The sequence below is a fragment of the Candoia aspera genome, chromosome 1 (assembly GCF_035149785.1).
Source record: "Candoia aspera isolate rCanAsp1 chromosome 1, rCanAsp1.hap2, whole genome shotgun sequence".
NCBI classification, from domain to species: Eukaryota; Metazoa; Chordata; class Lepidosauria; order Squamata; family Boidae; genus Candoia; species Candoia aspera.
The window spans coordinates 291,697,414-291,769,502 of NC_086153.1; the positions used below are offsets into that span (position 1 = coordinate 291,697,414).

Sequence of the window (72,089 nt, forward strand, 5' to 3'; positions counted from 1 at the left end):
CAAGTCTAGACTTGCCTAAAACCAGCATTAAATTCTGTTTGGATTGTGCAGCTCACAGACGTACATGACTGAATAATAGGGAGCAGGGAAGATTGAGTAGTCAGTCAAAATGTGCCACCTGGCAAGTTTGCTCATGATACCTTGTAATTACTGTAACAGTTGTTGATCCTCCTGGAAATACTAGATAGCTGTCTCCAACCTCATGCTCTTCAGATGTGTGCGGATTGCAAATCCAATGCCTCTGGATGGTACTAGGTGGGGTGGACATGCTGCACTAAGACAAATAATTAGGATATTAATATGGGAGACTCCATCAGGAAAACACCCTGTTCAGAATTGCTTATTACAACATGATCCTATTTGGTGAATCATCATCTTCATCATTTGATGAAGAAGGAGAACTGGGTGAAGATCTCTCTCTCTCTCTCTCTCTCTCTCTTTGCTTGCATCTGACTTTCAGACACTTTATCTTTCCATTCTTTCCAATGTTTTACAACTTCATTTAATGTTTCCAGGGTTAAACCAGTATCTGGCCTGATAGTATCAATTCAATGCATTCTTTGCCAGCCTCATTTACTAGTACCCCCAACCATTCCTAGCATAATTGATTTTTCTAAGGAATTTTATTGCATAATATGACCAAAATAAGACCATCTTATCTTGGTAATCTTAGGTTCCAGTGATATTTCTGGCTTGATGTTATCTAAAATCTCCTGTTTTTGCTGTACATGCAGTAGCTACCGCCAAACCCAAAATTTGAAGGAATCTAGTTTTCTTCTGATTTTTTTTATTGTCCAACTTTCACAGCTATGGGTGGTTACAGGAAAAACAATAGCATTTACTATTCTGCATTTGGTATTAAAGTGATGTCCTTGCTTTTCCAGATCTTCTCCATGCTAATCATTGCAATGTGCCCTAGTGATATTCTGCATTTAATTCAGGGGCACAATGTCTTCTGTTTGGTCAGTTTTGGAACCAAGGAAAATAAAGTCCTGGACTGATTCTTTTGTTGTTAATTTTTATCTTGATACTACTTCCAACTATTATCATTACTTCAATATTCTTGAGGTTTAGATGCAGTTCAGTTTCTTACTTTCTGACTTGACTTCTAGGATGACTTGTTTTATATCCTCTTCATTTTCTGCTAGTGACATGGCACTAATGCAGAATAGTAAATGCTATTGTTTTTCCTGTAACCACCCATAGCTGTGAAAGTTGGACAATAAAAAAAATCAGAAGAAAACTAGATTCCTTCAAATGTTGGGTTTGGTGGTAGCTACTGCATGTACAGCAAAAACAGGAGATTTTAGATAACATCAAGCCACTGCTTATCTTAGATTATTAATGTTTTTGCCACCAAGTTTTATTCCAATTTCCAGCATATCTAAGTTTCCTCAAAACTGTCTAGAATACAGCCCTGCCTCTTACCTGTTCCTATCTTTTTTATTTATGTTTATTGAGAATTTTACATAATGTAAAAGACAAGTCTAAACAAAAAGAAAAAGAAGAAAAAAAAGAAAAAGTACAAGAAAAGAAAAATAGAAAAGAAATTAAAGTTATGAAATATGATGACTTCTGACCTTCTCTTCAACAGAAAATTACAATCTCATAATCCCTCCTCCCTCTTAGATGTTATACTAATCCCGTCAGCCCCTCCCTTAATCCACATCTTTTTCAATCTTCAAACCCATAAATCATTATATCATTTTTTTTCTTCTTTCAGCAAAATGTCCATATAAGGCTACAAGTCTTTCAGAAAAGTTTTTGTTGTTTTTCCTCTGACTAAACAGGTCAGCTTTGCCATCTCAGCAAATTCTGACATTTTCACAATCCATTCCTCCACTGTGAGAATGTCATTGTCCTTCCATCGTTGAGCATACAATAATCTTGCTGCAGTTACCATATACAAAATCAGTCTGCCATGAGTCTTTCCTGATTCATTGTCCATAAGTCCCAAGAAAAAGAGTTCTGGTTTCTTACCTTTTCCTATCTTGACCTACTCTGTGTCTCCATAAGTTGTTCTGACAGTGGCTTCTTGATTATTGTACAATGATTGTATTAAATGAATCAAGAATTCTGGAATGCCCATTTCTTTCGGGTACTTCTATAATTTTTCATGTTCAGTGCAATCAAAAGAGCTTTGCTATAGTTGATGAAATATAAATATATATTCTTTTGAAATTCACATGCTTGTTCCATAATCCAACAAATATTAGCAATGCAGTTTTAAATGCCTCTTCCTGTTCTAAAGCCAGCCTATATCTTGGGTAGCACTCTTTTCATGATTGGGCCCAATCATCGTTGCATGATTTTTAACTAATTTGTTCTTCACATGTGATATCAGAATTAAAGTGCCATAATTGGAGTAGATGTGTGTGTCATCCTTCTTTGGGACTGAGATGAACACTGATCTTTGCCATTCTTTTGACCTTCCCTGGTGTTTCTTATTTTTGACATAGTTTTATAATTGCTGTTACTGATTTAAGCTGTTTGGATGGAATGCTATCAGTTCCAGGGACTTTTCTTTTGGACAGCTGTTTCAGTGCCCATGTGACCTCATCTTCCAATATATCTGGTTCTGCTTCAGCTTCCTGTTGGTTTCATAACTGAAGAATATTTCTAGTTGCATACAATTCCTCAATGTATTTCTTTCATCTATTTTTGATTTGCTTCTGATCATTAATTCTTCCCATGGTTTATGATTTACAGTATATGCTCCATATGCCAATCTTGTTAATTGTATTCCAGTGCAAATAGTTCCTTTTGCTATAGGCTTCATCAGTATTCCAGGTCCCCAAGGGGTTTCCTCCTTGTGCATCATAATTTCCTAGACTACTGATAGCATGTTGTTGTTCTTCCCCGTAGTGTGATTGCTCAGGCCTGGGGCTCCCACTTGTGGGTACAATCTTTGAACTTGATACTATGTGTATAAATGCCTTTGCCATGGCCATTAAAGTGCTGGAACTACAGCATGACTATGCCTAATAAACAATTAGACCCTTTCCCCCTTAATTTGTCTCTTGGTTTGTTATGGGCTATCTCTCCATCCCACTATGACCTTGATCTTTAAAATATTTGTATGCAGTCTACTCAGTTATCAGATAAAGAGAAGTCTAATTTATGTCCATTCTGACCACAACTGTCTTCCTAGGCCCATTGCTTGAGAGGTGCTCAAGTCCAATGTTTTGTTGCCCAGATAGATAAAAGGCAAAAGTAAACTGAGGAATAGTAGGGAAAGAACTAAAGAGTGTGGCAAGGAGCATCCTCACCAGTTTGCCTTCAGATAAAATGATGGTTGCCCCTGTTCCATTCATTCTGTGAATGGGCAAGATTTTCTCATAGCAGTCATTGTGAGAGTGCCTGTAGCATTACAAAATTCCAAAAGTGTGTCAGAAGCTCCCAAAGTTAGAAACATCTACTTAAGAATGCAGATCTACAAGGATGTCTGCTGTGAAACACTCCGGTGTACTTTTCCTAAGAACTGGAAGACAAGTTAGGGAATGCTTCAAAAGGTGAACATGCTTGCAAATTCATCCCAACGTCTACTCCTGAATTAGTCTTTTAAATTGTTACTTTGATTCATTATAATTAAATGGCGTCCTGGTTTGCTGCCTAGGTCAGCTGGAGTTTGTTTTCAACTATAATTAGATATTTGAAGTGGCCTTCAATTTTTGTGTGCTATTCTAGATACACAACTAGGAGACAAAAACATATCAGAAAAAAAATCACTGGAAGAATACTAGAAAAGGGAAGAAGCATGATATGCTGTTATATGATATCATATTTCTTTTGGAATGAAGACACTGCTAGAGGATACTTGACTTTCCATAAACTCCTACATTGACCATTGATGCAAATACTTGTAAATAGATCATGTTTATTCTGATCTCTCCTTCCTACTTTGCATTCCCTCTATCTTAAGATGCTGCCAATATGATGGGATATGGAATAGTAGAAAAAATGCTTTGTTTTGCATTCAGGAACAGCAAATCAATAAACTTAGTTGGATTACAGATATAACTTCAGTGCATTATATGATCTATTTTCAATGCATTGTATGTTAGATTTTCTCCAAAAACAGTGATTATATTACTTATGCCAACATTATTAAAACCACGGGGAATTTCCAGAGCTGAAGATATCAAGAATTGCACCAGAAGGAGCAATATAGCAGTGATCAGTGTACTGCTTCTTCAGCCTGAGCTAATCACCTCCATGGGTTGATGCTCCTCTTCCTTAATCACAATCTGCACATAAATTTCTCAGGATGCAACAGCTCCAAGATAAACTAGTCACTCTCTCATCTCTCATTTTCCTCCAGAGAAATCAGACTGTACTGTGTAAAAGCCCCTTGGCTAGGATCAAGGACCAAAGTCTCTCATCTCACAGCTGTATTGGGGAGGATTTACCTCTGTGGGAATCCAGCAGAGGAACCAAATAAGATGTTGGCATTAACTAGAGTTGTCAGCGTGAGAGAAACACTGTCCTGAGATCTTTTAGTTTAGTTGCTGTAATAGTTCTTACAGTCTGTAGCTTCTGTTCTGCTCTAGGAGAAGCATTATTCTGTCTTCTTTCAGAGTGTTTTTAACCATGAGAAATAGAAGACATTTTCCAGGAATGCACAACTCGTCAGTCAGGGGACACTATAACCACATCTATCAAAATGCTGTGTGTTTACATTTTTTTTACCTAGTCAAGCACTCTCCGGGTGGGTTGACAGCTCCCTATTTTGGGATTGGTAAACAATGAAAATATGGCATATAAATATTATAAATAAAATAAACTGCCAGAATCCCCATTAAGTGATCCCAATAAAGTAGCTAGTAAAATGGAAAAGTTGCTCTGTTCTTTCTCTGTTTTCTTTAACTCATTCAATGATTTTTTTTCCTTTGGGTGATTAGAATAATTATTTTTTTCCATCAGCAACTGCTTCCCTCTGATTTCCCTTCCCTGTAAACCTTTTCACTTTTTCTCAGTACTCCACAGCACTTTCTTTTCTCTTTGAACTCCACAGCACAGATTTTTCTACATTCTTATAATCCTCTCTTCCTCTAACCACCTCCCATCTTGTTTTCCTCTTCACCCCAAGTATCCTGCACCTCTGAAGTCCCATCTCTCTTCTCTTCTGCACCTCTCATTAAGTATTTCCTTCTCAGAGGCCTCCCTGTACATTTCAGGTTCTCCCCACTATTCAGATCTTTTGCATCCCTTGACTATTATCCTTTGCTTTCATAACTCATACCATACCTTTCTTCTTATAGCACCAGTACCACCAGATGCTCTGAACTACATCAGTTCTCCCCCTTCACTCTTCCTTAAATTTGCTTTTTTTCTCATTAATAATTGATTTAAAGTTCTTCTAAGGCTTAGGCTCAACTACTTACAGCACCATCTACCCCATACAGTCTATCCCACCTCTTCGATCATTAATGGAACACTTTTTACATGCCCTACCATGGATGTATTGGACATCAGCAAACAAATCGGTGGTACTATTTTTGCCACTGGAGTTGAAGCAAGCTCCTCTCTTTACTGCAGTTTAAGAGGGGTCTCAAAACACATTCATTTTCCCCAGGCCTTTTAACCCTACTTCTTTCAATTACATTTCTGTGAGTACTGGTAATCCTTATTCAGCGACCACAATTGGGACCGGCAACTCAGCCATTAAGTGAAGCGGTCACTAAGTGAGAAATCATGTGACTGAGACTGTGCTTATGATTTTACTTCAGCTTTCCTTTTCCCCCACTCCTCCGCCCTTTGGAATGCTCTCCCTGGTGCTGGATTAATTTAGCAAAAATTAATATTTAAATTTACATTCATTGTAGAGGAAGGGATTACAAGAGAGTAAGCATGCATGCAATGGGGAATACACATTGAAAGAAATGTGCCGATGCTGGCAGCCCTGAGTGTGCTTGGGGTAGTTTCCCCATTGTGCGCCTGCTTACTTTCTTGTAATCCCTTCTCCAATCTCTTCACTCTTTGGGGGGGAGGGGTCAGGAACAGGACATGTATTGACTGTAATGGCAATCACGTGACTGAAGGACGCTGTGAAGGTCATAATGTGCACCTTGGTTGCAAAGTTATTTTCAGCACCATCATAACTTTCAAACGGTCGCTGCACAAGGCATTCAGTAAGCGAAGGCCTACCTGCATGTTTACTGTCACTTGTAAGTTGCCTAGAGATGTTAAGGGAGTGGATGGCCTATATATTTAGAAAGAAATAATAAATTGCCTATCAATCCAATCACAATGGTTGAGGCCAGCTTTCCTCAAACTTTAGAAGTCTTGATACCATTAACTTCCCATATAGAAGAAAACTGGACTATAATAAAGTCCACAGCTTACTGTCTTACTCATGCGTATAGAGACACTACCAAAACAGAATTATTGAGGCAGTACAGAATATACAAACCAGTGTTTATTGATTCCTGCAAAATTTTATTTCATTCTACATTTTTTTTAAATAACACAAACACAAATGTGGATAGGATGGCAACATTCCACAGTATAGATCAGTATCCAGCCCACCTGCCAGCAACAATGACCAGCATGTAGCCTGGCAAAAGGTTTGCCCTCCTGAGAGACTGTTGGGGAGCCAGTCATAAAACAAGAAAAAAAATGGGCAGCAAATTAATGCACTTTCCAAAGCAAGCCGTAGTAGAAACAGTTACACAGAAAAGCAATCATGCAGGGATAGAACACTGTATTTTTTCAAAAATGGCATTCCTGAATTCTCTTTTTCCAGCAGTTCCAACCTTATGGAAACAAAGGAAACACAGAAGAGATAAAATATTTTTCATCATGTTGTCTCCAAAATGTGTATTAGGTTTAAAAATACAAATAGCCTCTTCATATTAATAGCTTTTAGAAGGCAGAATTGACCTTTTTTGCCCAACTTTTTTCTATAGTAAATATAGTTTATTTTAAATGACTTTGTACAGTACTCAGAGGGATCAGATCTGGTGTGATAATTATTGGATTGCATTTAAATTATTAGGCTAATCCTAGAAGGCTGTAATTCTGACAATTTAACAATGAATGCAACATGACAACTCTTTCTCGACCGAATTATCTTGCCACTCCATGAAATGTAGAATTCAGAGTTAGCCTTAGATGTGACTCTAAACTGTTTAAAAATCATGCTTTATTTATATTAAACGCAATGCAATCATTTCACTCTTCACTTTTGCTCCAGCACACTTTTCAAGTCCATCCTCCAAGAGGTGCCTGCAGTCATGACAAGAAAAATGGCAATGAAAAGTACCTTTGGCTCCTGGACTCTAAACAGCTAAATCAACATTTATGTTTTTTTCCTGTTGATCCAATAATTTCATTGGCACTCATTATGACAATGTCCTAACAGACTGCTTATTGAAACTGCACTCAGAACTATTAAAAAAAATACAATTTTTGTAATAATCTGGAAGTTAACCATTTTGCATAAATAAAACTCAATGAAACATTATAATAAAATATTCAAATAAAATTTCACTACCCCTATAATCACAGCCAATTGATGAACACACTAACTTTTCAAGTTCTAAATTGCTTAGGCAGTTGAAAGGGTTCAGCTATGATTGATAACAACAGTAGACTTTTTTCCCAACTATAAAGAGGCTGCATACTTTTTGCATAGGATATTACACAGAAATTGTTACCCAATTTTTTTGTCTTTCAAGACATAAAGAGTCACTATGAATGCATACCTTTCCCCCTACAATTTTTGTGTCTACAGTAAGTTGGGAAATTAAGAGCAATTTAAATAACAATTTTCTGTATATAGGTGTAGGAGAAAACAGGCCTGACTGCATAATCTTGTGGGAAATGATATATAGGTTTCTTTTGTCACATGCAAATAGGGTAAAAACCTGTTTCTTAAAGAGCCTCCCATTCACAGACTTTTTGTCCCCAGTAGACACATCAATGAACAGGAGGTTCTCCAAACATCTAGAGCAAGTTAGGCTAAAAAGGAATGTGGGGTGCGAATGTGCATTTTCTTTCCTTTAAAGAAGCTTCTGTGGTTCAAAGAGTTTTCTCTGAATGAAAGGAGACTGAAGGATACTGTGCAAGGTTTCCTGACCCATGCAAACAGATCTGTGTTTTTCAAATATACTAGTAATTCCTATTTATTTCAGTATCCCCCTTCAAGGATGTGCCGTGCGCAGACTTGAGATGACAATGGATTGCTTTTAGGTTAGGGTTAGAGAGACTTGTCAGCTGGTAAGGTAGACCTCACTGTTTCCTGATCTTCTGCAATTTGCTTGGACTGCCTTCCTCTTCATGATCCAACTGTTCCCTCTCAATAAGATGTACTGAGCAGCCTTTGAGCAGACATCTTTTTCTGTTCTTGCACCTGAGACGTGAAAATTCTGAGACAAGGAAATAGAAATAAGCATGCCTAGGCTGATGCCAATCTTCTCTTTCAAGTAATTTCTAGATGGGTGGCTATATTAGTCTGCTGCAGCCAAAAACAAACAAAAATCTAATGAAGTCTATGAAAGCTTAGGCTGTAAGTCATATCAGTCTTTAAGATGCTACTAGATGCCTTCCTTGTTTTTTTTAAATAAACACTATCTTCTTCTCTTGATTCATATAGTCTCACTTGGATGCCTATAAAATTCTCCTGATGATATATATAGCTACATTTTCTTTCCAGCGATGAGTGCTTTAAATGTTGCTTCCAAGAGAGAGGGGGAAAAATCATTCAAATGAAATCAATTAGTTTTTAAGTCAATTTTACGCAAGACAAATCTGAGCGGACCATTCTTTCCTGAAATAAACAATTTTATACAAGAAAAACACATCACAATGTCTCCATGTATAAAACTGTATGATCAAAGAGGAACATTCAAGGGAATATTTAAGAAGATAGGGAATCATCTGGGAGCATCTTAAAATTCAGACATCAAATGCAGGCAGTAGGAAAGCCCTGTTTCCTGAAATAAACAATTGCTACTTTGTTTGGAAATATATTGCTTTATATATACTATGTTGCTGAAAAACCTGAAATATTCTCAACTGGATTTTGGCTAAGCCTGCACAATTCTAAATATTAGCCTTGTTCTCTGGCTCAAGTTTTAGGGAAGTGACTTGCATGTCTCCAGAAATAACAAGGAGATACATCAGCCATCCTTTTTCAGCTGTATAAAGAGTAACAGCCAAAACTAAACTGAAAAGTTTAATTGGAATGAAAAAGAAGAATCAAAATGGAACCTGGAGGAAAGTATGGACACTTGGAAGAACAAACACAGCCTCCATCACAATATTCAAAATATTGCTAGAGGCCATAGTGAAATGAGCAACTCTCCTCAAAGGATTTTTACATTGCATATTTTGATGAAAACAATGTATTTTTTTGTCTAAGTGCTCAAAGTCCAGCATCTACCACCAAGAATTGAAAAGTTTATTGGTTTTTTTCTTTTAAAAAGTGAAATTAGAAAAAGAAAGTATGTGCTTCATAATCTGTCCCTGTACAACTTCAGTGCAGGAATGATATATTTACCTGTAGTAAAGTGACACCTGGGACCAAATTTTATATTTATAATCTCAATATGTCATGATAGCAACATCTATCCTGACATGGTGCTGACAACATTGATCTATGAATCTTCTTAAACATTTTCATAGTGCATCTGCCCCTCGAGGTTCATGCTATATGATATTGCATAGGTACAGCAACTGGCACATCCCACATAGCACATTATTTATTTATTTTGCTGGCATATCAAATCTTAAAACTGAGTTGTAAGTCTGCAGTTCAAAGCACACTTTCTTACGGGTTCCAAAACAACAGTGATTAGGTCTGAGATACAGTTGTACAATCCTAGCCCCATTTATAACAGATCCAAAATTTACACTACAACCTAATGCATGTATCCATGCCATTTTCAGTGGCCACTGCAAATGCTTCCAAAGTAGAACTGTACTATTTATAACAGATATGAGCCAGCTGAACATGGCTTTCCATGTCTCTTCATCGGCTAGTTATCCATCAAGCCAGTCTTAACAACAATATGCTCAATTGCTGGAGTTCAACTTTTGTCACATACGAAGTGTGACTAGTGGAAGATCAATTTAAAAAAATATTTAAATGAAAATCAAGTTTGATTAGATGATTTCTTGGCATACTTGCTCTTAGCCTGCCATCAATATTTCCCAAAAGTTTGCAATGGGCAGGAGCTGGTGAGGCTGGCTGGCTGTTTCACAAAATGAAGTATTGAAAGATGATGAAAATCATTCCCAGAGCTATCCCACAAAGGAAGTATTTTTAAAAAACATCATGGGTAGCTGCATAACTGCTACCACCTCTGTTTGGGGACTCTAAAAGGCAAAGTGATGGAACTGCTGTTGCTTGGCTTTAGCAATGTGGATAAAATCCAGGCAATTTTATGGCAAGTGGGAGGCTTCAATTCAGCAATTAAAGATACAGGCCAGTGAAGCCAACAGTCTGTAAGCAAAATGGTGAGGCACCCCAACAAAAGCTTTGCACTGACATGATGAATTTGGCTCCTGACAAACATGCAGTTCTGGTTTGCATCTCAGCTTGCTTGTGTTGCTCATCTGCAGTCTGCCATAGAGGATCCTTCGTAAAGTTCCTTCCCACTGAACCAGAAAATGTAACTAAAGTGCAAATAAGACTCAGGTTTCTCCAACTATTTCAAATGTTTAATATTTTTATTACTAGTATTGCCAACTTCATCTTGATATCATACGAGATTTGGTAATATTCTTCATTCTCGTGGTATTCTTCAATTAAAAGGCAAGAAGAACAGAGTGGTGCTTATGCCAAAGAGAAGAGATTGGAAGCCGCCATGAGTACCATCACTGTAATATGCAAATATTAGACAGTGCCAAAAATAGTGCATTGAAGAGTATCCAATAATCATCAGAAACAGGCCATGTAATCTTTGGATCTTATTGCTTGCAGATAGTCCAAAAATCATCACTACACAAAAATTGTATCCGGTCAATCGCTATTCAGTCTTCACTGAGAACGGCTTCTGTCTTTCCTGCATCTGCAATGAATAATTGAAAACATGGTTAAACAGTCAATCAATCAATCAATCCATACACAACCCCTACACAATGTTAATAAGGATGAACATTTCATATGCTCTTTGGTCATTTGTTCTATTTTTATTACATTCTATCTCAGAGTAATATACATAAAATGATAAAAACAATGTAATATAACCATCAAAATTAGCAGAAGGCATAAAACTATACCCCCCAAAAAAACCAATAAAGAAAAACAATCTAACTGTAAGTTAAACACAGACTGTACATTTAATTCCACTTCCAAATTCTCTTCAGAATGCCTGAGCAAACAGAATTTTAATTTAAGTTTGAAAAGAATATGGAGTCAATAGAAGATATGTAGCTCAGGGTTGAACTGTGGAGTCCTTGGTGCTCTCTGAGCTTGTTTGTTTGTTTGCAGACATTTCATTACCCAGTTGTAACATCGGTGCTAGTTAGTGTGGGTTTGCTCCCTGTTTATATACAGTAGCTTGCCCTGCCAGTGTTGGTGGGGGTGGGTGTTTCTTCTTGGTAGTTCCTTGATTAAGGTATTGTTTTCTGCTTGATTGTTTGCCTGGTGTCAATCCCTCCTTATCTGGGTGTTGGCTGCGGGAGAGGATGTGTTCTGGTCTTTTTGTTTCCTTCTTAGCTTTTATATTGGCTCTTTTGAATGGTGTGTAAATGTGGTTTATATTGAGTCAATCCAATCATCTTTGGGAAGATATTCCTAAATCAGCTGCTATCACAGAAAAGACCCATTTTTTGTACATGTGTAGTACTTCTCTGAAGAAAGATATAGAGAATTTCCCGTGAAGGTCTTGGTATAGGCAGGAAGGTATGAAACACATTATTTGACTTTTTGGTTCCCAGTCATTTAGGGATGAAATAGGCATAAACACGAACAGTCTGCAGAAACTTGTTTCAATGTATAGCTTGCATTTATGGATTGGGTACAGGTGTTCCCTATGTAATTAATTTTGCAATATCAGGACACAGTAGATAGTATACATCAGAGATAAAAAATTATCATACCAACTAAATTCCTGAATTTCTTTTTGGCTTCTGCTCTTTCTTCAGCATCGAAATACCACACAGTCATGGCATATCTGTGAAGGAAAAAAACCCATGATCCATTACATCGAGGCTGTACTGCATCTTTGGAAATGCACTGAGCATACAACTTAATATGTTGCTTGGTGACTTTACATGGCAATATTTTCAAATATGAAGACAGTCAGATGGTTAATAAACCACATTCTTCTGGCACCTTCAGTTGTGCTGAGACTGCAACTCCCATTATTCTCAGCCAATAATGCAAGCCCAACCAATCTGGAGGGCACCAGCTTGGGGAAAGTTGTTGTGAAGCAGTCCTCTTAAACTGCCAGGTCTTGCTTACATATTACTATGTAAAGAGGTGTCATCAGAAATATTAACACATTCTCTAATCAAGGCAAGAACAATTACTGAGAAGACAACAGCCCTACTGATGCAGTCATGTTGAAAGTGGGCTTCACAATTTAATTCAGTACCACAAATAATTGTCATGGGTGCTAGTGACTAAGAGAAAAATGTTTGGATTCCAAGAAAGCCATTACTCACAACTTACAATACAGATCAAAATGCACCTGCCAAACCCGAATTAGTTAAAAAAACAAATCTCTCAAAGGGTTTGTGTGTGCACACATGTGTATAAGTATGTGCTTTAAACAGGGCTGAATAAAATATCTGGCACCCAGAACTAGAGGGTAGAAACACCTATTGAGCCAGGAAGCTAATGTTAATTTGCATAGCTGCATACTATGTGTATATAAATAGTGAATACCAATGAGTAGGTGTTCAATACAGAATTTAAACATAAAAAATGTGGTAGTCATTTCCTTTTCAATAAAATTATTATTAGAAAAATGTCAGAAAAGAACACACGTTCATATCAAAAAAGTGTTTCCACATTAGTTTCATCAAGTTTCAACTCTTATATGATAGACACTTACTCTTCTTCGATAGAATTCCTGAATTAAATGACTTAACCAGAATATTGGTCCTTTCATTTAGCAAGGTTGACAATTCATATTTCAGATGTCTGTTAGAAAGAGGGGTCCTTCCTGGACCTGCTTCATGCAATCATTTTATTGATAATGCTGGGGAATGTACACCTGACTATGCATGCAGTCTACCACCATGCAAGAGGCTGCTTTCCTATATAGTTATTTTTAAAACCCACACCTGTAGTCTTTACCTTGTTGCATAGGAAGGCTGCACTTCATGTGGGTTTCTTCGGTCTGACCAGAAAAAAAGTAATCTGTCAAAGATGGGCTCAACATCAGCTACATAGGACTTGCCCTCTGGGAATATTCGTAGAATCCCCCCATGCAGCTTAAACAGAAAGAAAAGAACAACATTCATTTTTTGATTACACAGTAAATTTGTAAGCAGATCTTAAAATGGCTTATTTTGTATATATGTGCATAAAAAATAAGCCAGATGGGGAGATTTACTGAGGACCCTACTGGACATGAATGGGGAGGATGAGGAACTCATCTGCTGATGAAGCATTCACCACATCCATTGAGGGGAATGGCCCTTTTGTCTTCCTACAACGGAAGACAATCATTAACCCAATCCCAGGACTGACTGAGGTATGTACCATTTTTGTTGCAGGTCCTGAAGGGTCTTTGGATACAATACACTCCAAACTCTTGCCAAACCACATTTTCTCTGCTCTGCTGTACTGGTGGACATTTTGACCAATGTGCCTGGAGACGACTAGCACCAATCTAGGTGCACGTCTGTCAACTGAGAAGCACAGCTTCCTATGGCCATCAATCAGCCTTCCAGCAGGGAGCCAGTTGCACCATTTGTGAAATCAAAAATATTAATGGGAAAAATTGGTAGTAAATGGGTCAGCTTGAAGCATTGATCATTTCTTTTCTCTGGTGCCATGAACAGAACTAGGAATCCTGATAAATACAAGTTGAGTGCATTTTTTAAATGAGCAATCATATCTAAGGGCATGATAGTCGTTAAACATAAAGGAAGTAAAAAGTAATTTATGGATAATACAATTCTTTAAAAATGCATTTTTTTTGCTTAGCAAATTCATTTGTTCTATTGTGGTTATTGAACAATTCTTAAAATGAATCAACTATTAATAGGGGTAGGTGGGGAAAAACAATGCTCTGTTTCTCAAGACCTTCTGACCCTGATTTTGTCTGCTTTTCCATAAGAGACCTGTTGTACATTTCCATATAAACTACAATGCATGTTTTTTCTGTGTTTTTGTTATGACAGACTTCTCACTATCACATCCAGTTGGAAAATTTGGACCACCCCCATCGCCAAACTTAGCATTGTACAGTATATAATGAGCAAAATGTTTAAAGAAAAAGAACGTATTTTCTGCTGGGAAATCCTGATTCAGTATCCTTAACTGTTGGACTTCAAACCCATATCTGACTCCTTAATCCCATGGAAAAAAACAAAGATGGGGTGGGGAATCACTGTTTGCTCAGCCTTTTCAGAAGCAGGCACCATAGTATAACTTCATCTAAAACTAAGGGTATTCTTCCAATTTATTTAAATTTAAAACATTTAATTTGTTATAGCATTTAAAACTGTGCAGAATCCCTTGAGATCTCATCAGAGAATACTTCATTTAGCTGTTTATCTTTTTTTTCCCCAAAAAGCTGGAAGATTCTCACTATCTAGTGATGGTGGAAGTCACAGTGTCCAGAGGTGCTGCACAATCAACCAGTAATCATTATTGTTATTGTTAGATTTATATCCCTGCTCAAGGAGACTTACATAGAGATTTTACTTCATTATGTTCCCACCATCACCATCCTGTCTGGAAAGCTGATTGAGAGAGAATGCTTGGCTCCAATTCATAATTTTTGTGAGACTTGAACCTGGGTCTCCCCAGACATTTTTTTAATTATTAATTTTTATTGGAGATTCTTTTTACAGAGTAAAAACAATACAAATTTTAAAAAAGGAAAGTAAGAAAAAGTGATAAGTAAATAACTAAGAAATAAAGAGAAAAGACATAAAGGAAAGAAAAAGAAAAAAGATATAAAGAAGCGGCTTCCAATCTTCTTTATAGTGATTATAAATACATTTATATTTTATCCTCTCTCTCTATAGTTAGATTATGCTTCCCTTCTTCCCATATTCTACCCTATCTAATTGTCAAACCCATAAGTCACAAGTTCATTTTTTTTCATTTTCAGCAAGAAGTCCATAAAGAGTTTCCAGTCACTAACAAATGTAGTTGTTGTCTTTTGTCTAATCAAACAAATCAATTCTGCCATTTCTGCAAGTTCTCTCATCTTCACCAACCGTTCCTCCATTGTGGGTATTTCAGAATCTTTCCATCTCTCTTTATTTTGTAAAATCCACCAATTGTCTCTTTGCTGTAATTAAACAATCAACATTCCCACAAAGGTAGGGTTTTTATGTTTAATTATTTCAGATGTATGCCAAAAGCACTTTCGCCAAAATATTACAGTTTTAAATTTAACTGTCCCCTTTATCTGTTTAAAAATTTCTCAGATCAAAATCTTGTTAAGCTTTTTGCTATGTTTAAATTTTTAAAGCTATTGTTTTGCTCTTTTCCTTTCTTTAACCCAGAATGAAGGATGACTCATTGAGTGTTTTTTTTTCCTCCTGCTGTTCCAAAAATCTCTCTTTAACTTTCACAAATGTATTTAAGTAAATGAGGTTTTGATCGAACCCAGTCTCCTTAAAGGCTCCGCTGAGACTGTGAGCTAGATTTCTCTCCTTCATCTCCTAGCTGCTCAACTCACAAGTCGACTACAAGGATATTCAAATCCTGCAGTCTCCTCCTGAGGAGCAGCTGTCTGGAGTGCAGGTGGGTGATCTCTTGGTCTCTCCTTGTCTAGAGAGGCTCCACTGGCCAGGACTTGTTGCCTGGCCACTGGTCTGCGCCACAGTGTCATCTCTACTCCCTTGGAGACATCCTAGTTCACCATAGTCCTCACCCGGAGCCAAGTCTCCCCTGCCTTAATAGAACACTTTAATGTAACACCATTCTGTGCATGCCATGTTGACAGTGAGGTTTTGCAGCCAGGTTGTTATCATCATGCAATTTACATCTTTCCTATCCAGATGGCATTTGTGGTCTTTTATGACAAGTAAGCCCTGGCTTACCACCAAATATATATTCAACAGAGGACTGCAGCCAGTTATGAGTTCTCCCAGTATGGTTGTTACATTGCCATTAACATATAGAGTTTTAAAACATATAAATAATTGCCTCTACTGCTCAGATCTTCAGCAAAGGATCGTTACCTTGTCGTGGTGCTGGAGCTTGAGCACCTCAATGATGCCATGAGCTAAACCGTGAAGGGCCACCCAAGACGGGAAGGTCATGACAGAGAGGTCAGACTAAATGCGATCCCTGGGGAAGGTAATGGCAACCCACCCCAGTATTCTTGCCGTGAAAACTAAATGGATCAGTACAACCAGAGATATGTCGGTATACCATCGGAAGATGAGACCCCCAGGTTGGAAGATGGTCAAAATGCTACTGGGGAGGAACAGAGGATGAGCTCAACTAGCCCCAGATGTGATGACGCAGCTAGCTCAAAGCCGAAAGGACGGCTAGCGGCTGACGGTGCTGGTGGTGAACGGCAAATCCGATGTTCTAAGGATCAACACACCATTGGAACCTGGAATGTAAGATCTATGAGCCAGGGCAAATTGAATGTGGTTATTGGTGAGATGTCAAGATTAAAGATAGACATTTTGGGCGTCAGTGAACTGAAATGGACTGGAATTGTCCTGATTACCAGGAAACACACTGAGACAATGACTTGGTCTCTAATATTTATTAGTAGTACTTAACAAGAATCCTAACAAACTGAGGAAGCGTGGGAAAAACCCAGCCATATAAACCCCAAAGGTTAAGGCGGTCCCGATCTGTGTCTCTTTGAATGGCTGAACAGTTCCTCAGTGCTATGCATGCGCTTGACAGTCTGGGTGGGAGCCCCCTGCTCGCCATCCTTACTCATGACAGGAATGGGCCACTTCACATCAAATGACCACCAGATCTACTACTGTGGACAAGAGGACCACAGAAGAAATGGAGTAGCCTTCATAATTAATAGTAAAGTGGCTAAAGCAGTGCTTGGATACAACCCAAAAAACGACAGAATGATCTCAATTCGAATTCAGGGCAAGCCATCTAACATCACAGTGATCCAAATATACGCCCCAACCACAAATGCTGAAGAAGCTGAAGTAGAGCAGTTCTATGAGGATCTGCAGCACCTACTGGACAACACGCCTAAAAGAGATGTTATTTTCATCATAGGAGACTGGAATGCTAAGGTGGGCAGTCAAATGACACCTCGAATTACAGGTAAGTATGGCCTGGGAGAACAAAATGAAGCAGGACATAGGCTGATAGAATTTTGCCAAGGCAATTCACTCTGCATAACAAACACTCTCTTCCAACAACCTAAGAGACGGCTTTATACATGGACTTCACCAGATGGACAACACCGAAATCAGATTGATTACATCCTTTGCAGCCAAAGGTGGCGGACATCTGTACAGTCGGTAAAAACAAGGCCTGGAGCTGACTGTAGTTCAGATCACGAACTTCTTCTTGCACAATTTAGGATCAGACTAAAGAGATTAGGGAAGACCCACAGATCAGCTAGATATCAGCTCACTAATATTCCTAAGGAATATGCAGTGGAGGTGAAGAATCGATTTAAGGGACTGGACTTAATAGATAGGGTCCCGGAAGAACTCTGGACAGAAGTTGGCAGCATTGTTCAGGAGGCGGCAACAAAATACATCCCAAAGAAAGAGAAAACCAAGAAGGCAAAATGGCTGTCTGCTGAGACACTAGAAGTAGCCCAAGAAAGAAGGAAAGCAAAAGGCAACAGTGATAGGGGGAGATATGCCCAATTAAATGCAAAATTCCAGAGGTTAGCCAGAAGAGATAAGGAATTATTTTTAAACAAGCAATGCGCGGAAGTGGAAGAAGACAATAGAATAAGAAGGACAAGAGACCTCTTCCAGAAAATTAGAAACATTGGAGGTAAATTCCAGGCAAAAATGGGTATGATCAAAAACAAAGATGGCAAGGACCTAACAGAAGCAGAAGAGATCAAGAAAAGGTGGCAAGAATATACAGAAGACCTGTATAGGAAGGATAACAATATCGGGGATAGCTCTGATGGTGTGGTTAGTGAGCTAGAGCCAGACATCCTGAAGAGTGAGGTTGAGTGGGCCTTAAGAAGCATTGCTAATAACAAGGCAGCAGGAGACGACGGCATCCCAGCTGAACTGTTCAAAATCTTGCAAGATGATGCTGTCAAGGTAATGCATGCTATATGCCAGCAAATTTGGAAAACACAAGAATGGCCATCAGATTGGAAAAAATCAACTTATATCCCCATACCAAAAAGGGGAAACACTAAAGAATGTTCAAACTATCAAACAGTGGCACTCATTTCACATGCCAGTAAGGTAATGCTCAAGATCCTGCAAGGTAGACTTCAGCAGTTCATGGAGCGAGAATTGCCAGATGTACAAGCTGGGTTTAGAAAAGGCAGAGGAACTAGAGACCAAATTGCCAATATCCGCTGGATAATGGAAAAAGCCAGGGAGTTTCAGAAAAACATCTATTTCTGTTTTATTGACTATTCTAAAGCCTTTGACTGTGTGGACCATAACAAATTGTGGCAAGTTCTTAGTGGTATGGGGATACCAAGTCATCTTGTATGCCTCCTGAAGAATCTATATAACGACCAAGTAGCAACAGTAAGAACAGACCACGGAACAACGGACTGGTTTAAGATTGGGAAAGGAGTACGGCAGGGCTGTATACTCTCACCCTACCTATTCAACTTGTATGCAGAACACATCATGCGACAAGCTGGCCTTGAGGAATCCAAGGATGGAGTTAAAATCTCTGGAAGAAACATTAACAATCTCAGATATGCAGATGATACCACTTTGATGGCTGAAAGTGAAGAGGAACTGAGGAGCCTTATGATGAAGGTGAAAGAAGAAAGTGCAAAAGCTGATTTGCAGCTAAATCTCAAAAAAACCAAGATTATGGCAACCAGCTTGATTGATAACTGGCAAATAGAGGGAGAAAATGTAGAAGCAGTGAAAGACTTTGTATTCCTAGGTGCAAAGATTACTGCAGATGCTGACTGCAGTCAGGAAATCAGAAGACGCTTAATCCTTGGGAGAAGAGCAATGACAAATCTCGATAAAATAGTTAAGAGCAGAGACATCACACTGACAACAAAGGCCCGCATAGTTAAAGCAATGGTGTTCCCTGTAGTAACATATGGCTGCGAGAGCTGGACCATAAGGAAGGCTGAGCGAAGGAAGATCGATGCTTTTGAACTGTGGTGTTGGAGGAAAATTCTGAGAGTGCCTTGGACTGCAAGAAGATCCAACCAGTCCATCCTCCAGGAAATAAAGCCAGACTGCTCACTTGAGGGAATGATATTAAAGGCAAAACTGAAATACTTTGGCCACATAATGAGAAGACAGGACACCCTGGAGAAGATGCTGATGCTAGGGAGAGTGGAAGGCAAAAGGAAGAGGGGCTGACCAAGGGCAAGATGGATGGATGATATTCTAGAGGTGACGGACTCGTCCCTGGGGGAGCTGGGGGTGTTGACGACTGACAGGAAGCTCTGGCGTGGGCTGGTCCATGAAGTCACGAAGAGTCGGAGGCGACTAAACGAATAAACAACAACAATTGCTCAGATGCATCCAAATTATAAGAAATGTCCCTATCTCATCTATTCATTTTTGTATATTTTTTAAAAGAAAAAGATAGCATTTTTTTTTCTTTTCCACTCTGAGAAAAGTCTAGGGGATTTCACTGAGTCACATTAAAAAATAATGCTCAAGTTTTCCTGGGCATCCAGATGAGTTGGGCGTTGTTTGAAGTGGGCACTTTTCTAGATTCAGAGCTCTGAACAGCTGAAAAATGATGCTTTTGACAATCAGCAAACCTAAAGGCAGAATGTCAACTTGCTTATCCTTAAATATATCACAGCAAACAGCCTCTAAGCTCCACACACATGTGTTAGCAAACACAATGCTTTTTATGAGGCTAAGGCATGGCAAAGACAGGGAGAAGTTTTCATGATCTTATACATAGGGCAAAATCAAACAAATATTCTTTTTCAAAGGCTGTTTTATATGGGGCAAAAAAATTAGACCACAACTAATCCTGCCAATCTTCACTTAAATTGCCTCAGTTGTCAGAGTCCATTCATTCCTTTACAGGCACCCATTTGTTTTCATCAAACTAAATCCTTTGTTATTTGTATCTTTAAACAGTGACAGTCATGCCAGCGGCTCAGAAACTCTAAGCTGCCCCCATCTTCAATAAACAGTCTATCCAACTGAAATTAAAAAATAATACAACCATGAAATGGATTTAGCTTCACATCTTAGCTACCCAGAAGCTAGAAATTCAGAAATTCCCCAGTACTTCATAAAATATGAAAGAGCAAAACAATAGTTGCATGGAGAAGGAGTATTGTTTCTGGAGTAGGTTTCTTTGAGTCTGCATCTCAACATGTGAGGACCTACATACCTTTGAATCCCAGTTCTTGTTCAGGTAATAAATGCAGGTGATACAGCGCCCATCTCCATTGGGATTGTCCACATGACGCACATAGCCAGTTCCATTCCCAGGATAGCAAGCTACCATAGCCTGGAAGGTGATATAACAAGAAAAAGAACAGTGCTTAGTTTTTTTTTCTTAATTTGGTAGGTTTTAAAACATTTCTACTTGCTCTTCAGATGTACATCAAAATACAGTTCCAAAGTATCTGTACTACAACTGAATGGTTTCTGTAGATGCTGTTAAGCTTAGTCATACATATTATATTTTTCAAAGTAATTCTGCTCCTATTAAGCAACGCTTTTAAATAGGAATGCTCCTAGTGAAGATGGTGACATTGAGCTGATTCGCCAGCAAACGTAGGCTGGATATTAGAACCAAATGAAATTGAGGAACAGTCAGTAAAGGAACTGTGGAGACTATGAATAATCTTTAAAATTCAGCAGGGTTTTACTTTATTTTATTGAATTATTTGATTAATTTATATGGCTGCCCATCTTGTAGCTTAGCAACTCTGTTTAAGAAATCTGAAATGAAACAATTAAGATGTGAGTGAGCACAGTGTAAAGGCAAATGGTTGGAATATGATCTTAAGATCCATTCCATTCCTACTGGACATTATTGAGAATATATATAGTTATACCTACAACTGTCTCCCCTCCACCACAAACATGACTGCCTTTACAAACATACATTGGGATCTGAGTGGAGTAGTCTTCTCTATATTAGTTATCTTTCCTGGGCATTTTTACATTTATTTCAGATTTAAATTATTTTTCAGAAAAGGGTACATCTCACCAAAACACCCTGCCTTAAGTGAGTATCCTTGAAATGGGCTGATACTACAATTCTGCAACTGCTAAAACTGACTATCAGTCCCTATACTTTTGGACGTACTAGGACAGTTTTCTCAGCAAGCTTTGGTAAAATGAATGGTAAACAGAGAGCAGTGTAGCTTTCATTTCACTGAACCTACACACAAGAACTTGTTCTTTGGAGAAGTATCCCTAAGCTTGTTGAAGAGTGTGAACACCACTATTTTCAGGTATCATAACTCAAGCTTTCCCCTCTATACTCCCACTAGATAAACATAATCAAATAATCCATTTTTTACCTCTCAGGATGTTTATATCTAATGCCTTGAGGAGAGTAAAACTGAGATACTGTATGCAGATGTTTCATTCTTTGCCTGAATGGGACTGTAAACACCTCCCTGTCAGGGCTTAAACCACAGAATTAGCCAAACGTGTTTCAGAAGTAATTTCTCGTTTTAATATTTTCATGCTTGCTAATATAACCATCCTCATTTTGTGGAGTTAATCAAAAGGCCAAATATGAAGCCACCCACCTTAGGAACCATAAGGGACTGTTACAGAGGATATGAGAGAAAGCATTATTTAGTACTGGCTAGGGAGGAAGTGGGCTTTTCACAGCATATACTCATTTATTCTGCTTTGTTTTAAGCAACTAGAACCATGTCAGAGGCCCAAGGCTGCCGTTCCTGATGATAGTAATCACACCATTACCATTTCATGGAACCCAAAGCCATCCCGCCTGAGGAGGCAGATGTTGCCACAGCAGCATATTCCTCACCTCATTTTTCTCTTAGTCTGAGGCAAATGGTATTAGAGGTTAAGACCACAATCTGATGAGAGGGCTGTGAAAAAAGGTTATAGCTGGTAGGACAGCAATGCAACCATCACTCACAATGGCTTGGGATTATTAGAACCGGACTGCTACATTTCTACAGGGCAACAAGCTGGGGAAGTGGGCTCTGATTATATCCCCTTCTCTCTCCCCTCTTCCAAAACAAAACCCGATAGTGTACTAGTTAGGCATTTTTAAAATCCTTGCTTAGTTACCACCAAAGACCATTTACATTGCAAAGAAAGACAAAACAAAAACTTATTTCAACAAATGATTTTTCTTATTTATTTGAGAAACCTAGACACAATGAAAGAACATTTTTTTTAAAAAAAAAATCTCTTTTCATGAAAAGCAAGATAGAATTACCAGCTCTTAGAAGTTAAAAATGGAAAGATTGCAAACCCAATTATTCATCATCTGCTTCACCACTCTTTTCTCACAAGAACTTCAGTCCACCATTTACCACATATTCCTGTTCATTTCCACAGCTTAATAGACACTTGGCTCTGTGAATTTTTACTGTCCCAGTTATATATTGGAGGAGGAAAAAGGGCCTCAAGTCACTTCTCCTTGAACAGCTGATTCAGATCTAACTTCACTGCCAACTGTAAAGATATACGTGAATTAGATTTGGATGCAATATGCAACTCGTGCAAGGATTAAATCGGAAAGATAACCTATAAGAGACTACCTGCTATATTGCATGGACTGGTCCTACTGGAACATATGTAAACTCATGCTCTTTCTGAAAATGATGCATGCAATCCATCCAAAGTTTAGAAGATTTACGTTTGAATGGAGCTGGTATGGTATAATTATTAAAGCAGGAATAAGAAATCTAAAACCTTCCAGCTGTGATTAGAATCTCCTTCTTGCTAGCTGCAGTCAAATGCTAGTCCAACAGTATCTCGACTGTCCGAGGGCCCCCATTCCTAAGACTCAAATTTAATCCCCAGTATCACAAAGTAGGAAAATCTGAAATATCTGAAAGCCTGAAGACCTACTTTAGGACTTTGCCTATGTTCTGTATGCCCATCTTCAAGAAAAGCTATATATTTGAATGGAAGTTTTACACATGACATATATACCTTCACAAAAGGAGCAGGTACCTCAGTTTAAAAATGAGGGCAAAAAGGACTGTTGAAATATTATAATTGTTCCTAAACCAGCAAAACAATTTGCATCAAGGTTTAAAGAGGAGAATATTTTTGGATCTTCTAGGACTTTAATAAGATTATCAAAGCTCCAGCTGGAATAATTCCAGCACAGATGAGGCTGGCCTCCATGCAGAAACCTGGTTGTTGAGTACTTCTTTTGGATGAACCCAAAAGCAAATATTGGAGAGAGAAAACAAAGAGGACCAGAAGGAGGAGCCAAATGTCACATCAATAATTATATAATGTAGCTTCAAAAAACTGAAAGTGGCTGAATCAACACAAATCACATCTTCCTCTACCAGTGCCACAAATAAAATTATGCACTTTACATTTTGATAGCTGTGATATTGATATATAAACACCAATTTTATTCGAAGTCCTTGTTTCTGTGCTTCATGCTGCTTTTTTAAAATTGTTAAACTCTATTACTGAAACACACCTTGGAATCCACTTTTGATAGTGACAGATGACACAAAAATATTGTAAACAACACAAAAATCTTGTAAACAAGTATATAAGACAAAGAAGATAAGTTATTCCAAACAGCGTTGTTTATTTTTAAAAAGGGGAAGTGCACTTGAAGTAGACTGTGTTTTCTTACAATAGGTTACTGTAAACTAGAAGCATGTTGAAAGCCTGTTTGAACCAGGCTTGGAAACAAAATCCTGGGATCTTAACAGCCAAACTCAAAGTCAAGGCAATCTCTAAAACAAGGATGCAGAATTGTTCAAGTCAAGGACATGCTACACATGACCTTAAGTAGCATAGAGAAGGATTCCTTTCCACAGCACCTTTCGCAAACATGCCTTTTACAAGACTAGGGTGGATGGTGGAGTGGGGATATTGATTTCCTGAGCCCCAAGTTTCAAGATTCTGGGATTGAGGAGCAACATTTCTCACTAACCAGCTTCAACAAGAGAAACCAGTTATTTCCAGATCAATTGGGGGTTGGGAAGGGAAATCTCATGCAGGGGCAGTCAATCCACTTCATTTTGAATTCAGATGAAAAGAAGCTGAATTAGTTGTTTACAACTGCAATGTTTCAATGCTGCAGACTGGCAGCACCCTATTGAAAACTTCATCTCCAAAGCAGCAAGACAGTTTTAGGCTCACCTTGTGAGTCTTGCCTCCTGCAGATGGCTAGAGGTATCCAAAGGAAAAATTCTACTTCAAGCATCATTTTTCCAGATGTAGCAGTGTCAGCCAACTGTAGTGTAATGTCCCAGATATGTTCTCAATACTGGCCAACAGTTAAAGTCATAGCTTCTTATCCTCACCTATGCAGTTGCCTACAAATCCTCTCCTGATTTAGCATCTCCATTTGGAAGGATCCAAGAAGAGGACCTAAAGAGTCCTTGACTGCCATCTACCTAATACTATCAGCAGCTATTTATACTGTGTTGACCATGGTTCTTGATATTCATTCTTAGCTTAGACCTTAATAGTGATTTTTAGTCTTTTCAAAATGTAATATTTTCAGTTATCCAGAATTAACAAATGTTATGTGGGAAAATGACAACCTCCATGACATTTTAAAATGCCTTGTTTATTCATCTGTATTTTACCTTTACAGTCCCTTATTTTTTTTATAGCTGTTTATATACTTCCTTTAATGACTAATAATTTTTTTAACAAAACCACCAGTGTTGTGAATGAACAGACTGATTAGTCAATTTCTGTTTCATTTCCCACCAATCAGTATATCACCCTTAGAGCTGATCAGTTTGCTCCAGCTTGAATGTAGGCTACTGACCGTTTCTCAAGGGAAGGAACACCCATCATCAATTTCTGCCCAACCCAGCCCACCAGGAAGGCAACCTCTGCCCATCTTCTTCTTCTGCTATATATCAAAAGTAATGTTTTCTGCCTTGTGTCTGCTCAAGCTGTAGTGCCCTGTTTACCACTGTACTTCATTTCATTATAGGCAACCGCCTCCACTCTACTTGGCTTTTAACCAATGAAATTGATAGAGTTCTGCCATTTTCCCCTTCTATCTTGAAATAAATAGTAAAACTGTGGTGTGTATTTTTTCTTTTTCTTTTTTTACTGATCCAGGAAGGGTAAAGAGGAAAGGACATTCACCAATCAGGGATCATGTTAAACCCAATTCAGAGAGAACTACCGGTCATGACCTGGCCAAAGTGGAGGAAGGGGATGAAATACAGAAGAGGTTTTTGAAAGCCAGCTTCATTTCCAGCTGATTTACACACAGGAGTCCAACACTTTAAGGTTGGAGTGTGGAAAAGCCATTACAATGAAAACAGTGGATTTCAGCTGATAGAATTTGTATTTAAAAAAACAGAAGCCTTTAAAATAAAATGCTTAGCATTCCCAAGAGAGAAAAATCTAGCTGTAATTCTACACCACTTAGCATTACTTTATATCAGCTCACTTCCAAATGGCTAGCCCTTCAAACTTTTCCTATCTTTAACCATATTGCCCAAAGAAGAGTTTTAACAAATTCTAAAGCATGCAACTATTCTAAAATTTTAATTGGTCTAAAGAAAGATATTGTCACTGTGGATTTTTGATTCTGATTCTTGTTAAACATACTAGGTTAGACTAGTAATGATTCAGAATCAACTGGCACAGTATCTTATTTGGTTCACCAGTCATGGGATCAGATGTTTAATGGTTGTTCCAGATGGCCTCCAGGAAATACAAGAGGTCTTGAGAACTGGTGAATTATTAACGCTGATCACAGTGTATAAATCTCCACAGGAATGTCCTTATACTCCACAATGTGTACCAAATTAACTCATGACATGGGGTGGGGGCAGTGAATGGGGAGGACATTGGTCACACTGGTAGTACCGTTGATCACAAGGGCCAGATCAAAATCAAATTAAATTTCATTCATTTTGGGGCAAGGGGGAGTCACATGCAAAATTTGCCTGTTGAAATCATCAATGCTATCCACTTGGTTTGACTGAATTATATTGCAAGACTGAGGGTTAATTTTCAGGGTATAAATTAATGAAATACGTAAATAAAAGCCTGCAATCCCCATTGTAAAATGTTCTGTCAAAACTGGCTGCATTTTGTCACATTGCATTTTTAGGACAAAGAAAAATGCTAAAGGCCATGACAACAACACTGAGGCTGAGGGGATATTCAATAGGTGTAGAATCATAATTCTGCTTGCAATGAACACCCCAGTCTCTTCCCATTATCAAAACAATTAATCTTCCTTTTGTAAGAAGGGTGTTGCCTTGCTCTTTAGCCCCACACACTTTAGTATATATTGTGATGAATATTTATCTGCAAGCATCGTATTGCTCATATGCTTTCATTTTAGCTTTCCTGCAGTCCTGACTCTGACACTTTTTTCTTTGCTTTTATAAAGTTAAAATTGCTGCCAGTGGATGTTCCCCTTTATGTCTGCAGAAACGCATGTAATTTCAAGAACCATCCAGACCAGTGCTTCTCAACCTTGGCAACTTTAAGATGGGTGGACTTCAACTCCCAGAATTCCCCAGCCAGCAAGGGGGAAAAAATTCAGAGGCTGATTTTTGGAGGGAGGCAGGACAGCTTCCAATTAGCAGAAGTAAACATTCTTTGTGCACTGATGTACACACATACATATCAACTCTTTTGGTTAGGAAGACTTCCTCAGAACTGCTGTGTGAGTTGGCTGCTGGCCAGCCATATGATGGCTTAATGACAGTGCTACGTGCAGCGCGTGAGGCTATCAGCAATCAAACACTAACTTTGCTCCCGAGTACACTTCACAGAGGAACGTCTGAGGAAAGGAAGAGCATATACAAAGCATACAGAACTGACTCTTGTTGAATTCTTTCAGAAAGCTGGGGGGTGAGGGTGGGAGGTTGTTCGTCTTCCCCCTGCTCTTCATGACAAACACACCTATTCAGAACTCTTCCACTTGTTGTTTTTGTTGTTGTTGTCTGTATCTCATACCTTCTTTGAAACCTCAGCTCAAGAGAGTGGGCCATGAGGGAAAAACATAGCCATTTTTTAAAAAAATACATCAGATTCTAAGCCCTGTTTAGACAATTTCTAACTTTTATGTTCTTTTACGTCTTCAAAAAAGTGCTGCCACTTTTATTTCTCCTGTGTTTTAGGGGCTGTGAGATAAATTTTAAAAAAGAGACACCACGTCCGCAATCGCTGTGGTTCCCTGCAAAGGGGGGTGGGGGGGAGAGAAGCAGCTCCTCCTGAATGTCTTCCTTGTGAAGGAGCTGCCAAAGAAACTTGGAAAGACAGTAGGTGGAAACTATTTGTGGCATTATGTTTAGTTGAACATAAAATGCTACTTCCCCCATCAGTGACAAAGCAGCTGGGTTGAAGACGAGTCATTTTAATGATATGCCTTTTCAATGTCCTTTTAATATTAGTGTTCTTAGTCTTAGGAGGATTTCAACTTTTTTTTACAAGTCAACAGAATGAAAACAACACTTGCATAATTTAAAATTGCATTTAAAAAGGGAGTGGGATTTAAAAAATGAGTTCATCTGTTTCAGATGGGAAGGCATAACCCTGACCTGCTAGAGCCACAGTGGCCACTGCAGATAAGGTCCTGCACTCCTGGTAGATGACATAGAGCAGGACTTCCTTGGCAGATTTTATTCCTATGCATCCTAGAATTAGGGAGCAGAAGTATAGGAAGTTTAAAGGTTATCTAATCCTCCATGCAGGGTCAATGCAGGATCTGCAAGGTAGGGTGAGATTCCAGAATCCCTGTCAGACAGCCATATAGCTACTGGTTAAATATTTCAAGCACAAGAGAGCCAACTATCTTCTGAGGCAATCTGTTCTGTTGTCAGTTTCTCTAATGTTCAGCAGAAATCTGTTCTTCGGCTATTTCCACGCAAATATTCTACCTTTTTCCTCTGAATCAACAAATAAATCTGTTCATCTTCCACTACACAGCCTTTCAGATATCTGAAAGGCTATCATGTTTCTTCTTAATCTTCTCTCCCCCAGGCTAAAGATACCCAGCTCCTTCAATCATTCCTTCTAAAGATGTGGTTTTGAGACCTCTCCCCATCCTGTCTGCCCTCCTTTGGATGCACTTTAGTTTGGTAAAGTCTTTCTTCAAAAAATCACATACTTCAATAATCAGTAAAAGATTGCCCAAAACACTGATGAAAAAATTATGAAGAACAATAAAGAACAGAGGGGATCAACACAAAATAAATAAATATTCAAAGATAATTGGAAAAAACTAAGACAACAGGGTGGAATGCACTGTGTACTTCCTTAGATTTAAATGCATACATTGCTGCTTTAGAGCAATACACATTATGAGTAATGAGACATCCCAGTCTTCCAACTAATTCTCATTCTGGGGCCAAGCTTTAGGCTACCAAGACTATCCATAGGGCTACAGATGTCACAATGTCCATTGGATATACAATTAGCTGTGATACAAGCTATGATATAAGCAGCCAAGGACAATTAGTAGCAACACTGGCAGGGTATAGTAACAGGAACATGTGGGAAGCATCACTGCCTTGACAAAAAAGCAACATATATCCAAGGACAGCAGTGTAAACTGACAAGTAATGTTGCAGTTTATAAACAACTGCTCTACCAACAGCAAGCTACAAGTAAAAATGTGTAGTTTGGAACAGTTGTACTTGCATCTATTATGACCTAGGGTTCTCCTGGACTTGCAGCTCCTGCTGCATCAGCAGGTGGAAGCCATGACCAGGGCTAAACCCAGACAAGATCCAGTAGATAGTGCCCAATACTCAGCATGAACAGAGAAAATGTTCTGTCATGAGACACATGGGATATACTGTCTAAATCAGCATTTCTCAACTTTGGCAACTTGAAGATATGTGGATTTCAACTCCCAGAATTCTCCAGCCAGCCATGCTGAAGTCCACACATCTTCAAATTGCCAAGGTTGAGAAACACTGATCTAAATGCTCAGCCTTGCAGGAAACTAAAAATACATTCTCATTATGCCCAACTGAAACATCTTCCCATCTTTTTCAGCATCAGGCTGAAATGGAGATATTATTAACATAAAATAACCCCAGCAGTTTCATTTCAAGCTAATCTAGATAAAAACTATGAAATATTTGAGAACTAATGCTTGAGCTTTCTTCTTGTCCTTTTCCCTCCTGTTTCCTCCCCACCCTGTTTTCCTTCTCTTATTTTTTAAACTTGAAATTAAAGCCTCAAGCAGGATTACCTTTGTTTTAGTATTCTTAAAGTCAGTCTGAGAGACTTTCAGGCTAAAAGGTGGAATATAAATGTTTTGAATAAATGCATCTATATGACAACGGGAGAATGGATAGTTCATTCTGAATTCTACACATCCTTTAAGAGGACACGGCCAATGTTCTTGCAGACTACCAATTAAATGCAGAATATTCCAAGATGGAAAAATGCACTTGCCTCATTTGTATTTGGTACAAAAAAAGCTAAAGACAGAAGTTTGCTTGGTCTCTTCCCCCACCCCCATCTTAGCTGAAATCAGTGGGAATAATCTATATTATACAAATGGGTGTCCCTGGTCCTGATCCAACTCTAGTCACTCATAGTCCAAAGATGCTACTTTCTACATGGATCTTTCATGTTATAATACAAAAAAAGATGACATCTTGTATCTTTGTGTGTGTGTCCGTGTCTGTATATGGTGATACATTTCTTCCTTTTCAGAAGGTAAGGCTATGTTCTGACCACTCTTTCTTTCTGAATGAAGTAAGGCAAGTTTTATTTACTTGTCTTGATTGCTACTATACTGTAATATGTTTTAATTATTTGTAACCACCCCTTTCCCCTCTGCTTCCAAAAAATCAGCATAGAAATGATTAAATGTCACATTTCAGAAAAAATCCAGCACAATTCCTTCTTTCTAATTGAATCTGCTAGTGGGTAAGGAATATGCTTGCTCTGACAGCCTGTAGTTGGGCCCAATTTTCTCAGTAGGTCTACTCAGAAAGATAAATATATTTTATGATGGCTGGATATTGTGTCTTCCTAATACCATTTCTAGTCAGTAAAAAAATGTAAGCTGATTGTTACAAGCAGATTTCCATCTCCACTCTGATCAATGGCACCTATGGAGGTGATCAAAAACAGCAAGATGGTAGATGGAGTGTTAAATACAAACCCTGCCCCTTGTATATGCATTGTTCTCAACCTATAGGAAGGTTGCAAACTGCTAACAGAGAACATCTCTGAAATACCTTCAACTTGGTAGTTCCTCATATGAAACTAGTATGAAACTTCTTAAGTATAGATTACACTAACCATACATGTGGGCAATAATAGCTGGTATGAATGCACATAGCCAATAAGAGTAATTTTTGCTTACTGATATGTCTCTTAGTTAAACAAGTAACATGAGCATGATCAGTGGAAGTAGCTGTGCTCACAGGAGGCAATCAGCAGAAATCTCAGCAAGTGCAAGTAAAGAGCCAGTCAAGGTGGAGGGAAAGGAGGAAAGGACTTCACTGATTGCTATGTTAAAGTGATTCTCATGTGTACAGATACGCTAAAGGGTCAGAGATCATGCCCACAGACTCCATAATTCAGATGCACAGAAAATCAGAACAAAGGCATTGAAATATGAAAGTGTAACAAAATAACAATCCAGCTGTTCAACCCAGAAATCTTCAAATTAAGGATGCAATATCAATACAAAACACGATTCACAAGGGTTTCTCAAGATAGATTATCACGAATCACTTCAGAGGTGAAAGACAAGGGAAACTAAGTGATTTTTCAATAAGCAGGTGACAAGAGCCTAAACGCAAAGCAGGATCTGGTTCTGGAAAGAGTACTTGAGCCATTGCCAAGATTGCTGAAACTATCAAAGTCTGATGCTGAATACTTACATACTATAATACACCTGCAAGGAATTGTAAAGTTTTCTATTTGCAATGTACATAGATATTCTGCAAACAGACTCTGCCCAAGAAATACAAAGCACATAAAAGCCCTAGTTCATCAGCATTTTGTTCTGAAAACTGGATACAAGTACCTAAGTGAGATATATGTACAATACTGGGAGATGCAACTGTAACCATAGATGAAGCAATCAGGGAAGGGTTGTGGACTGTCTTCATGGCTTAACCCAAAGAAACCACACTACTTACATCTTTTTATATTTAAGTTACTGTATGAGCACATGACTTTACAGAGCATTATTAATTGTTTCTTACATCTCACTTTTCTCAGAAACTCTTTTTGATTTTGAAACTGAGAACAGCCCATCTTACATTTTCTGTTGATTTTTGCTCATCTCTTTTTTTCCAATTCCTTATCTCTATTCCATTCATGTTTCCAAGATTGGCAGCCCAATTAGAAAGTAAATTTCATCAATTTCAAAAAGATTCATTTAAGCAGTTTTAAGAATACTTAAGAAGAGACCAACTGCATTTGAATTCTACAAAACCCATGTTGCTGCTGCTCAGTAAGTATTAAATGACAAAGATAACAGCAGCAGTAAAGAAGCCATTTAGTCATAAGGCACTATCATGCTCTAGTGTGTCCAAGAAAAAAAATCCAGGATGAAGGTAGGTAGACAAGGAAGAATGACTACACATTTAAATTCTTGCAGTGACAACCCTTTATTTTCCTCCATATAAATGAATTATTGCCATTCATTCCTAGGATGAAAATTAAAGTGCTGCACTTCAGATTCTTCACCCTGATATTTGGTGGCTTGGCCCTTCCTAATGGGATCAGGAAAAGCATCTCTCAGAGCTTTATAAGACTTCTCACCACACACACACACGTCATAACGATGGGCACATTGCTAGTTAATAATCAACTTCTACTTCAATTACAAACTGTACTAAGGCTGTGCTATAAAAGCAGACTCTAGACTAGATAGGGGGTCAGGTCTGTTGCTAATGCAATGAGATTTATATCAATGGCTCATTGGTGTGACCCAAGTAATCAATGAGAAATAAATGTCTTAAGATGTATAACCTACCATGGAGGAACCCTGATTATTTCCTAGTTCATCGATCATGCTGGAAACTGCTACACGAAGAAAGCAAGAGTATTAATCTCCTAACCCAAGAAGCAATGACCCCCCTACACCTTCTTTTTCTCCCCAACAGATACCGTTTTTTTCCTTGAATGGAGATATATATATATATATGGTTTGTCCTTTGGATATGGAACCTAGAAAGATGCTGCCACCATCTGACAATAAGAATTGTGTTTTAGATGTTTAAGCTACAGTTACCCTCAGTTCAGAACAGGACCATACCATAGGTTAAAAATAGGATGCATTAGAAGAGGCAGTCAGCCAAAGCCTTTATATGCTAAAGCATCTATGAAGACATTCTTACATTCTGTTTAAATGTTAAGGTGACACGAAAAAGAAAAAAAATACTGATGCAATCCTTAAATGTTCAGAATACAGATGTGAAAAAATACTAACACAACACAAATGACTCCTTCTGGCTGGGGACTACATACGGGGACCAAACTTAACGGAAAAAAACAACTGTTCTGAGATACCCATTCTGGGTGCTGGAAAGGCTCAGCCTATTGATTTGTAGTGTACTGACTGTTTCTTGTTTTAAAGAAAAACTTTGTTTCTCAACCAGGAAATTAGATTTTCACAATTGCACTAAAAGCACAAAAGTATCCCCAAGCTAACCAGGGTCTGTCACCATTTAGAGAAGGACAAAACACATATTTAAGATGTTCTCCTTGTTTCCTTGAGTTACTTAAGCCCACACTTCACAGTATAGCTCCTTGAAAGCTGAAAGGGGACCTTTCAAAAAGCTCCTATTCTTGACAGGCATTAGTTTTCCCAAGGGAAGAAGCACTTACCAAGGCCTTGCTCTGTAATATAGGAATCTGACAATTGTTCATATGCTTTCAGAATTGAATAGGTTGGAACCAAATCACTTGCTCTGTTGAAAATTCACTTGCTTTCAGAATCAGGCTGCAAACACAAGGCACTTCTGTATGTCTTTGTGCTATGTTCTGTACAATGCAGGCCCCGATCTACTGTATACCATTTCCTAGATATAGTATTTCTGAAAACCAAACCAAACCTTTGTCTTAGGCAATAAAATTGTCTCTAATCTAAGCTGAATGCTGCCAAACACCTTGTTGTAGCAAAACATTGCAATCAGTGAAACGACTATTTCAATCAACGTATTAACTACCATAAATGCAATTGGTTTTTATTGTCAAAAATTACTTTTGTTGCAACACGTATTAGACTCTGATTATGTATAGTTTTATGGGAGTTTACTCCTATTTATATGGAAGCAAGTGGTAATTGTTTCAACAAAACCTATTATGGAACGATGCCTGTGAAAGCTAAAGGATGGCCAACTACAAAGAGGATATCTATCGACTTGACTCTCTAAACACAGCAACTTTGCCCTCACTGCCCATGAAATTCTGCATGCTGCTGCTTTTGAGAAAACAAAAGCTAAAAGTAATGTAGAATTCAAATGTCGTGATTTTCTGGATCAGTCAACAAGTTAAGATCATTGCTGCATCCAATTATTGAAACAGATGGGGCAGAAATTTGTGCAAAGACGACAGATAGCTGTCCTGGGCATTGAATGTGACCTTTGGCAAAGTTTCTAACTTAGATTGCCAAAATTTAAGAATTGGCATCTGTTGCCTGTACTTAATATAATGTCATAAAGATAAGGTAGAAATATTAGGAATAAATACGTTATAAGGCAGTGTTTCTCAACCTTGATAACTTTAAGATGTGTAGACTTCAACTCCCATTTGAAGTCTACACAGCTTGAAGTTGCCATGGTTGAGAAACACTGCTCTACATATATTCTTCAAAAATGAAAAGCAGATGAGCTTACATATATATACTCGTAAGCACAATGGGCTGACTGCATGATGACTAATGTAACTCCGTACCACTGACTATAAATCATAGTGAGAGGTGTCTTTGCAAATTTCCCTTTGCCTTTTCATGCAAAAAGTCAGCCTAACGTATTTGTAGTGTTATCTTATTCACAGAGTTGTCCCAAGACATTTCATTCTCTAAAGATGAAAAGCAAATAGCAAACTCCCCATAAACCAAGGTACAAAGATCTAAGATTTGGCACTTGAAGCAGAATTCCCATAACTGTCAATCCCTAGCAGTAATTAAATAATGACCAAGTGGCCACCCTTCCCTAACACCCACAGTCAGCTGACTGGGGTGATCACCTCACTTGTCCTATGAAAGCTTCCTTAATCTGATAGTGTGGAGTGCCTCAGAGATGACTTTGGAGAAACTATGCAGCAACAGTTACAAAAGCAGGTTTTCAGCCCAGGAAATGAAGACAACATTAGAAAGACACTTAAACTGGCTCTGCCTTAACTTCCTGGGATATAAGAGGGAGGGAAGGAAAAACACAGACAGCTTTCAAGAGCCCATTACTATAGCTCCGGGTTTCTCAACCAGAATTTCCTGGAACCCTAGGGTTCCACGAGAGGTCAGCAGGGGGTCCCTGGGAGATCACAATTTATTTAAAATATTATTTCAAATTTGGGCAACATCACATAAAGAGTTAAGTTTCATTCTTTATTTTTAGTTTAAGAACACCGTTAATGCATATATACAGGCCTACACATGAAACGAATATCATAATTTTGTAGCTTCTGGCCTATATTTGAGCCTGAACATGCAGGGGTTCCCCGAGGCCTGAAAAGTGTTCCTCCAGGGTCAAAAAGAGAAAGCCTTGAGAAAGGCTGCTATCGCTTATCTCAATAAAGTATACTTCTAGCCATTCTTGAAGTCTGTTTCCTGACCTGGCCTACCTTGAAGACTGACAGGTATTTTCCAGAGGGGCCAAAAACACATGTGTGCAAGTAGCTATGAATGCTGTAGTCCCAGCACATCTGGAGGCCCTTAGGATGCCCCTATTTTGCTGTACACATATAATATTATAACCCAATATTTACATCAAGTTTTTAAACAATTTACACACTGTCCATTTAGTCCAGCTGGAATTCTTCTTTTAATTTTTCAGCAATAATTTTTCCCCTGAAAAATAATTATAATATTACAATTATGAAAAGCAATAATTTTCCATAGTGTCAGGCCTGGTAGCTTTATATTACAATAGTTTGTTTTATCCCAAGAAATATAAAACTAAAGAATGGATAGATTTTTATTTCACTATTTCACTGTACTATGTTCAGATAGTATAGACAGCATGCAATAAAATAGCTCTTTAATTGTTTTTATTTCTGCCATAAATATTAAATCTTGAATTTAATACAATCCCCCATACAAGGGAGATTACAGAAAACTGTTCAGTCTCGATTACATCTGCCACCATTATCATATGCTCAGTGACTTCAAGATGACCAGCTCATACGAAACCTACACTGAGGCAATTTTTTTCACATCCTATTCAACTGTACAGTATCTTGAATTGTAAGTAGGGATCTCAAATCCATGCATCACTCAAACATGGAAACCAGGGATTACTTACTAGATTGTAACCAAATGACAACCAGTTGACTGCTTTTACCACCCACATATGCACACATACAACAGTTAATATTTAATCAAGATGCCCAACAAAGTTATGTGGTAGGGAAGAAACCCTGGGACATCTGGGACATTATTCCAGTCTTTTATTCAAGCTGCCAACAGTATATGTGCCTGAAACAACTCTGGCTGCAAAAATGAATGTAAAACAACGTAACTATTAATTTTCACTTGCTACTAAGACACAATTAATTGCTGTCTGACCCAAGATGAAAGATCTCTGGATAAACTGTTGCCCCTTAGCACATTCCAGATTTTTTCATTTACTTATGCCCATAAGCTTATGAAGGAAGAATGACATTTACTGAAGCAGCTGATTCAAGAAGGAAATAAAGATACCAATGAAAATTGTAAACTCAATTAGACACCTGGAATTCCTTTTCTAACCAAACAGGTTTGCCTTTCAGCAGACACACTTGTTCACATCAATCAGCATAATGAACATCTATATCTTTCCATTCATTAGGGATATTTTTCATGCATTATTCATTTTGAAAGCATTTCTGGGCTGAAAATAATTATATTAAAATGTGTAAGCAGAAGTAGATTATCCAATGTTTAGACAACCAATGCCCATCTAGTTCTGATGTCCTCCAGATGTATTGGGACTACAACTCCCAGAATTCCCAGATAGCAACAGTGCAGCCCGTTGATGAGGAATTCTAGGCACTGCAGTATCAGGCAAGGGAAGGCTGTTCTATGCACTGTGCGGGTTCACACAACACTAAACTATAAAATGGTTTGTTTGGGTTTAGAGAATTTAAGGCTCAGAGGAATACAGTATATGAACCTAGACCTTTGGCAAACCATAGCTTGGTGTTATATCTGCCTTGGTTTATAAACTACACTATGCTGTAAACATAGATTGCTTCATTTTGCATATTGTGCATACCCAGCAAATTATCCAATAACCATAAGCAAAGCAAAAACATGGCTTATTATGAAATGTTCACTATGCTCAGTATGACTACACCCCAGATAAGGTATACACGCTTCCAGCCTGCATATCCTATATAGTTCCCTTTGTGGAATGAAGAGAAATGACTTCTGAAGGAAATGACACACTGACAGAATTTCATCCAATCCAGTTTAATACAAATAAACCCAATTATATGGATGGTTCTCATAAATTCCATTATGTCAAAAGTTACTCTAATCCTATGCATATTTAGTTGGATGTAAGTTCTTCTGAATGCAATAGGACTTTTTCCAAATAATCTTTTTTATTATTTCATCTTAGTACAGACATCCTCCTGAGCCAAAAGGTACTGGACTCAAGTTATGTGTGCTGACGGTGGTGGACAGACTAATCAGGGACAGGAAGCCATTCACTATCTGAGAAGCAAACATCTATGCATTGCAAAGAGGAAAGATAAGAGATAAGCAGGGTATGAACAAGGTCTCACTTATATGAGATTAAACCATTCCCCTGGGAATGGAACAGACAGTTTGTTTTAATACTCAAAGGGTTTTCTGGTGGATTGAATAGCTGGATGGAGAACTACAAAACTGCAGATTTAGACAGAATCCCAAAATTTATCAAAGTGAAAAAAAATAATTGGGAAACAAATTCCTGGGAATGGGGGAAGGAAAATCCCAAAACAGCCCAGGAAAAATGCAGAGTGGAATGGAGTCTTGTGGAGGAGAACACTACAGGTAAACTCCACAGTACATTTTATTACAGATAATGTAAGATAAAAAATCACAGCTGCTATAGAAAATGTTTTGAAGATTGAGCAGTTTTCCTGCATTTGGGATACAAAGTATAATTCCATTCCAAAGCTATTTCCAAAATAATTGATTAACTTTTGATCATTAATACATTTTAATCTATTGATTACATTACTAATTTCCTGAATGAAACCAGTATGCCATTTCTATATATTTTGTTAGCAACCAAGACCATGTTAGAAATCCATGTCCTCCAGATGTATTGGGACAACAACTCCCTGAATTCCCAGGTAGGAACTGTGCAGCACACTGTTGAGGCATTCTAGGCACTGCAGTATCAGACACCAGAAAGACATCAGGCAAGGGAAGGCTGTTCTATGCACTGTGCGGGTTCACACAACACTAAACCATAAAATGGTTTCTTTGGGTTTAGAAAATTTAAGGCTTAGAGGAATACAGTAAAATAAAAATAAAATATACAAAATAAAAGAATAGTTCATCAAAATTTCCAAAAAAATCTTTCAAAGTTCTTTTAATGGTTTCTAGCCATTTTTCCCTTTTCTTCTAAAAGTATTTGATGATGGATCTCACTATCATAATCTCCACCGTAGGCTAACTAGCTTAAGACCAACCAAAATGATACAGAATACACACACACACACAAAACCATTTCAATAGTTTGAAACCACCTTCTCTAATCTGGTGCCCTCCAGATGTTGCAAGACTAAAACTTGCCTAACTCTCCACCATTCTGTGTAATCACAGCGTACTTTATTTATGAGGCACTCAATTCAGGAAATATACTACTGTATTCACACTTTCCCAGCAAACAAATTTCAGTTTGCTTGGGTAACATGTAAGTACATTCTTATACAGAGGTTCACCTGGATATACTGAAATTCTGTTCAAATTAATATTCAAGAGCCCATTAATTTTTTTTCTATTTCTGCATTTTAAAATATAATTTATAGACACCAAGAGTAAAAAGCGTAGCTTCTACTGAATTCACAGGAAAAGTTGCTTACAGAGTCAAGAATTTTTGTTCCTTTTTACAGGAATAAGAGCAGAATAGTAACCAGTGGCAATACCGATTTACAATCTGATTAAAAACTAAACTTCTGCTATATTTTGACTCAAAGAAAACGAAGTAAAAAGCATGGCATACTTGTAAGAATCCAGATAAAACCACAAGGGCATTTAAGTGGCATGACAGATAAAGGATCATTTATGGGGCCAAAAGATGAGAAACACCTAGAATTGGGGTTTGTTAGACAATTAGTTCTCCACAAATGACATCCACTAAACTGGAATATCAGTCTTCATAATAGAGATCCTTCTACGCCCCAGCCAGCAGATTCACCCTCTCAGAAATGTGTACTCCAACATGGTTCACACCAAGATTTCTGGCACTTCCAATCTATATTGATCAATAATTTATATAACAAATGTCACAGGACAGATCCTAACAGTTTTAAACTTCTGTCTTTCACAACAACATTGTGACTAAAAGATAGCAATTTTCCCAAACATTATCTTTATGCCTAAAACTCCCTCCTAGATCAACATTGGTCTTTTCTTTCTCTAAGTCCTGCCTCAAAATTATATTTTTTGTGAATTCTGTTGTTTAATCCTTCAGCCCCACCATTTTCAAAAACAAAGCTTTGGTATGCATTTGTGAATGTACCCATATTTTCTTATTAACCATACCTATATTTATTTTTGTTTTCTAAGTATTTTCTCTGTCGTCCAAATTAAGAATGCAATTTCCACAAAGCACAAACATCTCATTTTTAGTTACATTACTCGGTAATGTAATGTAAGAGCAGTTGAAAAATTACACCATTATATAGATCTTCCTGAATCCAAATTAAATGTTCTAACTTTTGCATAAACTTTTTAACAGAATGGGATGTTCAGTCTGAACATTTTTTCCAATCCGCCACACAACTGGAAGCAAACATTTTCAAAACAGTGTTCTTATTTTTCTTCAGGATTCTACAGCTAGGTCTCCTTGCTCACAGTGCTTAAACCAAGTTGCATTAGAGAACTGGTTAAGATGAGAAGGAATATTTTGTCAGAGTGTGTCCCCACCTTCAATGTGGAAACTTATCATTCTAATTAGTTGTATTATCAACCTTTTATAATCTGTTGCTCTTGAAGGCTATCAGTAATAAACTGGTGCTTTAATTATTAAATATAATAGTGCTGTGATCTTTAAAACATAACCACTGGGAATACATTGAGAATGTATATACACGGACACAGTAAATAAATCACCTAAGCTCTATTTTACGTTTTAAAAATGCTGTTAGAAATATATTATGAAAAGCTGTTCCATAAAGAAAACAGAAAACATAGCCTAAGCAGGGAAAACAAAACTACATCAAACTGCAAAACTGTAACACCTTGTTTTCGCTAAAAAGGCAAAATAAGAAGCAAAAAAATAAAACCACTCACCCCTATCCCTGAAAATAATCTCAACTAATCTTGCTTGACAAATGCAGATATAAACATCAGTTTTGACACAGAGCCATGGCAACTGCTCCAGGACCTCTGCCAAAACTGAATTCCTCCATCTGATATCATAAAATGATTTGTGTGTTGTATTTACAGTTCTAGTGATTTGGGCCCAGTCTGATCAACACCGAGCAATCTGGCAGTCCTCCAGAAGAACAGATTTCAGCCCAACTATTATGTCAGAACATGTGTACTTGGTTAGAAAAAGACCGAACTGTGCATATTTCTCCAGGATGTCAGTTTCCATCAGATCTTCGATTGTAAACTAATTGCAATGCTGCTTTCCAAACATCAAACACTTTTGTAACCTATAATAAACAATTATAGTTCCAAAGGCATTAGTCTTCAACAATGCAATAATAAATCTTGTTCACACTGCTGCTACGGTTTAAGCCCAGAAGAGAAATATAGCCACACTTCTGAAGCTTACAGCTTTATGAGATTAAATATAGAATCGTAGTGATTCCTTAATTAAGGTACATATAGCTACCAATTGGGAGAAACAGGCATTATGAGTTGGATCCAAAATGAATTATCCACATTTTGACATACTGAAGTCAAGATGAGAATTGTGACAACCGCACATTCATTTGATTCAGTGCGACTCAATGTCTGAAAAATCTTGCTTGCATCAAACCTTATCCATACTTACTACTTTTCCTGCTTTCCAAGTGCTGTTACACTTGTCAACAGCAATGGAATCATATCAATGCAAGATAAAGTATGATGTATGACATTAGAATTTGGCAATTCTTAAAATTAGGAGCAAAACGATGCTGCATTGGCACCCTTGTGCACTTTCAAGCATCTTTTTCAAAACACTGTGCAGCTTTCTAAGGTATGATTAGATTTCTTTAGAAAATCAGGCAGGCAGGCCTTGATCTTGTCCAAGAATTTGTTAAATGCCAACATTATTTCACGTTAATGCCAAGGGAGAAGTAACCAAAAGCACCTAAAACACTAAGTTTCACTTTTGATTGTGATGGGATATAGATGCGATAAAGAATTTTAAAAAATTTAAAATGCCCAGCATTTTTTTAAAGCCAGTATGTAAAGATGATGAACTATAAATTTAAGATTAGCTGATATCAGGGCTGAATTAAATTGATTGATTTTTATCAGGAAATGTTAACTTCTGTGCCTGTATAAAATTTTACCTTAGTCTGCTTAAGGGATTTCCCACTATAACAGACATAGTATAATCTTGAACTACAGTACTATTTAGTTCTTTAGAACAACGTGAAGCTTATGCCTTCCATCTATAATTGTTAGTAACCTACATTATACTTGCTTATACTTGATTTTTTGGAGTGGTATTCATTACCATAATTATTACTTGCTAGTACTGGTTTTACATAAACACTCCAGCTTGGTTTATAACTGTGCAATCTAAGGCATATCTATCCAGTCAGAACTAAATCTTACTGAGTACCAAGAGACCTGCTCCCCAGATCACAGCCCATCTAAAACAATTATTTTAAATTTGCAAAAATTTTGTAACTAGTACAAAATATAGTACAATATAGATTTAACTAGTACAAAATATAGTACAAATATAATAAACTTCTAATACCAACGTAAAACTACCTTTGGTTGCAATATACATTTGATTCTTCTTTGGATTCCACCCCCTGGGAACAGCTTTCACATACATGTGTGAGTTTTAAGCAAAACTTAGAGATGCCTTTCAAATGTTGTTCATTAAAAAGCCCTTGGATTAAAGCTAACGAAGTCATATCCTTAACATTTTATAGTCAAGATTCTATTTAGTGTTTTATCATCCTGCCTTGAGAATTCTAGCTGTCATCCCAATACATCTAGAAGGCACTAGATGACAGAAGGTGCACCACACTGTGGCCTGAGGACATTACTATGCCATCCCTTAAGCACGTTAAGGAAATCAGGACCAACCCTCTGGTGATGTGCACTCTTTGCATCATGAATGATATATGCTTCCCTTCCATTTTTAGGGCTAGCCAGCATGACAGGCTCTGCACTGAAACTGTCCTTAGGCTATAATTAGGTCAATTAGACTGATGAAGTTTGAGTTACTATCAAGGACCATCAATGTTTAGCTCTTACAAGTCACAGATCGGCTATATACTATAACAGCTATATTAAATTTTAAAACTGGTTGGAAGAACATAAAACTAAGGATCTTATCTGTGTTGTGTATAACAATATTGCGGCAGGTGGGTGAGCTTTTTACATTTTTAATTGTTTGCACCTTGTCATTTGGGCAGCATACAAGTTTAATATATGATTACTACTACTACTACCCATGCTCCACCAATTTAAGCACTGTGATCTCAGGAGGGTATGTGTGAGAGACAGCACCTTTTAGAAGAATGAAGATTCACTGAAACATTTGCTCAGCAATGGGTCGTGGCATATGGATGGATTTTTGCAAATAACCAAATCAATTAAACTAAAAACCAAATGACTAGAACTTTATTTTCTATTCCGCCTATATTATTTTCACAAATAACTCAAGGCGGTGAACATACCTAATACTTCTTCCTTCTCTTATTTTCCCCACAACAACAACCCTGTGAGGTGAGTTGGGGTGAGAGAGAGGGACTGGCCCAAGGTCACCCAGCCGGTTTTCATGCCTAGGGCAGGACTAGAACTCTCAGTCCCCTGGATTCTAGCCTGTTGCCTTAACCACTAGACACTTATTCAACCCCGAGCTTAACCATTTTTTTTAAGGCAAGTAGCTTTCCCAAAGCGCTCTGTGAGACACATCTACACAGGCAAACTTTTCTTTTGGTTGATTAGGAAACCTTCACACTGTAATAATAGTATGTTGGACCACTGGGAAATGATTTTCCACCTCATGTGCTGAATGCTTCTAAGCAACTTTCCCACTGAATTCAGTGGGATCTATTTCGTAATAAGTGTGCTTGCACTTGTCAGTATGCTGACTGTCAGGAAAAAAACTGAAAAAATGTCTAGTTGACACTCTGATCAAGAGTTCCACCTGTGACCTTAAATAATGAAGCTTTAAAAATAATTTAACTTTCTATTCTATAGACTTAATCACTAAGGGAAGAACAGCCCTAGAAATTCTTGTTCATTCAGTCATTAGCAGAATAATAGACAGGCTTGTGAGTAACTTCTCAGACAGATATAATTTGATTTTGTTCAAACATCGAAGTGACACAATTTATTTTTTCCATTTCTTCAATGACAAAAAAGATATTTTTAAAAAATTGAAAAACTCTTTTCAAATTGCTTTGAAAAATTTTTTTATCTGGTGCCTTCAATAAAGTTTGATATAAAGGAAAAGGATACCAATATGACTATGATGACAGGTCTTTCTGTCACACTAGTTATTATCCTTTCTAAGCACCTCTGGGCATTCTGTGGCAGTAATCCTAAGAACACTTACCAAGTGGTACTTACGCTGAGCAAATACCCATAAGTTCAGGTTGGAAGAAACCAACAGATAATACAGTAAAGGTCTGAAGTGGCATAACAGTTACACCAATGCAAACTGTGAACACCAGAAGGAATTAATGCTTGTACTGTATAGAAACATTCTGCAGCATCAATTAATTTATTAATTACTATGGATTTTGTTTATTTATTCAGTTGTACAGTGGCCTCTGCTGGAATATATGTGCATAAATTAGAAAGGTAATAAAGTTAATCCCTAAAGACAAGCTTGATAAGCACTTGACATTTGAGCACAATGATCCAACTTCAAGCTTAGTTGAATCAAATGATGCAACAGACTTTTGCAAACTTTTAACAAAGTACAGTAGTTCTCTAAAACAGCACCAGCAAACTTCTACTGATTTATTACAGGGCTGTTATTACAATTCTTGTTAAATAACTACTTTAAAAAACCCCAAACAATAGAAATACTCTGCACATAGGCCGATTTGTCATTCATGCTGGCATCTTACTAAATTTAACTTTTACACATTACACATTCATTCACAAGGGTATGCAGTACTTAAGTATACAAAGTTGTTAAGCTCCCAAGAATACTGACTTGGACATCACAATGGATCTTATTTATACGATAAAGTTTAGGATCAAGGTTTTAAAAGAAGAGAAAGAAAAAGAATGAAATGGCCCTGTATGTTGCACTTTAAGATCACCAATTAATTCCAGGAGCAATACTGAAATGAATGGAGTAACACCCTGAAGACAAACATTCAAGGACTCACTGTTAAAGCTCTTACCTTGGACCTTTCCTTGACATAGTATTTACCCAATCTAGTCCCACAGAACATCACCAGTCTGTCTATCAGTGACAAGAGAAAGTTGATGGCCTCACATCCTTCCTCAGTGCCTGCAATCCACTTTATCTGGTCTCCCCGCAAGTGTCTCTTGGAGATGCCACGGTGCTGACCGGCCAGTTGACCATCCTGCAGCTCCCCGTTATAATGCATCTGTTTTACACATTCCAAGACGCAGTCCCCTATTAGCTCACCCAAGAAATTGTCCAGGTAGCAAAAGCCAATATCGTGCAAACAAGGTACAATGTAGTCCATAGCAATTTTCTCTAGGTCTAATCTCATAATATCGCCCACTGGCATTTCAGTAATGCGATTACGTTCTCACCCCTGTATAATGTCAAAAAAGTTATCGAGCACTGGATTAGTCCGAGAAGATGGGCTGCTTTGTATCGGTTATTCTAAAAAAAGGAAATCGGGCGCGCCGCCCAGCATGTCTAACTCTTAGATGTAGAACAAGAACCGCAATCAAGCAGAGTTTGCGTCAGGCTAGCAGTAAAACGGAGCGCTCAAAAGTTTCGCTGAAGTCTACCCGGTCTTCCGCGCAGCCAGCGCTCCCCACCTCAGCTCCTCGCCGCCCCTGGCGACTCTAGGCTTGAGAACGGCACGAACGGCGATTGCACCTCCCCCCGGGGCTGCCTTCCACCTACTGTAAGAGTAACACCTTGGCCGACAGATAACTGCTGGAGCTCTTTGCTATCAGCTCTGAGGCCAGGAGATCAGTGTGTGAAGTGAACACCCCCTTTGGCTGATACGATCACTCCCGCTTTTGGGGAGCCACGTCCGGCAAACTCCTTTCCAATTTATTTACAAGGCAGCAGATGGCCCCTCTCTGATTAATACGTCTGCTACGTGCAGGATGTGTTCCCAACTTCTACAGCGAGCGGCACGTGGGCGGAGCCCCGGCCTAGGAACAATCTCTCCGCGCGCCCACACATCAACCAAAGGGAGCGTGGATCCAGCCAATCGAAGAAGAGACGAGGTGTGGTTTGGTACGGCGCTTCCAGCCCCCCTGCCCCCAGTTCACGGCTGGAATGACTGCGCGGGGGAGGGGAGTCGAAAAAGCCGCGTGTCTGCAGGAGGCGTGACTTACGGCTTGCAAGGCCACAGGAGGGGGTGTGGTTTCCGCCATTGAGGAATTCTACCTTAGCATGTACGCTTCTAGTGCGGCCGCATACTACAGGCCAATGTAAACAAACGGGAGGGAAAGGGTGTAGGCGCGCAAGTGATAGTGGAGTTTCTTTTGGCAACTGAACATTACCAAGAGGGGGTGAGCTTACAAGTGCTCAGCACTTTTTTCCCCCCGGAAGGCGTCTTCCCCTTTTTCCACACCTGACTTTCTGCAGACAAAGCCTTTTAGACGCACAGCAATTGCTTTGTATGCGACAATAGCCGTATTTTAGCGTTTAAGCGCCCTTATTACAGATGCTGCATTCAAAATGCTCCTACGATTTTAACCGCATGGATTCTGCATCGTCTATATGCCATCCAAAAAGAAGCAAAATACAGCCAACGATTCTTTCTGCATAACAATATAAAAATCAACATTATGACATTTTGGTTAAAAATCTTCGGGATGTACTTTTGATGAAGTGCATTCGTATGTATCCGAAAGACAGAGGAGGAGAGAAAGAAAGAGTTGTCCTTAATGTTGCGACAGTACACCTTCTTGTCCTGTTCGGAAATCAATCACGTGTAACTTGTCCTATGTTGTGTGAATTCGACCCTTAAACCTGTATTTTACTAAGCGATCGAATTAGGGGTAAGTATTTAGAAGAAAAATAACGCCAAGACATACAAGCATACAAAAGTGACCAGAACGGCACAGCTAAGAATTCAGACTCCGAGTGACAACGAGATTAGAAACTTTGGGAAAGTTGGTGGTAGTAGGTGAAGAACAAAGTCCTCGATACTGAAACTACTAACCTTGTGTCTTCCTCTAATTTTGTAATGCCCCAGCTTCCCATCTGCGTACATGATGAGCTTATCCATTTTTTTCAGGAGGTAGCCTATGTTCTCACATCCTGGTTCACTGCCCTCTACCCACAAGATCTTGTCCCCGCGGATGGCTTTGTTGCTGCCCAGTTTCTGACTCGCCAGGGCTCCGTCCTGGAATTTGTCACTCAGGTGCAAAGCCAGGACTTCTTGGAAGATTTTCTCGGCTATCCGGGATCCCAGGAAGTGGTCTACCACGCACAAGCCATAGGCGTTCATGCAAGGCACTATATAGTGTAAGACTAGCCTCTGAGCATCTCGGCGGTGCTCTCGGAGAGGCGCCCTCTTAGGAGGCGAAGGGCCGGAGGGCAACGCGCTCTCGACCACTCGCGCCTCCTCCGAGTTCCCGAGGGAGAGGAGAGCTCCCGGGGAGCCCCTCGCCAGCCCCTCCGGCTGCTCCCTTCGCCCGCCTCGGTCACCATCCTCGCTGCTCTCGGGGTGACCGATGAAAATCTTCCTCATGCTTTCTACTGAGTCTCCACTGAGTTCGGCCGGAGGCTGCACGGCTGCTTCCCTGCCCGAGGCCATTTGGAGGCAAGTCAGATCCGCCTGGCAGCCGGCATCGCCTTACCAGGGGGACGGCATACCGCCGCCGTTGCGTATGGCCCTGCCCGAGCGAGCCCCATGCGGGAAATGCCATGTTCGCCGAACACTACCGGATACCAGTAGACAAGCCGCTCGGGAGCGTGCACACGTACCAATGGGAGCGAGCGGCACATTCCCTCCCCCCGCCTCCCTTCCTCCCTCCCCCAGTCCCTCCTCCCTCTCGTGCCGCCTCCTCCCCCGCCATCCCTCGGGGACACAGGCCGGGGACACGCGAGATCCAACGAAGCGCACGAAAACTCCCGGGCAGTGCTGGACGTGCAGGGAGAGGAAGGAGTCTGGGATTGGTACGTGCCCTCTCTTGTTGGGAACGATAGACGTGAGTCACCCAAAAACATCGAAAACACGCTAGAGCTCTCTCTTTCCAGTCACCTGGATGGACCCGGTCTTTGTCCTGAAAAATATATTCCCGCAGACCCCCACTCCCCTCCATCTTGTCCCAAGCCGGAGATCACGAAAACGTGGTGACTGCCCACGAGTAGTTGCTCCATCTGCTTGTTGGATGGAGCAATAATGCTGGGCTATTAACAGCACAAACGTTTTAGGCAGTAAATATTTTCATAATCCCCTCTTGAAGCAATGTGCTGAAACCAAGGGCAAGAAGACTCATTCTCAGGAAGACCTTAGGAGATGATAGGAGCTCAGCATGCATATTATCATGACTGGGCTCCATTACAGTCCGCTTAATAAAGATAGTTAAATTGCTGTGGGTAATGCCCAGTTTGAGAGAGCCAGTTTGGTGTAGTGGTTAAGGCACCAGGCTAGAAACAGAGAGACTGACTTCCAGTCCTGCCTTAGGGTGAAACCTGCTGGGTGACCTTGGGCCAGTCCCTCTCTCTCAGCCCTAGGAAGGAGAAGGCAGTGGCAAACCACTTCTGAAAAACTTGCCAAGAAAACTGCAGGGAATGGTCCAGGCAGTCACCAGGAGTCAATAGGACTTGAAGGCACACGCACACACACAACCACCCAGTTTAGTTTGCACCCAGTACACTCCCACTCAATCCCTGTGTCCAGATCAGAGCAAGTACACGTGCCACTCAGTTCAACTAGCAAAAAAAAAAAAAGGCTTGGACTTTATTTTTGAAATATCAGCAAACATTAAAAACTGTGAACTGGCAAAGATGGGATTAAAGGCAGAGGGGATTCCTTTATTAGATCCTTGAGATCTTAATACTAATTCTGGGTCTGGGTCTGACAGTGTGTCAGCAGTTTCTTCTGAATCTGGTGCTATGTCAGATTCTTCACTCATTTTCAGGAACCCCTTTTGACTGCACCATTCTGAATTAACTTAGTTTCTCAAGTTCAAATCAGAATTTTTTCAGACTTCAGCAATCTATTCTTTTTCATCCAAGCTATCGTGGCTTGGGCTCACCATCCCCAATATTTCTGAGAGATCCAGCTTTTCAATATAGCATGCTGTATTCTTTCCCACCTTCAAGCATGAAGTTTTTTGCTCCCAAGGTCACTGTCACTTTCAACACTTTATGCTAAGGCTGCTCAATTAAGATGTTTTAAATCCTAATGAATATCCATGGTGTACAGTCTCTTTAAGTGCTGGTTCATCTGTCGGCTTGAACATGTGCTTGGAGATGCATTGGGATGTTTTTGTGAATGGGAGGCTTTGGGGTACTCTGGGTGCCCAGAGCTTGGTTCTGGTTCCCTGGTGAGCCCATATTTACTTGCTGGCTCTAAGTATCTTTAGCTTTCATCTGGTATTCAGGGACAAAGAAGATGCTGATACCTGTACCTCAGAAAAGACAAAAGTCATTTTCTTCATCTGGTAATGTTTGGTCAAACCTACAACTGCTGTCTTGAAACAGTCTCAACAGCAGACCTCACTCTTTTGTGCCGTTTTGGGTTTTTTAAAATAAATATATTACCTTTTGGGTGTTCAGGCAGAGGCAAGACCACCATTTGTTGGGGTGCTTTAATCTTAATTTCTGCACTGGCTTAATGGCATAAATGGCTGTTTCCAACCATTGGTGTGGGTGCAAGAGAGATACAAAAGTACTTTCATAGTAGCGTTCCTCATTGATGGCATTCTAGAAAATATGTCAGACCAAAGAAGGCGAAGAGCTGAACTCTGCAATCCCAGAGGGCAGGAGACAGGATAATTAAATTAACTTGAAGGAAGGCAGGCATCAGATGAATCTGCTTTTATGTAACTTAAATCAACTGGATATCTTTAAGCAGAAGCTGGATTGCCATGTACTGGGGATGCTTTACTTTGGATTCCTGTGTTGAATGTATGCCTGCAAGGGACAGGACTTTAATAGCCCCTTATGTTGTCATAATATTCTATGAAAATAGTCATATCTTGAGATATGATCTTAACCAGTCTGAGAAGGGTAAAAGATGGGGAATAGCAACAACAGAAAGGAAGGTTGGTTCCTGGTGATTCCCTACAACTAAAAGGGTTAGCCCTGAGATTCATGGGCAGGTTTTAGACTGGAGCAATCATCTGTATTCAAATTAGAACCCAGTGTGTAAGAAATTGCACACCCATTCTTTTTCCTAGCTGCACAGTTTACAGTATACCTGGGAAATTACTCTAAAGATGTTGTTCTTCCATCTTCTCTACAGATTTCCTTGTAGCACTGCAGTGGAATTGCTACTTCCATAATTGTTTGTCTAAGATCTTGTAAAGATAAGTCTTTCTTTTTATTGTACGTAGCGCCACAAGGCTCAAATATTTAGAAAGACTATTTCTTCGACAGTATTACTTTTCAAATACCTTTCAGATTATCTATACTGCTTACATTACAGGATCCTATTATTCTAAATGTTGCTTCAACTAATGCCCAGCATGTAACAGGCATATCTCAAAACACCTTGGTAAACAGGCACTCTTATTTATAGTAGTATATTCCGGACTTGAAAAGTATCAGCATTTAAATAAGAAAGCTCTACAATTAATAAATCATGTCTTTTATGTAAATTGTGTCAATTTGGAATCTGAGCAACTGAAACACAGGAAGTATATTTCCTTGTCTTTAAAGGGGTTTGCTGTCCTTTGGATTTATAGTAGCAGCTTGAAGAACAGCTCCCAGCACTGGTGCTTAAATTTGAGAAAAGAGACGTAGAGATTTGCTATAAATCACATTTGATTGTGTTAAGATGTAGGTTTCTTTTTAAATATGCTATTGTTCAGTCCTCCCCCCCACCCAGTTTTGTGCATTCATTTTTTTAGGAACTGAACTGAATACTGTTAGATACATGGTATAGCATATAAACTCTCTGTTTTAAGATATTCCTTAAAAAGGCCCGTTTGTAAACATCCTAGATGGCATGTTCAAGCCCAAAACACACTAGAAATAAAAGTTGTTTCATATCATTATTAGGTACCTTAGGTTTCTTTATTTTTTTTCTTTCAGATTCTGTGTTAGAAATTTGTGTTGAAAGAAAAGCATAATTGCAGATATGTTACACTGAGCATATACATTATGTAGGCATTTGATGTATATTATATTGCCTGCTGATCTTTAAATAAGGCCTTGAACATCAAAATCTTAAGACAAACCTAAACAAAGACTATTTTAAGTTATATGTTAATTAGGTAACTATATGTTAGAGATATTCTCTAGCTACCTTTTAGAAGAGTCAACAAGTTAAAATTATATGGGCCTCCTGACTGTATTAATATACTTTAGCTACTACTAACTCAGGTACTGTCTTGGCAATTAAAGCAACATTCAAGATTAGCAAGTATGGTAGAAATGCTTTTCCTCTGAAATACCTTTCAGTTCAGATACTGTTGAATGGACTGTTTTGGGATGCTCAGGGTGAAGTCATGGATATATAAAGGAGTGGACGTTGTTTTAACACACGTTCCCTGCATTCCAGTGCCTTTTTTCCCCACTGAAAAGACTGTGTGTTGAAACCACTTCCTCTACACATAGAACATGGCTCTGTTTTCACCCTTGGAATGACTGCAGTGGGAAGGTTGCAAATTTAATCCATCCCAGTGTTGTGCAAGTATTATATTTACCTGAAAAGGACAGAGCCCTGAATGTAAGAGAAGAAGGAGAAGGAGAAGCAGAACCAGAATGCTTGTCAAGCTAGGATTGCCAACTCCAGTCGAAACCAAACCTTGGCTTTCCTACCCACTCGCCCCCGCCCCGTTTCAAGAGAAACATCTCCTCCTCAAAAAAAAAAGGGGGGGGGAGAGGAGGTGGTGGTGGTACAGGACTCAGGTAATTGGACACTGAAGGAAAAACAAGAGAACCATTTCTTTGGGCATTGGAAAAAAGAATATGCTGAAAATTCCCCTACTCTGCAACCCACATCTCCAGCAGTAAGCCCTATGGCTTGTTAGGCATCAATTTTGCAGCTTCTGAGGCAAGGGATGAGTCCTAGTCTCACTGCAGATCATAAGAACTGTGTGACTCTGTTTACTCTTAACACACACACACACACAAAAGGATGCTAAGTTCAGTGCACTTGAAATTCACCAAGCAAGGCAAAAAAAAAAGTAAGAGTTGCAGCTGTTCTCAGTACAATCATTGGTCAGGTGTCACACTGTGCATAAATATCAAGGAAGACCTACCTGTTACACTGGGAAATCATGACTTAATTCCCACTTTTTCTTTGTTAACTAAATAGAGTGATTATTTATTAAATTGAGTAAATCCTCACATTCTCATTGCCTTTATAGTTGTTTCTTCCTTAAATACAAGTGCCTACATCATGCCTGAATCCCACTTCCCCAAATAAATAATAGCTGGGGGGAATGATTAAAATCAGGAAAATGGTATAGAGAAATGTTAAAAATGCTTTTTCTACTTCCCTTTCCATAAACAGCTTGCCAATCTCCCAATATTTATTTCATTTAAAATGGAAAATCATAGAAAATGAATTACTCTTTAGGGTTTTCTTAAGAGTCTGTAACAGTAGGGTTCAGCAAGCCCCTGTTGGTATAATGTTCCAGAAGGTGTACGCCCACTATAGACAAGACCCCTATATCTGCTTTGAACAGCAGGAAAACACAAAGGGTTGCTGTTGCAAATAGTAAAGTACAGTTTGAAACAGGAAAGCTGACATGAATGGAAGTAGTCCTGCAAGTATGTTGGTCCCAAACCATTCAAGGCTTTTAAGCACAAGTAGGAATGAGGGATCTTTCCTTTCCTTTCCTTTCCTTTCCTTTCCTTTCCTTGGAAAAAAGGAGCTTGGAGGTCACATGCAACTCCCTGCCTTAACACTTAAACTAGTACGTTAGAGTGGCCTGGGAAAATGAATTATTTCAGCATTTTCTGAGACATTGCTGCTTTTTGATTTTTAGGTGCTGGTTGGCTGGAAGACAATAAGTCCACAGCTTGGGCCTTTCCAGAAATTTCATGGTTAAAAAAAAAATCTTGAGGAATCTTCAGTCAGCATGTTTTTTCACCTGTTTCAGGCAATATCCACATGGGTTTAAATATTGAAAACCTTATTTATGCTGTTCTATTAACACTTCAATATGCTCAAAGTGATAATTTGTGTGCAGATTAAATCTTACTTTGGCAGGAGATACCACATATCACATGGAGTCAGGGTACTAAACTTAAACAAAAAACCCAAAAATACAGAACATAAATCACAGATCAGTATTCTTGGAGATGTTGGTCAGTGCTTTGCAGCACTGGTTCAGACATGTTAGCTGCAGAACCCAACCCATAATGCAACAAAGAAGTTTGAGGCTGGCCAAACGACAGTGTATCTTTCTTTCCATTTCTCTTTCAGAAAATTATGTATCTCCGTATTTCAGAAGAAAAAAACAAATGTATCCTAAATCCATAGTAAATATCTTTATAAGAACTAACCCCAAAAGCAAAAGTCTTACAGTAATGTTATCCAAATTTTATACTGACAGAAGTTTGAAGGAGTCCCACTATGACAGATTCTGCAGTGGTCTATGGTTGGCCTCGTAATCCCAGTGAGCACAATTGATCTGTTACATGTTTAATCATAGCAATTAAAGACACCGTGTGACCATTCAAATACATGCTTCTCTGCACGCACAAGGTTCTGAGGAAGAGGAAAAAATGTGTCGTAAATACTTCCTTCAGCGTTTGTTAAAAAATTCTGTGGTTTCTTCACTTTTTTTCAAGAATGGAGTTAGAACTGCTAGCAAAAAGGTCATCGTAAAAAGTTAGGAGCTTCTCCTTTTCTCTTTTGAGACAATTGCAGAGCCCATAAAATACTCTTTCAGACAGGGTGAAATTTATTATCGCAAGATTGTTGCAAGATTGGGTAGAATATGTTGTTGTCTTTTAAGTGATAGAAGTATTTTTGTGGGTAGATCTAAGCACCCACAAAATTATGGTTTATTGTTTACATTAAAATCCTATATTTTTGTATTCATGAGTCCTCCCTCCTCATTTTACTCCCTTAACAATTATGTAAGCAAGCTTAAAGATACTGATTAGTACCCCAAAGTCATCTGGGTTTGATACTGAATGATGATATGAACTGAGATTTCCCAGTCCTAAATTGACATTGCAAGCCAATTAGATGTCCTCTAGATATATTAACAATATCTCCCATCGTTCTGTCTCATATTACTGGAGCTGATGGCAGTAGAAATTCAATGCATATGGAATTGGTGCCCTGAGGAATTCCCTGAGGGCATCAACTCAGGGAAGGTTGTGCTAAAGCTCTGCATTTAGGCTTAGGGTTTGTATTATCGTGACTGACATTGAATTGTGCATCCTTTTGTGCAAAGAGATAGATTGTCTTCAGGATGAATCTATACTTGTGAAAACAATTAACAAAACAGTCCTGCAAGTATCTAGTCAGGTATTCCCAGATATGTATATAGGATTACAACTTAAGGTGTTAAAGAGGTAGTAGAATGAAGGATGCTATTTGGTTTTGAACTCTTCCATTTGTTTGTTTATTTATTTCAATTTATAGGGCTTCTTCTCTTGCCAAAACAGCTCTGGGAGGCGAGCAGAATTTAAAATTAAAAACAGCAATAGAAATAAATATAAATGCAACATAGGGCCACAGAAAAATAAAAAGGCAGCAGCGAATACATACACAGACAGATATAAAAAGAACTATCTACCAACAGAAAGCTGGCGAATCAAGAATAAAAGGTTCAGAAACAGTCTTTTGCTGGCTCATTTTTTATTGCCTGATTTATTGCCCAATTTTTTTTCATACATTTTTTTTAAACACAAGAGAACATTACCAATCAAATGCATGGGCATGCCTACTGTTTGAAGCAGTACAGTCTATTTTCATACCTCAGCATGCAATCCCTTCAGTCTGATATATGGAGACCAGATTTCAGACAGTCGTCTGCGCATTGGCTGTACATTTTTTCCCATCTGTTGTAAATGGGTATCAATTTATGGATATTAATATGAGCAGCTATCCTTACTAATCGCATGAAAGAAACTCACTGGGCTTAAATGACAAGTGTTGGTTTTGAAATTAAGCAGCATTGAGTCTACTTAATGAAAAGCCTGATGACCTCCCATAGTAGTTAATACTCTGTGGTATGACCAAACTTCCTAGCTTGGAAGAAAGACATCATTTCTGCACTTCAGAAAATTCTGCTCTTGGCCACCCTACTGTTCATAAATGTGATCTCTGGATAGCCATGGGGCTCATTCCCTTTTCTTTAATCTTTTCTTGTCTCAAGAGCCTTAACAAATTGCCCTATTAGCAACTGAAATCAATTGGTTATTAGGTAATTACCATAAGTAAAAAGCAGCATGCACTCGTGATGGGTATCATGCCTATGCAGCTTTCAACTCCTGCTGGGCAAATATTACATTTTTTAAAAAAACAAAAAACCTCCAAGTTCTTATCCTAATGTTTGAACAGTTTGGAAACAGCATTAGAGTGTCTAATATTTGGTTCACAGGCTGTTGACTTTCGAGATGATGTCACCTTTCAGCATTCAGGCTGCAATTACTTTGAGAAATAATATGCTTTCTAAGTATTTAAAATGCTACTTTCATAATTGGCTCCAAAAAGAAAATCCATTTGTTGTAATACTTATTTGTCTGAATGTGTGTATAAAATGGAACTGTAATACAAGTGAGGAAGTAGGCCTAAAGGGACATTCCATAATACCTAATATTACTGCCTCTTGGAGTTTCAATACTTGGTAGGTAGGAAAATGGCACAGTTTTTAAATCTGATCTGAACATCAGTTAGATCCTACATACAATTAACATTAAAAATATGTTGGACCAATTTGTTGGATGATTCCCACAAACCCAGCTATCACTGGAATGCTGTACCCAGTTCTGTTCCCCATAGTACTCCTTTGTGAAGAATTAACTATTTAGAACTTTTTAGTTTTGAGAAACAGGTGGGTGGGAGAGAGGTATAACAAAGATTGATAAAATCATGCATGGCATAAATTTAGTAGAAGGTTTTTCTCATTCCACAATACTAATACTTGGGTCTTTCAATGTGGACAAGTAGTGGGATTTCAAGATAGATGAATGGAAGTACTTCTTTGCCCAGTGCGAAATTATACACAGAATTTGTCTATAGGTGATATATAGTTCCAAACAAGATACCTTTAAGGGATCTAGATTAATTCAGACAGTATACAGCTATTGATAGTCACATGCCCACTTCCAGGACCAAAAACAACATGCCTGTTACTAAGCAACAATGTGGAAAATGGTTTTGTCCATATGTCCTGCTCATGGGCTTCCAATAGACACCTGAATAGCCACTTGAAAAAACTGGGTGTTGGACTACATAGATGTTTGGTCTGAACCAGCACTGCTCTCCTTTATTTCTTAAGTGTGAAGATTTATTTTCAGCATCAACCAGTAGCATTTCTTTTCATTTTTTAAAATTTCATTGTGCTGAACATATTAACAAAAGAAATGTGTACATGCTGTGGAAGGAAGTATGTGCCATGGCAGATATGTCCATTCCCTCCCTTTCCCTTTTTATCTTTTAAGGGGTCCATCCCTTGAAGATTGGATGAGCTGCTTTTTTAAGAAGGGTCAGCTGTGGCAGAGTAGAAGGAAGCAGGAAGAAAGGAAGAGGAGAGGAATTGCTGAAACAAGAGCCAATGGCAGAGCTGTGGGGGCTAGAATGGCACAGCATGAGCTGGAGGGAGTGCTGGCAGCAGCAGAACACCACTCGCTGAATGGCCAAGAGCACCAGCAATTGAGAGCAGCCAGCACCAGCATCAGGAGCAACCTAGAGCACTGGCAGAGGAGGAGATTCAGGATACTATCCACCACCACCCCAGAAAGGCCCAGGGCACTGATAACGGTCCATCAGACTATTCTGATGGGCTGGAAATCATAAAAGCCCAGAACACTGACAGTGAAGGAGCAGCCCCAGAACTGACAGAGAAGCCCAACCTGCTGACATACCCAGGGTGAGCTTCAACAAAGCATTGAGCATTGGTAACATTCTGAAGGCCTGGAGCATGAGCAGCCATCTCCGAGGAGACCCAGTGGGGCATTTGATGGAGAAAGGAGAAAAGGAACAGTCACAACTCCCCTTTGATGCTCTGGACTCAAGCACTGGACCAGGCATGCAAGTGGCTTTGACCAGGGTTGGCTAGGGAGAATAGAAGTTGTATTAGAATAAAGGATATACACATAACAAGATTTAAAATAAAGTTTGGATTATAATATAGGACACTATTTATATAAGGTACAGAAAGTGTTACGTATGATCCTAAAGATAGAAGATAAGTATATGAGATAAGATACAGTGTTATAGGTTAAGCACTAAGTGAGATAGAAAACTGTATAAAAATAAATGAGCTTGGAACCACAAATTTAAGGTAAAAGCTTTATTTTTTGTGATTTCTCTAATAAAAAGCCCTGGTACATGTGAGATAATTCCTTTAGCCAAATCTTCATACCCCAAAGTACCATTTTTTAATATCTTGCTATTCCAAATTCTGAAGATATAACCAAAAAGGAAAGATGTTTCTGTAACAAGGAATGGTCAAAAAATCATATTAACAATATTGCTGATTTTTTTTCTTCCTAGTGTTTTTCCCACATGTGCTGGGTCTGTTTTTTTCAGATCAACCAAATGTTGATCTGTTGATTGTGACAGAAATTAATCAATGAGCTCGTCACCCAAGCCTGATGTTGTGGACTGAGAGAGAATGACTGCCCCAAAGTCACCCAGGCAGCTTTCATGCCTAAGGTGAGACTAGAACTCACAGTCTCCTGCTTTCTAGCCTGGAGCCTTAACCACTAGACCAAACTGGCTCTCATTAACAATATTACTGATGACTGCCGAAAATAAGACATTAATAGGAGAAGATCAAACTAGTTAAGGTTCAACTCCTGAGTTTCATCTCTAATAGTAAGCCAAGTGTAACCAGCTCTTACTGAAAATTCTTTGAGGACATCCAAGAGTGTTAACTTGTAGGTTTTAGGAGGCATACTTTCTCTATAGTTGCACCTGTCCTGTGGAACAGTATCCCTCCTGAGCTTGAATGGCCCCAACCCTGTTGGACTTCCATAAATCAGTGAAAACATGCTGCCTTCAGCAGGACACAGAGTAGGGAATAATGGTTTATTCTCTGGTGGTATATCCTGATGGATTAATACTTTTGAGTTGGTTATCTTACTGAATATTTATTTATTCATTCATTCATTCATCATGTGTGTATAGCCACTCATCTCACAAAATGTGACTTACAAATGTACTGCTATTTTCTGTTATTTCTGTTGCTTTTATTATTATATTAACCCTAATATGTAAGCCACCTAAAGTTACTTTGCTGATTGAAGTGGCATACAGAATAAATGACAAATATGAATATACACAAATAATTTTTGTTATATTAATATTATATTAATTTTATATTTTGTATTCAATATTTATATTGTATTTATATATTATTTTTATTCTTTGTAAGCCGCCCAGAATCATTGTGTACGAGATAGGTGGCAGAGAAATTTAATAATAAATACCCATTTTGGATTTTATATTTTATATTTGATATTTATATTGTATTTATATGTATTTATATTATTTTTATTCTTTGTAAGCTGCCCAGAGTCATTGTGTACAAGATGGGCAGCAGAGAAATTTAATAATAAATAAATAAATAAAAATCTTAACACTGTAGGAACTGAATTTCACATTATTTCAAGTGATCCTCTCTTGATTTACCAAAACAGGAAAGTCACACTCTTTATTCTAGAGATCCCATACAAAATTAACCTGTTTTGTCAACATCCTATTAAGAGGGGTTACTGGTTTAATTAATTCATTCAAAATCTGTAAAACTGTGGAGCTTTGAAAACAATACTTTCTGGACCAAATAAGCTGAATAACAAGTTGACTAAACTGATAGAAACATTCTCAGCAAATCAATTATGTCTTTAAATTCTGCAACTGTTTTAAAAAGGCTTTCTAAGATCTGAGTTGACCCAAAGTAACCATATTGTGAGAGGTCCAGTTTACCCAAAAAACAGATTTAGGCTGCAAGGAGAGTTGAATTCTGAAGTTCCGTATTCTACCCAACAGCCAAAGTAAGAACCAAGGCTCGCTGATAAGACTGAAAGCCTAGGAAGTTAAATACAGTAGAATTTTATTTGTATAAAACTATAAACTGTCATAGAAAAGTCTTTTCTCCCCCTATAAATGGGTTTCAACTGCTTAGCTATCTTAGTTTGTTGGCTAGTACAAACTAGATTGTGGTTTTAGGTGTAACAGCAAACCATTTGATGATGAAAGGAAATGGCTAATTAAGCTGATAATGTGAGGGAAGGAAAGAAGGTCAGAGTCTTAATTCTACAATGCCAAATATCATTACCTTTTAAAAAAAAAATCTGAACCAAGTCTCTGGGTTTCTGGGAAGTCCATTTATTTACTTACTTACTTATTTACTTAACAATAAAAAAGAAAAAGAACATAAACTTTAATATTTAAATGCCCCAACAAAAATATTCTGTTAATTCAATCTGCTTAGATTAATTAAGCCTGAATCAGTAGAGTTCAAATAGAGAAAATACTTGTATCATTCCTGATAACTTGACCAACCAAACATATTCTCAGCAAATGTTTCAGAGAATCCAACGCTTAATTTCATGCTCCAGCCTAGGACATATTTGGCAGTGCTTATTGTGACATTTGCTTTTGCATTTCCAGTTTCCTTGATGAAAGGTGGAGAACTGGGGAAAACCTAGAAAAGTTTGCATCTTTTCTGCAGCTGTTCTAACTTGTATAAAACATCCAAGTGCCTTCTACTGTACTTTCAGAACAGACTGAAAATGCAAATACAGCTTTGCCTTGGGGCTTGCAGTGAGGGAAGCCTGCCATCTTGCTTATAGAAGACACATGTGTTCTTTACACTCTCTTAGGCCATACAAAGAAGCAAAATGTGTGATGATCCAGGGGGCCATTTTTGGGAACAGAGAGGAAAGGAAGAAAGAACAAATATGTGTTATCTTAGCACATGCTCATCCAAGATTGACCATGCTAAAGAGCGATTAAGGAACATTTTCTTCAGGCCAAACAAGTATGTACATGCTGCATTGAGGATTTTCCCTCTCACTGATAGTGTAGAAATAAAATAATAATGAAGTGCTCAACAGTAAATCTGCTTCCTGAACTCCATTGTTGACATTCCTCATTTCTGATCCCATTTCCACTCTTTCTTCCCCTCCCAATATTCAAAAGAGTTAACTAAAAGGCCAAAAATGGCTGATCTATCAAAATGCCATCCTGTTTCTCATATAGCCTACATCAGAGACAGGAAGAGAACTGGGTTATGATTCATCTGATCCAGAGGATTACTCTTCCTGAAACCAAGATGTTTCCTTATTCAGTTACCTCTTAATTAAGCATCCACAGCCACCAAGAAAATATTTGCATTTTTGCAATTACATCATTCAACATTTTCTGTACATTTCTAATTTTATCAGAAAATAATTATTTCAGATTTGTATTGAACTTCATTATCATTGAAATACATTTTAATTTCAAGCACAATCAAATTAATATCAATTACTTTTGGATCCCACTGGTTTTGATGAGAAAGAGGAGCATAGGTATATTAGACTATAAACTTACACACATTTTTAAAAAAAAACTTGTTAATAAGTCATAATTCATCACTGCAACATGAATAAAATATGTGTCCTCTTGCAGGTAAAGATGGATTCGGAGATGCATACAATTTCTATTCATTTGGTATTTCAAATTTTGTACTATGTACTTTTCTATGTTAATATCTTGAATTTTCAAAATACTATTCATAGTGATTTATATCACATGCCATATATTAAAATGTTTTTCAGTTATATGAACTATATGTGCAAATATTCATAATATGGTGCAACTCGAAAAAAAAAGGAAACAAGTCAAATCTGAAATGACAACGTTTGGAACAAATCTGCAACTGATCATTTTTTGTTAGAGGAACGTTTCTTTCCTTAGGTAGAAGAACAGAACTGAGATACTGAATATTGAATTAGCATCAAAAATACAGGATATCTTCTAAAATTGAAAATGCATAATCCATTAGGTGGTATTTCTGACATTCAATGCTTAAATTTCCATTTGTCTGTAGGTCTTTGCTTATATCATACATTGTTCTTAATTCATGGCAGAATTATTCATGCAAGTTCTTTGCTTATTTATAGAGCTTGTTTACCCAGTTATTCCTTTTGGAAATAGAACAGATGAATTTACAAATGTGTGACACAGACTGAGACAGCATTTTAGATTACTTCATTTGTAAGACTAATGTTTGAGTTATAAATGCAAACAATTAAAATGAGGCTATAGAACTTCATAAAATGGGGAGGAAGAGTTATGGTCATCATATAGTGGTCAAACTCTATAATTTTTCTGAAAATTGCAGTCCTAAAATTATTGGGTTTTTTGCTTCCCAATACATGTCATGTTATATAGTCACTCCAGGTAAAGATGTCTGTGTGTGTGCTTGGGGTGGGCGGCTTTGATCCATTGCTTGACTATACCTATTGATTCAGAAGTATGTCTGAGGTTGAGGTTGAGGTTTGCTATTTCTGTTTAAATATGAACTAGACTACAACCCATGCTTTTATCGGAGAGAAGACAAATTAGGGCTTCAGCATTTGGTCAACTAACTGGTTAGATTAATTAATGTATTTTATCAAATATTATACTGGTTCCAATCCATTGGTTAGCAATTTTAATTCTTATTACTCATAATACATGCTTATGAAACTTTGAAAGAAGTTCATGCCTCTTCTTAAGTTTGGAATATGCAATCTAGGGTGATTCACAGTTCCAAAAACCTGGGAAGCTCACTGGCTAACAATGGCTTAATCACTGTTTCTCAGCCCACCCTACCACACAAGGTTATTTGGGCGGGGGGGAGAGTGGAATTGGAGGAGTGTTATGAACCCTGCTTCTAGCTCCTGGGGGAATATGAATCAGAAATATGCATAATAAGAAATGTAGATCATCTCTGTATGAATTTTTTGTCTGGCCATTAACTGCATATAATGTCTAAGCATTGTCTAGACCAGTCAGAGCTTCTCCACGGATATTTTATCATAACATACTAACCATTTTCTGGAAGCATGCTATTTTCTTTGTTTGCTTACTGTATTTTTTTAACTGCCTGGATCCAAAGTTATTTGATAATGCTCAAATTAAAACATGATGTTCAACATAATTTCTGTGCCCTGTACAGAACAGAAGTGGGTTATCTAAGGGACCACCTGGTCCAGTTTGGGTCTGCCCATTCTGTGAGGACCTCTGCAGAGGGCCTGCCTGGCATGAGGTAAGGGGCACATGGACCAGAAGGCAGACCTTCCCAGTGGTCCTCCCATATTATGGACTACGGTGTCCCAGAGATGGTTCTGCCATTCAAGAAGTTAAAAACCTTCCTTTTTAGAAGAGGCTTTTTGTGTATAAGCTGTGTTAAGGAAACATCATGTACTTTTACTATAAGGTATGTTTTTAATTATATTTAATTATATTAATTGAGGCAATTGGGATGCCTCTTATATATTGTTTTGTATTATTATATCTAGTCCAAAATCTTGGAATTGGGCAGTATAAAATTTCTGTAGTAAAAAATATAATAAAACTTAATGGTAACATCATTGGAAATAATAAAGCCTGGCTGTGGTATGCAGGAGGTAGAACTGTACTTACTAGTAGATCTTTGGGTTATTTGCAATTACACCAGAATTTCTGAAAGCTTATCTTGTGATAACTACAGGCATTTTTTTTTAATGGAAAGGACTAGTTCTCAAATCCAATTTCTAGGCTGAAAATTAATGTAATTTAAAAGTATGTGTTTTTTGCTGGATGTGGATCTTGGATTATCAGTAAAAAGTAGATTCTCCAAGCCTGAAATTTTCCTACCTCTGTCTTAAAAGGGACTTTGGTAATTTTCTGAACCAGGGTGCATTCACAGTATAGTGACATGTCATAGGTTAAATATTTCTCCCCAATTTGGGGAGTGCTTATCATAGAAGTGCCATTTTCAGTGGCCTCCCCATTACACATGTAATGTGCTATGCTACTCTGTTGAAAATAAAATATAATTAATTTAACAGATATGAACAATTCTTAGGATTTACACATTTTTATATACTGTATGCATATACCATGTTTAAATATCTCTTAAATAAAATAAACAAAACCTCAAAGCACAAATCATGATCAGTTCTTCTCACAAATGGTTGTGAGAACCAATGTAGAGTAGTTAAAGGGTTGTATTAGAATGCCCTTAATCAACATGGTGTGACCATATCACAAAGCTTGTCATCCAACACTCTCATCTTCACCTTTTTTCTATCAATTCCCTCTTTTTCATTTTGGCTCGTCCTTAAATATATCTGCAGCAGCTTCTGAGGATAGGGCAAAGGAGGCAAAATCTCCCAGTCACAATGCAAGCCCCACCCCTTTTGTACTTGCATCATGTCACATGAACTTACCGAAGGAGTGGAGCTTGTGATGCGATAGCATGAAACCTCTTCCATCATTTCCATCTGTCTGTCCATCTGCTCTTTCCCTCTTGCTTTCTAATCCTATAAACCAGGGTAACAGTCATTTCTAGCTGAAAGAAAAAGTCACGAGGGAAGCAAAATAACATTGGTTTCCAATCTTACGTGATAAATACTTCACCTTGTCGTCTCCGTGTTTTCCCACAATTCACTAAAATTTGATTTGCTCATAATCAGGAGAGAAAGGGCTCGCCTTGTTGAATAAACATTATCATCCTTTGCAAGCTTCTCTTGAAGTACATTAAGCTTTTATGATAACATGCTATCCATTATAGATGCATCTCATTTTAGACGATGAGATCAATTTTACTCCTTTCTTAGAACAGAAATTAGAAAAAGAAATGCCCTGTATTAATTTGTACCTAATCTAATGCATTGCTGCAGTAGCTAAACTCTCTGTACTATTGGAGGAATATATTATATCACAGGCCCAAACTATAGAAGATATTAAATGTATCTTTGCATTTGGTGTGTAAATTTCTACACATGAAAACTACAATATTCAGCTGAATTCAGATGATTCAAAACTTCAAATGAAAACTGTAGCAACTTGGGCCACAGGGGAGAGATGCTAGTATTAGGGTCACAGCAGGAGTATGAACCTTTTCCTTCTTTCCTGTGGTTCCAAGGAAAATCTCTAAAACTTATATTTGTACTGGAAGAAAACATCACGTGGGCCCTACCAGAGACACTCCCTTAACGTAAATACTAATTTCGCTAGTAAAATTTTATCCGAGGGACCACAACAGGGGAGGAAACTGAAACAGGTCCTGCTTGTTATCAGAAACCCACACTGCTGCAATTTGAATTTTTAAAAGCCTGAACAGTAAGATGCAAAAACCCAATTGTCCTCACATGGAGCTTGGTCCTTCCTCTGTGTTCCCTTTGTGCTGAACATCTGGTGGGTGCCAGGTTGGGGAAGGATACATTATCTCATCAGCCATTTCAGTCATTGCTCTATATCAGTGTTTCTCGGCCTTGGCAACTTGAAAACGTGTGGCTGGCTGGGGAATTCTGGGAGCTGAAGTCCACACATCTTCAGGTTGCCAAGGGAGCTGAAATCCACACATCTTCAGGTTGCCAAGATTGAGAAACGCTGCTCTATATAATCTTTTACTTCTGTTTCAGTGTGTCCATGCTTCTCCACCCTTTATACTGTGGCATTCCCCTTCTTTGAACTAGTGATAGGCTAATAGATCTTTCTAAGTTTAGCTTCCTTGTCAGGGCATTGGAATGATGAGCTAAGATATGGGGAAATTTGTTCCAATGCAGCTGGAAGCTTCAGACAGCTAAACTTTTTAGTTTATACTACGGAAAGTGAGAAAGTGAGATTCAGTATTTATTTTTGCTTGCTCATCCAAGTTCTTTTGATCTTGTCAGCTATGCTCACCCGGTCTCTCTTGCACTACAGAGAAATGTGGGATCTACACTTGTACATCAACTGCTCATTAACAGGTAATTTACATCACACCATCCTATTTTACCAGAGTAGCACTTTCTTCCCCTTTTTCTTCTCCTGGCCCCTTGTAAAATAGAATCACGAGTGACGTAATCATACAGGTATGCAGGTCTCACCTGTTGTAATTTATGCTGCTGCCATTCTCCTGAGGTCATAATGAAAGATATGCTCATTTAATGACAACTTGTTACCACACCTTATAGGTTATCATTCTTTTTCAGGAAAAACAAGCAGGTCCTGCCCTTTTCAAAAAGCTGAGGTAGCAAAGTACATTTCATACTATGTGGACATGTGAAACTGCCAGCAACATTTCTATGAGCTGACTCACTGCAAATTACTTCGGAATTTCAGTTTTCCAGTGTAAAATCTGTGGGGGTAGGTGAGAGAGAGAGGGAGAGAGAGAGAAGGGAAGAGATGGCACGGAAAGAAATTGGCTGCCTCTTCAGAAACTTGCCTTGGAGTTTTTGGCCTTGGAGAGAGTCCTAACCCTCAAACCTTGGTGGTTCTATGGAAGTCTTTGTTGGGTATCTGTGAGTGGCTGTAGCTCTACAGGATGCAATGTCCTCTAGGACTTCTTCTTGCCATTAGAATAAGCAGAGTAGTTTGCCAGACGTGGAGCTGGTACAACTCATCTTTTCTTTGGAGTCAATATGAAGGAAAGTAAGAAAGAAAATGGCTAAATAAAAAGAAAATACGTCTTTGATTTGTGATGCCAGCTGACAGGGCATTGTTTTAAAAAATGCATTTGTCTTGATTCTTTTCTTTCCCTCCCCAATAGGCTTAGTTTCCCCACAGACTTCTTAGTTCACCTTTAATAGAAACTGGTACAAACCTTTTCCTGGGTAGATTGCTACAAAAAATGTTGATGTGTATATAGTTTATTGAAGGACTCCAGTAAACTGGTGTATATAATGAAGCCATACTGTCTATGCCAGGGGTTATCAAACTTTTTCATGTTATAGAATGTTCTATCTCTATCTATCTATCTATCTATCTATCTTGGAATCTCTATTCAAGAGGCAAAGTTTTAGTAATAGAAAATTAGATGTGTTTGGGTGAAGGTTTTTTTTTTTGCCTTTAATTTCTTATTGAACCCTATCAAATTCTTGCAGAACCATAGGGTTCCAGAGAACACCGTTTGTAAAACCCTGATCTATATAACCATATGGGATAAAGAGAGAAGAATTATTCCTTGTTTAATACATTTGCAGTACATCATTATTTGCAGAAGCTCAAAAGCTAGGGCTGGCATACTATTAAATAAATTTGAGGTCATTGGTTAAGATAGCAGATAACAGTCTCCTAACTGTTCTTTTTAGATGTAAAACAGAGCTGTACATGCAGTACAACTTGTCTTAGGCCCTCTAAAATAATGGGTTGCTTTAGCTATAGTGGAAGATATTCTTATCAGTAGCGTTGACAAAAGATTCAACAGGCCATTGTGCATGGAAAAGGGGATAATGGACGACATCTTTACAGCAACATGGCTGAAACACGTCCCTGGGATTCCATCTTGTTAGGACAAAATATGTAAATTTTCAATATGTAACTAGCTGAATGTACAATGAACACAGTTATGAACTGTGGTCCTTCTAGTCCAAGTTAGCAGTCGATCTGAGCTTTTGTACAAATACATTCTGTCTTATTTGATGATGAGTAAATGGTGCATACATGCAGGGCCTTTAGGGAATAGCCAGAACAAATTGACACTGAGGAAAAGTCACTGGTGTGCCGTGGGGGTTAATGTAAACTTCCACCCAAGACAGTTCATGAATGCACATGGGTTAAAGGATCTATGGTTCTAGTAGAAAGGCCACTGTCATTCAAACTGCATTTGAACTTTGGAATTGAAAGAGCACTGACAGGGTAAAAGTCATGAATGTTAAACAAGACTACTGCTTCCCTCAGCTGCTATTTTATTTCACAGTATTGTCCACCAGTAGATTCTGGTTCTGCCTGGTGTCAGACTAAAAATATAGCCCGCCCTTGGTGAGAAAAAGGAAGAAAAAACTTAGCAATTCAAAAGCTTGCCTTAGTTGTGTTAAGATAGAGAAATAGTACTCTAAAAATCTGGACAACTACTAAAAGGCAGCAACAAGGCACACACAAAAAATCTAGAAATAAAACTGCATTTTTTTAAATTTTCAAAGCTCAGCAGAAATGTAATCCATGTTATTGTCCATTTGCAATAACTAAGTTCATTTGTCTCTCTCTTTTAAAGAAGTTGGGTTGATAGCTTTATTAAATTTGAATCAGAGAACAAAAGGGTTAAATCTTGATCCTTGTAGAAGGCAGTCAAGGGCACTTTCTGCATGAATGTTTCCAAGTGTTACTTAAACACTGAAAGCCTTGGATAAAAGGCAAACTTTATGGATGATTGATCTATACTATCTTTAATATTCTGAATGGAACTGTCTTTCACTGTGTTTCTTCCAGACCAATTGATGGATCTCAGTGAAGCTTAGATCTTGATTGATTCAAACCTGGACAATCTCTGTGCTCACTGGTTGCTTCCATGCTGTTTGAGCAAAGTGAGAATATATCACAGGAGTTTTATTTTATATTTTTATCTTGTATTTATATTTTATGTATTATTTATGGTTTTATTGTATTTTAAATCTTTTACCTTTATTGCAAACTGCCCAGAGTCCCCCCTCCGGGGAGAGATGGGCGGTGGCAAAATTTGATGGAATTTGACAAATAAATATCACAGGAGGGTTTTCCTGCTGCAAATAAAGTCTGAAAAAATGTGCAAATAAAACAAGAACTCCCTTTTTGGCAGAAAGAAAATAAAAATAGTGGTTTCCTTTCTCCCTCATCCTCACAATGCACAGTCCTTCTCCTTTGAACACAACACAGGACTTCTGAAATCCTAGTATCCTGGATAATAGGACTGCATAGCTTTTTGAACCTGGCTCAGTATTTAACAGCTGATCTTCAAAAAGGATGGGTTAAGGGGCAGCGAATGGTGGTGTTACTGTACCAGCATGGTAGATCAGCTCTGTGGATAATGAGAATAAAGGCAAGGACTTGAACCTATTATGTATTACAACTACTGTACAAACCAGGGAAACCAAAGCAAAATGACAGAGGTGTATCTAGTGTTACCAGAGACAGAATGGGACATGGGGGAAAACTCCTTCACATGCTTCAGCTGTTCTGTTCTGAGTATGAATCAACCAGGAGGAGGTAGAATAGACTCCATTATTTACAAATTCACAATAATTTACACAAGTTAGAACTTGGTTCAAACAGCAGCAATAATAGTCATCTCTCAATACCATCCTGGCAAGGAGGTAGAACAGATCTGAGCTGTAGAGTTCTGGAACCTTGCTGAATAAAGTTCTGATGTAGCATGCAGCAAGGCAGCAAGGCTCGGCTCGGCTGTGGAACATGGTAAGGCGACAAGACAAGACTCAGCTGTGTATCGCAGCAAGGCGGCAGGGCCAGACTTGGCTGTGGAGCGTGGCAAGGCGGCAAGGCTAGGCTTGGCTGTGGAATCTGGCAAGGTGACAGGGCAAGGCTCGGCTACGGAACGTGGCAAGGAGGCCAGACAAAACTCGGCTGAAGAACACAACAAAGTGGCAGGACAAGGCTTGGCTGAAGTACGCAGCAAGGCAGCAAGGCGAGGCTTGGCTGGAGAACGCAGCAAAGTGGCAGGGTGAGGCTTGGCTGGAGAGCACAGTGAAGCAGCAGGACAAGGCTTGGCTGGAGGATGCAGCAAAGTGGTGCAAAGCACATGATCCAAGTGTGAAAAGCAGGACTCAGTTGCAGCCTCTTGAGTCTTTCAGGTGCAGACCAGCTCAGAGTTCGTGGACTCGGCGGTTGAAGGTGCAGGATCAGGCTGGAGATCAACGGATGCAGGCTTCAACGGGGCTTTTAGCAAACGGTTGTCCTGTTCCTGGCGCTGGCGTCCTTTTATTCTGTTACCTTCCCGCTGTTTCTCATCCATGACCAATTGGGCTTCTTTCTGCTTTCTCATGCACTCATAGGCGGTAGTGAATCTTCCTCCTGGCTCTCACCAATCTGAAGCTCCGGACTTTCCCACCTTGCTGAATCATGCTCTATTTCAAATGTCCTGCTTTTGTCATTATTACCAACGTTCAACTCCAACTCCCTCTCCTCCAAATCAGAGTCAGACTCCATTCTGACATCGTCCAAGAAACACCACTCAGAATTAATGCAATATGCATGAAGATGCCACTGTGTAGGAATACAATGAGACAGAATATGAAAATACTATTTTTCAGAGCAAGGGGGAAAAAGCAATATGATAGCCCATTTGACAGATTAGGCATTGCATAGAGGTTGTTTCCATGTGCAAATTTGGGATACATGAAGCACCAGGATGCTTCAAATAACCACTAGCATGAAAATGCCTAAAGATATGTTTAGTTCATTGCAGTAGTAAGCCCAGCATTCACCCTGTCAAAGAAATCTAAAAGAACCCACGTTGTGAGATTTTGTATCAGCAAAACAAAGCAAAGCCCTATCATGCAACATCTGCACATATCTGTGAAACTTGCAAATTGTATCTTGTAGGTTTGCAGTGTATCAGAATACATAGCCTACAGCAACCCACAATATTTTTAATTTTTTAGGTTCAGTGCAAGATTGATGTCAAGAGTCCACAGGGCCTGCTGAAGACCAACACACCAGAAAGAAATCTATTAGTAACCCCCTTTGCTTGCTCCTCCCCTTCTCTATTGCAATATGCCTATCCACTTATTTCTTGTTCTGCACCCCCCTCCCCCCCCCAAAAAAAAGATTGGCTGTGTGAAGCATTAATGCCACTGCCTGCTCACTTGTTGGCCCTTTGTTATTTATGATGATGATGAAGAGTATCAGCAGCTGCTGGTGACAAAGTAAGCATACTACTGGAGTGGAAAGCCTGCTGAGGTTGTGTTGCTGAAGAGACATTCAAAATCTAGAACTGACATATAGTTCAGTCTGTCTGGATTTTAGCACTTGTGAGATTAGATTGTTGGTTATGTGACTTGGCAAGTAACAATATACGATAAATTATGGGAAATGTAGTTAGCATTAACACCATCCTACTGATGGGCCTGAGAACACTATTTTCTGCCTGGCTTCCTGAGGACATCTGTGCTCGAGAAACAAATAATAATGGTTGAAAATATAAAATTGAACTGTTATTTGAATCTATCTCCATCCTTAGGTCACAGAGGTAGGATTCCTAGTAGGGAGAAAATCATACTTGGCTTTAGTGTTCATTTAATGATTCCTGTAATTATTTTAAATTGTACTACTGGCAATCTCTTAAAAAGTATAGCACAAGTCTTGGAAGTGTTAGGAGGAGTAATTATTGAAACTACTAACAAATAACTAGCATAGATTCTATTTATACAGATGTCCTGGTGCATTAAATGATCTTTATACTTGGCCAGATTCCAGAAAAAAATAAGCATGATTAAGTCCAATGAAGATGATTCCTGCATGGTTAAGTGCTTTTTAGTACCATATTGCAAAGTAGTAGGTATGATCATCTGTTACAGCAAAACCAACAAAGCCTTGTGGTACTTTAAAAACTGAACAATTTTAATGTAAATATTTTAATGGGGCAGATTCTATTATGCAACTCTATTATGGACTTTTTAATGCCTCCATAAAATTGTTTGTATCATCACACGTTTCTTTCATGTTTAAGCTTCATGAATTTCTTTCAGTTAGAAAATATAGTACATGATTAAACCTGTTCTGCTGAAAAAAACTAAGTTCCCTTTTGGCTTTGCTCCCCCTCACAGATTCGAATGATAAAAATCTGTAAATGGAAGAAACATTTGACTATTGATCCAGGCTTAAAATGAAAGCCACTTACTACTGACAAATAAGTGACCTCAGTTTCAACCATTTGTCTGTATTTTTCAAATGTGGATTCCCTCAGCATGACTTCCCTTAATGCCAAGTAGGGCTGAGTAGAGCTCTGAAGAGATGATTTGATTCAAAGAAGATTAGATGACTCACCTCTTTAAATCAAATCTTCGAATCAATTTAAGGTGTCAAATAGAATCAGTTCCTTTGAATCCCCTCAGAGAGATGTGAAAGTGATTCAGAGATTCAGTGGACCCTGTTAAATTTTGAACCTTTGGAGGGTCTCAAACATTGTGATAGCTCTCATTCTGTACATGGCCAAAGCAGGGGGTGAGGGTAGCACTGTGTGATATGATGGGCTGTCCAAGATTGGCAAAATTAATGAGTATTATCTTCACAAACTGTGTCTCTCAGAGCACTTGGGGAATTTTGCTCCACTGTTATGTTTCATTCTGCTAAAATTCGTTTTAAAAGATTTGCTTAGAAGGAAAGAGAAGCAGATATATTTTGTATTTTTTAATCTGGCTTGCTGTTTCTTTATGAATCTGCTCCCTTTTCCCAAAGCCATACCCTTTTATCTTTATCCTCCTTTCATCCTTTCTTTGTCTGACCTGAAGTCTCAGTTTCCAGTTTATCTTAACTTCTTGAAGGCTTTCAGTCTGTTTCCATTTTCCCCCAATCTCCCTTGAAAACAATTCCTTTGTTTTCTTTTAGCTATTTGACTTTTTTCCTGTTCTGAATGAATGAGTGTGAATAAGTTTGAGATAATGTACTTGCCATTGGACTATTTTGTATAACAGATACTATTTCTTTATGTCCTAGTGTATTATATGTACAAGGATGATGACACATACACTTCTTAAACTTGGCCTCACCACCCAACCCAGTACAATCCAACCAATAGAAGCTATGAAAATGATAACACTGCCATACATCAGAAACATCTCAGAAACCACCAACAGACTGTTACAACCACATGGCATCACCATAGCACATAAACCATCTAAAACTCTTCAAAACATATTAAGCAAGCCAAAAGACTCAAAAGCCCAAGAAGAAAAACCAGGAGTTATTTACAACATACAGTGCACAGACTGTAACAGCCACTATGTAGGACAGACAGGCAGAAGACTAGCAGAGCGCATCCACAAACACCAGAAGACATGATGAGAACTCCTTAATCTCACATCACATGGACAGACTCAACCATACTTTCAACTGGGAAACTGTGAGCATCCTAAACCAAGCCAAATCCAAAAACGCCAGAGAATTCCTGGAAGCCTGGCACTCAGACAAAGCAGCCATCAACAGACACGCAGAGGTAAACAACATCTACATACCATTCAGAAGAGACAATAGAAAAGTCAAAAGACCAGGACACTCCCTTGCCAGCAATCAACACCCAGATATGCAAAAATCAACACTAGGATTAACACCAGATGAACCATCAAACAGCACAATACACCCTAATCAAGGAACTATTAACTCGGTCAATCAACCAAGCAGTAAACAACAGCCCAATCAAGGAACTCCCAAGGAGAGAACAACATCCCTACCAACACAAGCAGGGCAAGCCACGGTATATAAACAGAGAGCAAGGCCCACTCCCTCTTTGCACTGAAGATGTTGCCTAGTCTGGCAATGAAACATCTGCAAGAAAAGAACAAGGCTGAGAGCACCAAGAACTCCACAGTTCAACCCTGAGCTACAAATATTCACTTTGATTGGTAGCAAATAAGGTGTCATTCCCAGAAGCTAACCTAGCCAGTAAGCCATGCCCACAAACTTACTTTATGCTATCCTAGAAAAGCAAGTAGACTCTTCACTCTTTTTAATAGTTTTTAAGTTGGAATAAGATACTACTCTTTAAAAAAATCAATCCAACATAAGTTCTCTGT

At 38.5% G+C, this 72,089-nt stretch overlaps 1 protein-coding gene across 2 annotated transcripts; it reads right to left on the bottom strand.

Moving 5' to 3' along the window:
• Positions 1-9,700: 9,700 nt before the first annotated feature.
• Positions 9,701-46,992, bottom strand: EGLN3 (egl-9 family hypoxia inducible factor 3). Of its 2 annotated transcripts, none has more exons than XM_063290030.1 (5): positions 46,279-46,992; positions 20,618-20,737; positions 13,253-13,389; positions 12,049-12,122; positions 9,701-11,015 (listed from the first exon to the last, which is right to left on the bottom strand). In XM_063290030.1, exons 1-5 carry the CDS (start codon positions 46,873-46,875, stop codon positions 10,978-10,980), a joined length of 966 nt encoding a protein of 321 aa, XP_063146100.1. In that variant the 5' UTR covers positions 46,876-46,992; the 3' UTR covers positions 9,701-10,977. The 2 variants fall into 2 exon arrangements, with proteins under 2 accessions (XP_063146100.1, XP_063146101.1); XM_063290031.1 differs by lacking the exon at positions 46,279-46,992 and adding an exon at positions 44,299-44,826.
• Positions 46,993-72,089: the final 25,097 nt, after the last annotated feature.

Coding starts and splice junctions, on each gene's coding strand:
- EGLN3 (XM_063290030.1), bottom strand. CDS start 46,875: ATGGCCTCGGGCAGGGAAGCAGCCGTGCAGCCTCCGGCCGAACTCAGT. Junction 12,123..13,252: donor CAGCCTTCCTATGCAACAAG/GTAAAGACTACA, acceptor TTTCCTTCACAG/ATATGCCATGACTGTGTGGT. Junction 11,016..12,048: donor GAAATTCAGGAATTTAGTTG/GTATGATAATTT, acceptor TATTCATTGCAG/ATGCAGGAAAGACAGAAGCC.